This window comes from Arctopsyche grandis, chromosome 12 (assembly GCF_051622035.1).
Source record: "Arctopsyche grandis isolate Sample6627 chromosome 12, ASM5162203v2, whole genome shotgun sequence".
Classification (NCBI taxonomy): domain Eukaryota; kingdom Metazoa; phylum Arthropoda; class Insecta; order Trichoptera; family Hydropsychidae; genus Arctopsyche; species Arctopsyche grandis.
Window position 1 is genome coordinate 4,113,554 of NC_135366.1, and position 66,225 is coordinate 4,179,778.

The 66,225-nt window shown below is 34.4% G+C and overlaps 3 protein-coding genes and 1 long non-coding RNA gene across 28 annotated transcripts; 2 read left to right on the top strand and 2 right to left on the bottom strand.

Moving 5' to 3' along the window:
• The first annotated feature begins 541 nt into the window (after positions 1-541).
• Positions 542-26,240, top strand: LOC143919974 (uncharacterized). 24 transcript variants are annotated; one of them, XM_077442610.1, is made up of 11 exons: positions 552-641; positions 10,844-10,981; positions 11,085-11,250; positions 11,355-11,500; positions 11,595-11,713; positions 15,883-16,066; positions 19,789-19,952; positions 23,710-23,871; positions 24,031-24,167; positions 25,130-25,255; positions 25,334-26,166. In XM_077442610.1, exons 2-11 carry the CDS (start codon positions 10,925-10,927, stop codon positions 25,462-25,464), a joined length of 1,392 nt encoding a protein of 463 aa, XP_077298736.1. In that variant the 5' UTR covers positions 552-641; positions 10,844-10,924; the 3' UTR covers positions 25,465-26,166. The 24 variants fall into 24 exon arrangements, with proteins under 24 accessions (XP_077298742.1, XP_077298736.1, XP_077298747.1 ...); XM_077442607.1 differs by lacking the exon at positions 552-641 and adding an exon at positions 2,077-2,218 and having other exon boundaries at positions 25,334-26,240; XM_077442601.1 differs by lacking the exon at positions 552-641 and adding an exon at positions 2,080-2,218 and having other exon boundaries at positions 15,883-16,162.
• LOC143919989 (uncharacterized) lies at positions 14,635-16,267 on the bottom strand. Its single transcript, XR_013261293.1, has 3 exons — positions 15,475-16,267; positions 15,069-15,206; positions 14,635-14,998 (listed from the first exon to the last, which is right to left on the bottom strand). It is a non-coding gene; the product is annotated as an uncharacterized LOC143919989 (long non-coding RNA).
• Positions 24,999-30,517, bottom strand: LOC143919982 (transmembrane and coiled-coil domain-containing protein 6). Of its 2 annotated transcripts, XM_077442631.1 has the most exons (6): positions 30,326-30,494; positions 29,911-30,083; positions 29,687-29,829; positions 29,432-29,616; positions 27,869-28,346; positions 24,999-25,237 (listed from the first exon to the last, which is right to left on the bottom strand). In XM_077442631.1, the coding sequence occupies exons 1-5, from the start codon at positions 30,451-30,453 to the stop codon at positions 27,884-27,886; spliced, it is 1,092 nt and encodes a 363-aa protein (XP_077298757.1). In that variant the 5' UTR covers positions 30,454-30,494; the 3' UTR covers positions 24,999-25,237; positions 27,869-27,883. The 2 variants fall into 2 exon arrangements, with proteins under 2 accessions (XP_077298757.1, XP_077298756.1); XM_077442630.1 differs by lacking the exon at positions 24,999-25,237 and having other exon boundaries at positions 27,785-28,346; positions 30,326-30,517.
• A 19,997-nt stretch (positions 30,518-50,514) lies between these two features.
• On the top strand, positions 50,515-55,182 carry LOC143919730 (actin, muscle-type A2). Its single transcript, XM_077442204.1, has 3 exons — positions 50,515-50,585; positions 52,970-53,922; positions 54,842-55,182. Exons 2-3 carry the CDS (start codon positions 52,998-53,000, stop codon positions 55,045-55,047), a joined length of 1,131 nt encoding a protein of 376 aa, XP_077298330.1. The 5' UTR covers positions 50,515-50,585; positions 52,970-52,997; the 3' UTR covers positions 55,048-55,182.
• The last annotated feature ends 11,043 nt before the right edge of the window (positions 55,183-66,225 follow it).

Here is a 66,225-nt window from a genome sequence, read left to right on the forward strand (position 1 = left end):
GTTCTCTTTATTTATTTTTAAATATATTTTTATTATATCTAAGATTTATTGATTGCTCATTGAATGATTATAATACAATGATTTAATAGAATTATAGTTTACTAGTGGAGCTACCCGGATTTGCTCGGTAAATGGAAATTAAATAAAAACCACGAAAAAATCTTCATTTGTTCTATTATTAAATTTATTTGAATCGGAAAAAAAATAATATTATGTAACGACCGAACAATCACAAACGTCTTTGACCAATCCAGCCAATCAGAAAAGACTTTAACGACAGCCAATCAGAAACTACTTTGTTGACAGCCAATCAGAAATGAATTACAGACGCCGTTTCGGTTTTATATATAAGATTAATAAATATTGCAAGATGAATTTATGCGTTGTTTATTTATTTAAATAGTATTAAATAAATAAACAATGCATGAAAATATATGTCTCTCCTGAAAACTTGATTTTCTGCGACTTAAAATGTTATGGTTTGGTACCCCTCATATGTATGTATGCATGTACATAATTGCGTAGTGCGTGGTACGTGTGCACTGTACTGTAGTGCGTAGTGCGTGGTACGTGTACACTGCACATATTGTGCAGTGCGCTCACGAATATACAATTATTTTTACTATATCTACATACATACAGTAGAACACATTTTAAGTTATTCAATTATTTGTTTATTTTACCCTAATAACGCATGTTGAGACGCGAAAACATTTGAAATTATTGCGTTGCAATGCCACTCATTCCCGTATTTCCCGTTTCCGTTACTGTTTTTGGCCGATTTTTTTTCACAGGGGCGGTTTCAGACTAGCGTTTTATACGCGCGTATAATCTCGTTTTTGGAAGTGCATGTTTTTATTTATTATTGCCTATATGTTTTGTATTATATATTAAATACACTGAGCAACAAAAAATCACGTTTTTGAGTTACCAGAGCGAGATGCCCTAACATATTACGCGATACAACCATATATACAACGAAAGCATTTAAATTGCTTTAGTTAGTACGTTTAGATAAAAATATTAAGATAGAAAACCAATCCTTAAAAACGTGGTGAAATAAAAAATTTGCCAAATAAATGAAAAATAGCACGGAAAAAAAATCCGTAAAAAAAAATATATTTTTGACTTTTAAAATTCGCTAGACAATTAATTAGAAGTATTTTAAAGCAATGAAATACAACAATTAATAGGAAAAATATCTGACTATTGATTCCAATACTCACTTTGAGCGTAACAATCCTAAATTTTGAGTTAAAGACCGCAAAAGCCAAAAAACCGGGATAAAAATCGCGGATTTTTTTAAACGCTCATATCTCGTAAACGATCACCCACCAACAAAAATCAATATCATATTCGAATTCAGTGGGTCAAACTTAGTAAACGATTGGCTAGTCTCAGCTCTGGTTATTTTTTTTTTTGTTGCTCAGTGATATTAATATTAAATATAGCCAATTTTAAATATTAATTTAATATTAAATATATAAAAAAACGAGCCTATACGCGTGTATAAAACGCCAGTCTGAAACCGCTCTCAGCTTCGCGGTTTCATGCATATAATAAATAATAATATGTATATGTCAGACATTTTTTTGATTTTTTTTTCGTCGGCTATTTTTCTACCTATACGGAATGAATGGTTTACTTTACCATTTGTGATATGGGCGTAAATATAGGCGTGCGCTAATTTTACGATAAACATGCATAGCTTTCCTTTTGGGGTCGAAAACCTCGACTCCCCCCTTAAGACTTTCTCGGGAGAGAGAGAGAGAGAGAGAGAGAGGTGGGCGGGGTTGCATGCGCCATTTTTTCCCTTTCTCCTTCCCTCACCCCCCCCCCCCCCCGGCCCCTATTGGGGCTCGAAAACCCCTTCGGGGTTTTCAAGCCCCAAATCCAGTTTTTTCGAGCGGGTTTCCCGAACCGAACGTACGTACGAATCTCGATCGAATGGCGCCAGTTGGGGGCACGGATGGACGCGGTGAATAATGTAGAAGTGCACGAATGTGGGTAACGTTGGTGTGTGTGTGAAACTGGGTGTTGTGCGCATGCGCGACGAGCATGCTCTGTGCGAGTTCCGGTCCTTCGAGCACGGATCGATAGGGGCGGTTGCAAAGTGCCGGGCCTTCGAGCCGGAGTGTTTCGCCGAGTGCAACCGACCCGTCGAAACGTCGGTTTCTCTCGATGGCGATACGCGAAGATCGGCAGCAGCGTGTCGTTGGTTCGTTGTTGATTAACGTATGCGGTCTCGCTAGCCGGTCGGTTCGAACCGGGTCAATATAATATTGTAATGCACGACGGAATAGTTTTAGAAAGGTTACGTGTTCAAGGCGTGACGAACCCGGATGTCTGTGTGTGTGTGTGTGTGTGTGTGTGTGTGTGTGTGTGTGTTTTAGCATAGAATTGTGTATTCTTATCGCGAATTGGGTACGATGTCAAGTCGGTCTCGAGTCGTCGATGGTGCCGTGGAAGGGTATTTCAGCGCTGATGTTTTCAATCGCATAGCAGTTGGCTTTACAGCTCAAACGATCCGATCAGATGAGTGTTTTGAGTCATATTGTGCTGTTGCACTAGTTGTGTCAGTTGTTTGCTAATGTACATATGTATGTATATATGATTTATAGATTATGTGGTAGACATCATCATTTGATGGTTGTACCTGCTGCTCGCACAGTTCTCTTTCGGATGGCTCCTATTCCAAGAGCTATTCGACTTCTCAGTGAAATCGTTGCTGCTGTCCCTGAATGTGATATTTTCCACCTTGGGGAGCGTAGATTGTCGGATATTATTTTAACATGTTTATCTGGTAACCTGCGCTCATCATTACTTTCTTAATTTGAATGTGATGAATGAGTGGAATCTTAATCTACTCTCTTCCATTTGGGCCTCGCTGTGATTTTTTATTTATTTATATTTTGTTTTATTTTATTTTACTTTTTCTTTCTCCTTTGTATATTTTTTTTATACTATTTTAATTTTGTTCAGTGTAAACAAAGAATGGGATTTATGGATTTTATTTTTAATTTTTACACTTTTGTTATTTTTTTTTCTCTCTGAATGATGTATTATTTTCCTTTTGTTACTTTTTTTATTATTATTTTATTTTACCATGTTTTCTGCTTTTGCTTTTTTCCTTTATTTACAGTTTACTTGTTTTTATATCATGTTTTTATATATTTTTCAAATGTAGACCATTGTGGCGCATTAGGTTCTTCCTGTAATGCCACAATGGTCCAAAACTATTAAATAAATAAATGATTTGGTGGGTAGGATGGGATATCTGTAGGTAAGGCTATCGGTAAGTCCTCTCAATGTATGCATTAGTTCGTTTTTGAGCTCAAACGTTGGAATAGGTAGATGTTTGATTGATTGAGCCGTTGTATTTGAAAGTGGTGGAAGTCCGATTGTCAGTTCTAAAAATACTATAGTATGAGTTACATATATTATGCTCTGGCACTAGTTGTGTCAGTGGTTGGTTGTTTGCTAATGTAAGATTTGTGTATGATTTGGTAGGTAGGATGGGATATCTGTAGGTAAAGCTATTGGAAAGTCCTCTCAATGTATGCAATAGTTAGTTTTTGAGCTCAAACGTTGGAATAGGTAGATGTTTGATTGATTGAGCCGTTGTATTTGAAAGTGGTGGAAGTCCGATTGTCAGTTCTAAAAATACTATAGTATGAGTTACATATATTATGCTCTGGCACTAGTTGTGTCAGTGGTTGGTTGTTTGCTAATGTAAGATTTGTGTATGATTTGGTAGGTAGGATGGGATATCTGTAGGTATGGCTATTGGTCAAGTCCTCTCAATGTTTGCAATAGTTAGTTTTTGAGCTCAAACGTTGGAATAGGTAGATGTTTGATTGATTGAGCCGTTGTATTTGAAAGTGGCGGAAGTCCGATTTTAAGTTCTACAAATACTATTTCTGTTTGACTTAATTCACTAATTGTTATCGCTTGTTTTAATTCGATATGTTTAGAATCTTGGAAAAACAGAGTAAGCGTATTACGGGCCACCAGTGTTTTTAAATATTGTTAAACGCAAAACATTATACTTAACTTACAAATCTTGGATTATAAATTTTATACTTGCACTAGGGGCAGCGTTAAAAATTAATTTATTGGTGGGATATTCCATTGTTGAATAATGATTTTGTGAACTCTTTTCGATGTGCAGTAAGTTTTCAGTAAAGTGGTAGTAGATTTTGAGTTCAAACGTTGGAATAGGTAAATGTTTGATTACTAATCTTGTGTTATAAATTGTGCACTTGCACTAAGGTGCACTGTGTCAAAAGTTGATTTATTAGTGAGCTATTCTGTTGTGGAATAATGATTTGGTGAACTCTTTTCGATATGCAGGAAGTTTTCAGTAAATTAGTAGTAGGTTTTAGTTTAAACGTTGGAATAGGTATGTATATATATGTACATGTTCGATTATTAATCTAGGGTTATAAATTGTGCACTTGCACTGGATTCTTTGTCAAAAGTTGACTTATTAGTGGGATGTTCTGTTGTTGAATAATGATTTTGTGAACTATTTTCGATATGAAGTAATTTTTCAGTAAAGTAGTAGTAGGTTTTGAGTTCAAACGTTGGAATAGGTAAATGTTTGATTGATTATATTGACTGGTGTTATGAGTTATGTTGTGTGGCTGTGACATTTTTAATTGTTGCATCTTTTCTTTTCGTAATTATTGATTTGATGGGTAGCTGCAGGAAGTTATTGGTGAAGCTGTGTCAAAGGCTGTTTGGTATTGTATCATTATTGAATGATTGGGTAAATACATAGGTTGACTTTTATATAAGTCATAGTAGTTTGAATTGTATAGTTTGGTCTACATATGTACATATATAGCTGTTTAAATTGGGTAAACTAAATAATAGTAAATATTAAAATCTTCCTAAAGTTGAATTGATTCTGATAGCTGTATAGCCACTGATTGAGTGATTTAGTATGTGTTGGTTAAGTTTGTAACAAAGTCGTTGGTCCAATTTGTTACATATGTACGTATATTTTGCTGTTTAGATAGGTCGAGTGTGGTACCAATCAGGTTTTGTTCTCATGGTCAAGTACATATCTTCGGAAGACTTTTCTTTCGGTGATTCGAAAGTGAAAGTCTGTTTAATAAGAGATAAACTTTTTAGAACCTTTTCACTTTCAAGCGTCTTCATTCAATTTATTGTTGATATTGCAACGTTGAGAAATTGGAATGCAAATCTTCTATCACGTTATGAACTTAGGACCTTTTGATCGTAGACGGAACGCTCTAATTACCAAGCTATCGCTGCTTTGATTAGTTATTGCATTCGTCGTGCAAGTATATTTTGATGTTTAGGTGACTATGCTTATCGATGATTCATAAAAATTCTTTGCTAAGCATTTTCCATTTTGTGCAATTTTATTGCGTTCAAATCTACCCAAGATAAACTTTGTCATTTGTACGGCGCGTGCATAGTTTTTTGTCATTGATTTATAATCTTAAGTGCTTGTTTTTTAAATTTTGCATTACGTCATCTTCTGTAGTTTGATGACGTCTATATAGTGTAAGGTGACCATTGTTTCCAAATTCAAAACAAAGGCACTTTTTTTTCCAAAAATAAATTTCTTAATACTTGGATTATTATTTTTAATTAATTATTTATACCCTTCGATCATTTTATAGTGAATTTTGATTTTCACACGAGCAAAACTTTGTCTGTGGCGCATTATATTTATATTTATTTGAACAAAACGTCAAAAGATGTTTTATTTTTCTGGTTCAAAATTTTTTGTATTTCAGATTCTATTCAGATTCTTTCAATTCCTTCTCGCTGTTTTAAGCCTTAAGTTCGTCGAATATGGAACGAACTTGTACGGCTATTTATCAAGTAAAATACATTGATCATATGACGGTTTATTTATTTACATAGATATATACCAGGAAGGCCTACCACGTAAATCCCAATGCACCTTCCTAGACAATTAATTAACAAATATAGCAGCATTTTTTATTATGTAAATCGTTGTATTTCGAAAGGCTGAAGAACACGGAATTAACAATTAATTAATTCATGAATTAATCCATAGACATCTATGGATTTAGACAAGCACAAAATTTTTACATACTGTATATAAATCAAATTCAGATATTGGTGACATAGTGGCTAGGAAACGATCGACTCGGAGTCACAAATATCCAAGTCTGACCAGCAGCATTAAAGATTAGCCCTTTGAGTGCTGACGTATTTTCTGTTGAAAGCCCGCCGCGCTTAAAAAATTTCGTCAACATTTCCAACTAGAATTATTTAGAAATCCAATAGAGAGCTCGTATAAAATTGTAGCTAATCCAAACAAACCCTAGATAACTACCGTCGAGGATTTCGAGTTTTGTAAAAGTGTGTTTAGAGTCTCTAATATATCTTGCGACAATATAAAAGAAGTCTATTAATGTATGTATTTTTCCAAAACTAGTTCCATCTTCTTCATTGTTGTTAAAATGTAACGCTCACAATCTAAATGCCAAGCCGCAATCTAAAATACTCAGCGGTTAGGGATTTCCACCGAGAAATTCTGCTATGGTTATAAATTCAGAAATTCCAGTGTCAACCAGTCTTTATAAACATTGACACGGATTACACCACCCATGTTCAATGAATTTTTTTTCAATGCCACCTGGAAAGGCTCAGTGGGTATTATTCTTGTTTATTTTTTACATACTCAAAATGCAACGCCTATCGGCATATTACAGGCTCACGGACTTGTTGGCAAAACGCCGATCGGCGTTGGTCAGCATTCAAAGGGTTAACATGAACGCAACCACCGAGCCATACCACAGTTCAGTTGAGTCAGCTTGAAAAGACGGTTCGGTGATTATTGGTCACAAAGCGCTCGCCCAAAAGTCACTAAACCCTCTATAGCGGAACATCTGGAACGATAACTATCATACGAACGAGAACTCGAGTGCCAAATATTCCGTATTCGCGATTTTCATGGCAAAACTTGTCTTTTGGGTAATATGACTAATAATCAAATTACTGAAAAGACATTCGAGCGCAGAGAAATGTTATAATAATAGAATAAATAAATTGTGTCAATATTACGCGGTACGTCTCCGTAACTACGCTACAACGCACGGAATACAATCACATCAATGTACTTATAAAAATGTATCCCATGTTGTTTATCGTGTGTTTTTGAATGCATTGTGCAATTTTTAACGATGCACTTGCCCATCTTGCGAGTGATATAAACAAACAGATAGGTTTTTATCGGACATACGTCGAGCATCAAGCATCAAATACGACCGATGCTAAAATTATTTAGGAATGTCTGTGGACAATCGTCATTTGACAACAATATAACGCCTAAAGCTCTGACCGCACTATGCGTCAAACGAACGATCCGACACTTCACAACAGTGTGCGACAGTATTAGGTAAACCGTACTTGAACGACAAATTATTTCAATCATTCGTTCGGTAGCACGGAGCAAGATGGACGAAACGGACGCTATTATAGTATCTTTGATATGCGAGGAAGAAGAACAATCGAGAAAAACCCAAAGATTATGCCTACATGCTATTTCAAAGTTACGATATGTAGAAGGAGAATAATTGTCGCAAGGCAACCCCCACTTAACTTAGTTGGTCGAAAAGTCAACTTCGACGCAAGGTGTCGTTCTACGTCATGCGACTGTCGCGCAGTGCGTTATGTTTCATACAATTTCATACAAACAATATTTGGTCGCGTACTGTTGTGAAGTGTCGGATCGTTCGGTTGCCGCACAGTGCGGTCAGACCTTAAAGCCACTTCTATCATTATAGCATTTCTCTGTTCGAGTGTATTGCGCCGACCGACCAGCCGGTGGTTCGAGTCCGATTCCTCACTGCGATGTCTAAATTCGCACCTGTCATAATATTTAGCTCGGGTGTGGGTGCTGAAGTTGTTTGTTTTGATGGCGAGTCAAGTCGACTGACTGTAGGGTCAAGATACCTCCAGGTCGTGACCGTGAGGTGCGACCTTGATGAGTCAGCTACCATTCTCGAACCGAAATATCTCCATCGGTCTGCGTCTCTCTCTCTATCTCTCTCTCTCGATCGACGGAGACGATGATTCAGCATCAGCGATCGCCTCGTCATCCGGCAGGTCGCTTTTGTCTGCGTGTCCTCGTGGGCACATCGTCTTCTTTGTCCACATACACACACACACAGACAGACAGACGGTTTGTCGACAGTCGCCCGCGAACGGTCGAATGGTGGAGACGCGTATCGTCTTGGTACTAGTCGACCCACTTCCGGTTTTTCGAAGGAAATTTGAAAGTGTTCCTTATCTCGAGTGAACGGTTGTGCTCGCTCGCTTGCTTGTTTGGTGTGATGTCATTTTTATTTTAATATACACACTAATATTTTGTGCCATGACGAGTTTGCCGAACGCATTTTTACTCACGGCTCTGCAGAAAGGATTCGATTCACATGACTTGTTTTTTTTTGTACAATATTAAGTTGGGTAGCTTTGTACTCCTAGTCGGAATACCCGCTCGGTAAACTTCTTGTACCCATCTCTCAAAAACTACCTTCGGTTAGGGCTGCCAGATTTATTGATATCCAAACCGGGACATTTCAATTATACTCCCCCGCCCCCCCCCCCCTTGCCCCCCCAGGTACAGATATTACAAGAATGATACGAAACTTTGTATAAAGCGTAATCTTAATAAATGCATTACATTTAAGGTGCTTCTTTTTATAAACTAGTATTTCCTTTATTTTTTTTTTCGGTTTATTTAGTTATTTGAATATTGAATGGAATTAATTACATATTGCCGAAGAAGATTAATGTCGCTTTTCTTGCTTCTTTAACCATGGATGTGTGATCTACCTTCATAACTACCTTCTGTTAGGGCTGCCAGATTTATTGATATCCAAACCGGGACATTTTAATTATACTCCCCCGCCCCCCCCCTTGCCCCCCCAGTTACAGATATTACAAGAATGATACGAAACTTTGTATAAAGCGTAATCTTAATAAATGCATTACATTTAAGGTGCTTCTTTTTATAAACTAGTATTTCCTTTATTTTTTTTTCGGTTTATTTAGTTATTTGAATATTGAATGGAATTAATTACATATTGCCGAAGAAGATTAATGTCGCTTTTCTTGCTTCTTTAACCATGGATGTGTGATCTACCTTCATAACTACCTTCTGTTAGGGCTGCCAGATTTATTGATATCCAAACCGGGACATTTTAATTATACTCCCCCCCCTTGCCCCTCAGGTACAGATATTAATAGAATGATACGAAACTTTGTATAAAGCGTAATCTTAATAAATGCATTACATTTAAGGTGCTTCTTTTTATAAACTAGTATTTCCTTTATTTTTTTTTCGGTTTATTTAGTTATTTTAATATTAAATGGAATTATTTACATATTGCCGAAGAAGATTAATGTCGCTTTTCTTGCTTCTTTAACTATGGATGTGTAATCTACCGTGAGGTTGAGATTCGTGCGTGTCTGTATTTTTGAACAATGACAGGTCAATAAGCAGTTATCAAAAACCGGGACATTTGGCTATCCCGAAATGTCTCTTCGGGACGCTGGGACGAAAGGCTTGAAATCGGAATCTCGGGACGCCTGGCAGCCCTACCTTCGGTAGATTTTACTTTTTCATATTGGGTCATTGCAACATATGTACATATGTAACTAGGGCTGCCAAATTTATTGATATCCAAACCGCGACATTTTAATTATACTCCCCCGCCCCCCTTGCCCCCCAGGTACAGATATTCCAAGAATGATGCGAAACTTTGTATAAAGCGTAATCTTAATAAATGCATTACATTTAAGGTGCTTCTTTTTATACACTAGTATTTCCTTTATTTTTTTTTTCGGTTTATTTAGTTATTTGAATATTGAATGGAATTAATTACATATTGCCGAAGAAGATTAATGTCGCTTTTCTTGCTTCTTTAACTATGGATGTGTAATCTACCGTGAGGTTGAGATTCGTGCGTGTCTGTATTTTTGAACAATGACAGGTCAATAAGCAGCTATCGAAAATCGGGACATTTGGCTGTCCCGAAATACATACAAATACCGAAATACAGCGATTTATGTAATAAAAAAATGCTGCAATGTTTGTTAATTAATTGTCGTCTAAGAAGGCGCATTGGGGTTTACCTGTTAGGCCTTCCTGGTATATGTATATCTATGCCAAAAATAAATATACCTCGGCCAATAATTCGTTTCACGTAATGGTAATATATGTATATTGAAGTTTTATGACGTTGTATAGATCAATATTCTACTCATGTAGGTTGGATCCTTTTTGCAGAGCTGTGTCTAAATCTAGTGTAGGTTTCAATGGTTCGATTGTGTTTGAAAGAATGCGTTGATAAGAGTTTTCAGTGTGATGTTTATGCGATTTATTGTGTTTTGGTGTGTGTAGTATTATACTATATCAGATATACAATATTCATATTGTTGGCCGTTTCTATTTTGTAATATATATTATAATAAAATTAAATTTCATGCGTGGGTGGGTAGTAAGTAGTAAATAAGAATATTTGCTATTGTGGGCATACAAGGTTGCCAAATTTTAATTATAAATTCCATTGATATATATAATACTACATAGTAGTGTATTTTTTTATTTAAACTTGTGTGTATGAACATGTGAAATTCCTATGAAAAGAAATTGCATATTTGTGGGAAAATCTATAAGTATAATGCTGAACGCACAAAACCAGTGATTGCTTAAACATTGCCGGTTTAAAATAAAAATATAGTGTCATACGAATAGATTATATTTAACTTATGAGTAACGGTGAAGAGTTAGCGTAGTGTAATTTATGTTGGTTGTGTTTTGAATCAGTTAAGTTTGTGCGCGGTCGACATTCGAAATCGTACGAAATAAATCCGAAGTGAATTATAAATTAGAATAAAAAATATCAAAATGACTTCTAAAGTGCTGGTCAAGATGCCGGAAGTGCCGTTTTCACAAGTGAACAATGTGAGTGGGTCGTTTTTATATCATGTATGATATAAAATGATATAAAATGGCGTGCGTTTCGACGATCGGTTGTTTGTATCATCATCACGTTTTGGGTTTGCAGGTGAAGAAGCCGAGCGCCGACCTCGTGACGACGGTGAGCAGCAACAACGATCTGCTCCGCAGCGTCAATCAGCTGCAGGAGAACATTCGTTTTCTGCAGGCGAAACATCAAAATATGCTGACGCGTCTTCACGACGAAGTAGATATACTTAAACAAAAAAATAGAGGTGAAAATTTTCAACGTACATACAAAATATGCGTAAGAGGTACTCGTATGTTATCAGTCATCGGAGTTTAATTTTTTGTTGTGCTCGTTGTTCTCGTGTTGCAGATTTACAATTCCAATTAGTCTTTTCTAAAAGTAATTCCTCGAGCGGTTTAGTGAATTCGGCATCATCGCAAAACGAACCCGAAGCGACGAAACTGACGGCGTCCGTCAACGAAGAAGTTTCGCCGACCAAAGAGGTCGATTCAAATGTGAGGCCGGAGATTGTGTATTTTATATGTATGTATGTATGTTTTTGATTCGGTTTTCATGTGTTGACGCTGTTTTTTGTTTGTGATATTTCAGAGTGAAGTTTATAAGAATCGCTGTTTGCAAATGGAAAAAGAGCTCGCCACTACGAAAGCCGCGCTGCAAACGAGTTTAGGTAGAACTGCCGCACTTCAAGCTCTTCTTCAGCAACACAAGTATATTTGCAATATGATTGTTACAATTTACTATAAGTCGAAAGTGTGTTAGTTTGATTTTTTTTTATTGTGTTCTCTGTATATATGAAGGTTGGAAAGTCTCGGTTTGTTTGAATGTAATGGAAAAAAATTGATTGTTGAGTTTTGAAACATAACGAGTCATGTAAAATGATAGTGTATGTAGCTCTTCATACGATTCATTACATTAAGGGATGAGAATTAGTCTATTAGCCATCTTAATTTTATTTATTACTAGTTGTTTTACCCGGCTTCGCTCAGTGTTTGTAATCTAATACATTTTGTTTGTTCTTGAACATACTAGTTTGTTCATAAACGAACCAATCTGGCCAGTTATATTGTAAGCAAAAGAATAAATTGACAAACGAACTAGTTTTTTCATGCATAAGTTCAAGTATTTTCAATCGTTTGTCCCATCTTCTGTTTATATACATATACTAATTGTTTTACCCGGCTTCGCTCAGTGTTTGTAATATAATACATTTTGTTTGTTCATGAACATACTAGTTTGTTCATAAACGAACCAATCTAGCGAGTTATATTGTAAGCAAAATAATAAATTGACAAAGGAACTAGTTTTTTCATGCATAAGTTCAAGTATTTTCAATCGTTTGTCCCATCTTCTGTTTATATACATATACTAGTTGTTTTACCCGGCTTCGCTCAGTATTTGTAATATAAACAGAATACATATGGCGAATCTAATAGTAAATATTCGTTTGTATTTTTATTAAATTTTTTTGAATCCAAAAAAATATAATATTCAACCAATTGAATTGTCGTCATAGAAACTTTTTTTGTTTTTGAAGTTCTCAACCAAAGATACGAACTTACAAAGTGTCTTTCGACATTATATATTGGATTAGACTAGTGTTGTACCCGATGATATATCATTGCATGGGTGTTGGCATATTAAGTTATTAAATAAAAATAAATTAAAAGAAATGTGTCGTCGTCATGTGTACGATCCCACAACGAACTCTACTATAGTACGACGAGCGTTATCTCAGACTGACAGATAGACACACAGAATAGCGATATTATATATATATATATATATATATATATATATATATATATATATATATATATATATATATATATATATATATATATATGTATATATGTATGTATGTATGTATGTATGTATGTATGTATGTATGTATGTATGTATGTATGTATGTATGTATGTATGTATGTATGTATGTATGTATGTATGTATATATATATATATATATATATATATATATATATATATATATATATATATATATATATATATATATATATATATATATATATATATACGTTTATATATAACACGTTTTAATGGAATTACACTGTTATATTACTTGAGTATTTAAAATAAATAAATATTTAAGTAAATTTTCACAATATGTTTAGTTTTTTTTGTTGTTGATAAAAACAAAAAGACAAAGCTCATCAATATTTAACATCAGAGACAAAGAAAATCAGAGTGAAACAATGTGCCATATAATGATAAATATTATCACAAGGTTGAATCATTATTACATAGACTGTAAAAGTTAAACGCCAAACAAAGGCTTTCCTGTTTTACGTAAAAGGTATTGATATTGAACACCCGTTTTCATTGATCTTTTATTTATTGTAACACTTTCCTTGTTCGGTTATATTAGCATTTCATTGTATAAAACTATGTGTACTGTTTGGAGGTTATGTTATGAGCAGTTCATGTATACTTTTTTTTATATCCTTAAAGTTTACCGTTTGAGGCAGAGCATGTTTAAAGGCTATTTAAGTATATAAGTTTGAGTCAAGGATGTGTCGATAATAGGTAGAGCTGCCAGATTGGACTCAATCTATCAGCTAATTGCCAATTATATATGTAGTAAACAAATACACATCGGAACTTTTTGACCTCCATTTATATGCAAAACTTGTAAATTTTTTTTTATACTTTTGTATAGGGATTTATTGACTATACATTTGACTCACCATGACAACTTGACAATATCACCATCATCATTGACAACCCTAGACAAGTCTATCATTGCATTGGTCCTTTCATCTTATGCAAAACTCTCATATGATACAATCCAACGAATGCAGTTTCAATCTTTCAAATATGATCTTTTAGGTCTAAATTTGAAAGACTGAAATACTGAGAAGCAGCTGGAACCTTCAGGCGAAGATAATGAGGCCTCAGATCTATGATATATATGTATATATTTATAATATATGTTTTATTTACTCATTGTTCTTGCCCAGCTGGTGTCCACTTTGGGAAATTTAGGTATTGGGTAATAAGAATAATAGGAATATTAAATCTAATAAATATATAATGCAGTAATACATACAAGCTATTCAAATTAAGGTCGATTAAAACCAACCCCCAACTAGAAGGATGTTTGTAAATTTGACTTCTGAGCTAACTTTAAGTTCATCAATTTCAATTATATGTAATCAAAATTTTGTCCTTGTTTTCTTTGGACAAGTGAATGTAATTAGTGAAAATGTAATGTTTCTAGTAAAACTATATAAATATGAAATATTAATGATTTTAATCCCTATTAATTAAATTAGAAGTATAATATTTATATATTTATTAATTGGAAATAGAGTTCAATTTTATTATCTATATACATATATAAAAATGAATGCCTCTGTGGGTTGTATCGAATAGGCTCCTAAACCACTAAACCGATTACGATGGAACTTTCAGTATTTGTTGTATGCATGTCCGGGAAGATTACTGTGAAAAAAAAACGGGAATGAGTATCATTGCAAGGCAATAATTTCAAATGTGTTCGCTGCCTGCGTTATTCCGACAAATGGGAACGGGAACGGAAATTGCATGCGTTAATATGGCATTGCAACGCATGCCGGGGTTCAGTTAGTTAACAATAAAATAATTGTTCAATGAATTTGAGGAGGATTTGCTATTAATAATGTAACTTTAAATCGTTTTTATTCCTTACATTTTATACTTCCATTTGTAATTAGAGCTAAAGTAATAATTCATTTAATTTATCTACATCAATCAACTTAAAGAACTGATCAAAACATTTTATGCATATGTAATCATTGATGTTATACCATGTCCGATACTCGGATACTTTTCTGAATTGGTCCCTGCGTTGATGTGTTTTGTGTATGCCTTGGTTGAGACTGAAAGACTGAGATGTAGCTGGAGCCTTCAGGCGAAGATAATGAGGCCTCAGATCTATGATATATATATACAAAATATGTTTTATTTACTCCTTGTTCTTGGCCAGCTGGTGTCCACTGTGGGAAATTTAGGTATTATGTAATAGGAATATTAAATCTATTAAATATATAATACTGTAATACATACATACAAGCTATTCAAATTAAGGGCGATTAAAATCAACCCCTGGATAGAAGGATGTTTGTAAATTTGACTTCTGAGTTAACTTTAAATGTTGATCAATTTCAATTATATGTACAAACTTATATGTAGTTACAATTTTGTCTTTGTTTTCTTCCAACAAGTGAAGTCGGTATTTAACTACTTGAGATGCAACTGTAATCAATGATATTATATCATGTCCGATACTCGGATACTATTCTGAATTGATCCATGTGTTGATGTGTTTTGTGTATGCCTTGGTTGAGATTGAAAGACTGAGATGTAGCTGGAACCTTCAGGCGAAGATAATGAGGCCTCAGATCTATGATATATATACATATACAATATATTTCAATTATATGTACAAACTTATATGTAGTTACAATTTTGCCTTTGTTTTCTTCCAACAAGTGAAGTCGGTATTTAACTACTTGAGATGCATCTGTAATCAATGATATTATATCATGTCCGATACTCGGATACTATTCTGAATTGATCCATGTGTTGATGTGTTTTGTGTATGCCTTGGTTGAGATTGAAAGACTGAGATGTAGCTGGTATCTTCAGGCGAAGGTAATGAGGCCTCAGATCTTTATGTACAAACTTATATGTAGTTACAATTTTGCCTTTGTTTTCTTCAGACAAGTTAATTCGGTATTTAAATGCGGTGAATGTTGAAATGCATCTGTAATGAATGATATTATATCATGTCCGATACTCGGATACTTTTCTGAATTGGTCCCTGCGTTGATGTGTTTTGTGTATGCCTTGGTTGATTGTGTGACGTTTTCGCTTCCAGGGTCCAAGAAGAGCAGTGGGCGACGCAACAATGTGGTCGGCAAGCAGCGATGGTAGAGTCGCGTAGTGGAACGGAGGCGGGCATCGACGGCGGCGAGGAAGCCGGTAGACTGCAGACCCGTCTGGAGGAGGCCGAACGACTCGTACGGAGGCTGCGCGCTGAAACTGATGAGCAGCGAAGAGAGGTACTGGCTCCGGCCGACTGTCCTCAGCGAGTCACTTCACACGGCGTCACCAACCTTTTGTTTGAGAGCTCACCTGCGCCCATCGCCGCTCGCTATGTACGTGTGCGCGCGCGTCCCAGTACACGTATAACCTAATATTTATTGTATTGCTCTCTCCATTTTAACCAACAATCTAACTAAAGCAACAACAACTCCATGTATAACATTACGGGCACGATGTCAATGTCCGCTACTAAAAACACACATGTACAGTTTTTTTTTATGTTTGTCTTTGAAACGGTAACGTTGTTGTCGGTGGTTAAGGTAAGTAAATGCATACTACTAGGAGGGGTGGTAGCTTATCTGCAATGTTGTATAGTGAAATGATTGCGGTGAAACAAAGTTGGAATTTCAGTTAAGCCTTTTAATGCTGACCAACGCCGATCGGCGTTGATTTTTGACTATGTAAAAAATAAACAAGTATACTACCCGCTAAGGCTTTCCAGGTAGCATTGAACATGGGTCGTGTAATCCGTGTCAATGTTTATGAAGATTGGTTTACACCGGAATTTCTGAATTTATAACGATAGCAGAACTACCCAATGGAAATCCCTAAATGCTGAGTATTTTAGATTGTGAGTGTTACATTTTAACAACAATGAAGAAGATGGAACTAGTTTTGGGAAAATATATTCATTAACCCTTTGAATGCTGACCAATGCCGATCGGCGTTGATTTTTGACTATGTAAAAAATAAACAAGTATACTACCCGCTAAGGCTTTCCAGGTAGCATTGAACATGGGTCGTGTAATCCGTGTCAATGTTTATGAAGATTGGTTTACACCGGAATTTCTGAATTTATAACGATAGCAGAACTACCCAATGGAAATCCCTAGCTGCTGAGTATTTTAGATTGTGGCTTGGCATTTAGATTGTGAGTGTTACATTTTAACACCAATGAAGAAGATGGAACTAGTTTTGGGAAAATATATTCATTAACCCTTTGAATGCTGACCAATGCCGATCGGCGTTGATTTTTGACTATGTAAAAAATAAACTAGAATACTACCCGCTAAGGCTTTCCAGGTAGCTTTGAACATGGGTCGTGTAATCCGTGTCAATGTTTATGAAGACTGGTTGACACCGGAATTTTTGAATTTATAACCATAGCAGAATTTCTCGATGGAAATCCCTAGCTGCTGAGTATTTTATATTGTGGCTTGGCATTTAGATTGTGAGTTTTACATTTTAACAACAATGAAGAAGATGGAACTAGTTTTGGCAAAATATATTCATTAACCCTTTGAATGCGGACCAATGCCAATTGGCGTTGTTTTTTGAGTATGTAAAAAATAAACTAGAATACTACCCGCTAAGGCTTTCCAGGTAGCTTTGAACATGGGTCGTGTAATCCGTGTCAATGTTTATGAAGATTGGTTTACACCGGAATTTCTGAATTTATAACGATAGCAGAATTACCCAATGGAAATCCCTAGCTGCTGAGTATTTTAGATTGTGAGTGTTACATTTTAACAACAATGAAGAAGATGGAACTAGTTTTGGGAAAATATATTCATTAAACCTTTTGAATGCTGACCAATGCCGATCGGCGTTGTTTTTTGAGTATGTAAAAAATAAACAAGAATACTACCCGCTAAGCCTTTCCAGGCAGCATTGAACATGGGTCGTGTAATCCGTGTCAATGTTTATGAAGACTGGTTGACACCGGAATTTTTGAATTTATAACGATAGCAGAATTACCCAATGGAAATCCCTAACTGCTGAGTATTTTAGATTGTGGCTTGGCATTTAGATTGTGAGTGTTACATTTTAACAACAGTGAAGGAGATGGAACTAGTTTTGGAAAAATACAGTCATTAATAGATTTCTTTTGTTTATTTTATATTGTTGTAAGATATATTAGAGAGTCTAAACTCACCTTTACAAGACTTGAAATCCTCAGCGGTAGTTATCTAGGGTGGTGGTCTATGGTTTGTTTGGATTAGCTACAATTTTTTTATACCTGCCTTCTATTGGATTTCTAAATAATTCTAGTTGGAAATGTTGGCGAAATTGTCAGCGTGGCGGGCTTTCTCAACAAAAAAGACGTCAGCACTCAAAGGGTTAAGAACATGTTCCAATCAAGATAGACTTGCCTATAGGACTCTGTTGAAATTATCATTCAACTATCGTTTTATGAAATCTATCTTCTCTATGTGTCTTCTCCTCTTAGAACGTTGGCAACTCGAATTCTCATCCGTACTCTGTCCACGGCTCCTCTAAATAGTACTTGGGTGCTGAGGTTGTATCACTGCCGAAGATTCTTCAACCATAATATTTCCCACCGACTCCAGCTGAGTTGGCTTACAATCCTTCCCTAGATTACTAGGCGCTGGAGATCGTATTTCTGGTTCCGCATCACACCCAAGATACTCTAACTTGCGGCTTTTCACATTTTTGAGTACTTCGACATGTTTTCCCATCAGGGCCGGCACTTCGGCATTGATTCTTATGGCATATTCGATTCAGGCGTCAGCCTCTTCTCAATTTTAAACTGCTTGAAATTGTTCCTGACTTGTTGCGGCGTGGAATATTTTCTCCATAGAGGTCACTTCTGGAGTCCAGTTTTTAATTTTCCACAACCAGGACAATTTTTCCGTCTTTATACAATTGTAATCATTGACATGTCAGATAAGGATGAAATTTAATTGTGCGAATAAACGCTGTTTTAAAATCCAAAATGCCATTTCGCCTAAAGAAAAATATTTTCGATCAATATGTTTTGCAAAAGATGACAGATGGATATGGATGTAACACTTGTGAATTGAAAGTTCAATACAATGTAATGTATGTAATGCAAGTAAGTCAAATAAGTATGGAATGCTGTATTCTCGGCATAATGAGAAGAGATAAGAAACAAATCACAGAATTACATACAAAAATAAAGTAATAACAGATGATAGATGGATGAAAGAAGTACTTGAATGGTACCCGAGAGGATGTAAAAGAGTGCAAGGAATGCTACAAGCGAGATGGGTGGATGAAATTAGAAGATGGTTGAGTCTCAAAACAGAGACAAATGGAAGAGTAATGGAGATTACTTTGAATTTTGACTGAGCAGTTTCATTAAAACACCGTTCAAGGTCAATATTTTATTTCAGGTCAATTAATTAGCCCCTAACAAATAGTGAATTAAATAGCTGCTAAAATATCATCGTTCCGTAACAAATTTGTGTTTATCACAACGTAAGAATTTTATCTAATATTTAGTCCAACCGAAAATACGAATTGAATTGCTTAAAATGATAACCCTGAAAGGTAATATAATTTTTATATAAACATTGCAGATAACTTTAAACCCATCCTTGTAAATAAAATAGCAGCGGATCATTAGAAAGAGTAATACAAGTACATATTATTATGCATACTGATGAAAGAATTATCATTCTGTAGGTATTTGAGTATGAGATGTTCAAATAGTGAATAATAAAAAAAAAAACAAATTAACACATATGTATATTTACTAATAAATGTATATAGTGTATATGTAGAAGTGTACAAATTGTGTGCATGTTTATATGTATGTGTGAATTAAAACAATAACATAATATATTCAAAATACTACTACTAATCAAGTTTGACTGTTTGAAAATACTATAATTCATAATGAGGAGTTAAGTTGGATCGGGTGTGCAATTAATTCTGCAATTATACCACTATCATATGTTTATGCACATTTCAGCTGCAATCGATTAAAGCGTCGCTGAGTGCCGGAGGTCGGGGGAGCGGAGGAGGCGGCCGGGGTGGTGGCAATCATCGGACCGGTCCACCTCATCAGAGGTTTCCCCCGCTGCAGGCGAACCAACAACCGTTCTGGCAGCAGCAAGGATCTTCTCAACAGAGAGAGTGAGTGTGCACGTTCAACGGTGTGCCAGTTGTTTGGAGCATATTGTGAACTCGGAACGCCGATATTAGTTTTAATTTTGAATAATATGATCATAAGCATTTTAGGTCAAATAATTGACATGTCCGGTAGTAAAGAAGAAGAAATAAAGAGACGTATGATACTAAGGATGGGGTGCTACTTTAGTGTGCGGTCTACCTTCACATATCTACTTTAGTATGCGATCTACCTTCACGTGTTTACTTTAATATGCGGTCTCACTGTCTCAGTTCTCGCGTGTCACAGTGAGACTGAATAATTTTTTTTTATGACAACACATACCAGGAAGGCATTACAGGCAACCCCAATGCGCCTTCCTGGCCAATTACAAATATTGCAGCATTTTTTATTCATTATATAAGTAACTGAAAAACTCGCAAATCAATGAGACATCTATCAAATCGTACACAAACTTATTTATTGCACATTAATCAAACACAAATTATTGGTGACATATTGTATATATATAGAAAGGATTTTGGCCAATGTTTACCGGGAACCGTTTCAACAATGAAATCAGAGAAAATTGGCAAACTCTGATAGGAAACGATCAACTTGGAGTCACAAATCCAGGTCTAACCTGCAGCATACTCTGAAAAATTCATTTTCACTCGAGGCCCGGCCCTGGGATCGAACCCGGCACCTCACGACGCTAAGCAGAAGCTTAACAACCGAGCTATGCTGCTGGCTAATACAGACCCAAATAACCTAATCTTAAACGAATAGGGCCAACTCCACCTTAACCTAACCTAACCTGACCTTTGAATAAATAGGCGTTGGCTGCTAAGATATGTTTTTTTTTGTGAAAGTATTGATGAAATAAAACTTAAAAAAAAAACATATCTTAGCAGCCAACATCTATTTATTTAAGGGTCAGGTTAGGTTAGGTTAAGTTAGGGTTGGCCCTATTTATTTAAGATTAGGTTGTTAGGGTCGGTATTTTCGTCGCTGCTGACTATATTTTGATAGAAATGCTTCGACAACATTATGGGTCGTTGCTACGATACATATAAAAAAACCTAACCTAACCTGACCTTTAAATACATAGGTGTTGGCTGCTAAGATATGTTTTTTTTTTTTGAAAATATTGATGAAATAAAACTTAAAAAAAATATATCTTAGCAGCAAACACCTATTTATTTAAGGGTTAGGTTATGTTAGGTTAGGGTTGGCCCTATTCTTTAATGATTGGATTGTTAGGGTCGGTATTTTCGTCGCTGCTGACGATATTTTGATAGAAATGCTTCGACAACATTGTGGGACCGTTGCTACGATACATATAAAAAAAAATAGTCGACTGCGATTCAAAGGTAGATCGCATGCTAAGGTAGACCGCATACCAAAGAAGCACCCTAGGATGGAGTGCATTTGGACGAATGAATATTGTTTTTAAATCAAAAATGCTACTCGATCAATGAATGTTTTGCCAGAGATGACGTAAGATGTAAAACTTGGACATTGAACGTCAAGATGCGACATAAAGTCCAATGCACTCAAAGAAGTATGGAGCGCTGTATGCTCGGCATAACGAGGAAAGACAGGAAGTGGAATATGAGAAGTATGATAATAGTAGTGGATATAGTGGATAGAGCAGTGGTTCTTAACCTGGGTTCGATCGAACCCCAGGGGTTCGGTGAGTCAGTCTCAGGGGTTCGGCGGAAGTCAAGACACACACCCGAATCATATGATTCGGGTGCCAATTAAGAAGGATTACAATTAACCCTTTGCCCGCGTCACCAAATTTAGCGAACATGCCCTGTACGCGGCTGCTTTTTTGCGGATTTTGCTATCGCGTTTTCGACTATAAATATAGGTTGTAATATTTTTTTGAATTTTACAACCTATATTTATTTTTTTTTACTACTGCCATCTATTGAATTTGGTAAAGTATACATTTAGTAATATTTTCAACCAAGTTATAAAATTTTAACACAATAGACGGCTCTTATACAGGTTAGAACTTCCAAGACATCTATGCGTGTCTCACGCGCTGAGGGCATGGTCGCTAGGACATGTATAGTAGTCGTACGCGGTGGAAAGGTTAAGAAGGGTTCGGTGAATACGCATATGAAACTGGTGGGGTTCAGTACCTCCAACAAGGTTAAGAGCCACTGGGATAGAGTGAAGAGATTGAAATGGCAATGGGCGGCCACGTGGCTAGATGAATGGACGAAAGGTGGACAAAAGGAGTGCTAGAATGGTACCCGAGAGAGTGCAAAAGAGTAAAAGGAAGACCACAGGGAAGATGGGTAGACGAAATAAGGAAAATGTGTGGAGTGAGATGGATGTGGAGAGTTGCGCAGAATATAAACGAGTGGAAGTGTGTTGGATAAGCAGTTATTGAGCGGCTCTAGATGATGATGAAGCATTTTATAGGTTTTTAGGTTAGTTAAATTGTGGCAAAATGGCTGCCAGTTCAATCTGGCTGTATCTTGATAAAATGAAAACCTAACCTATAACCTTAAACTGTTTATTCAATTGTGTTAATTCTACTTAAATATCTTAATCAAATGCAGATCTAACCTACAGTTGGATTGTTTTAAGAAGTATTCAAATCATTTGATAATTGCAATTTTTTGTATAAATTTTTTTAATTAAGCCATGTATGCATGGGTAAACGGATTATTTCGCACATCGCGATCGCACACACGACAATCGTTGCCACGAAAATCACGAATACGGAATATAACAAGCAGAATATGTAAACTAGTGGTTAGCATATGATGACAGTGGTTCAAATTCCACTGGTTTCTGCTGGGCTGACCTTGGATTTGTGACTCCAGGTCGATCGTTTCCTATCATAGTTTGCCAATTTATCTGATTTTCATTCATTGAAACGATTCCAACAAATTGGCAACCTTACCAATTTTTTCGCAAATTTTGAGTTTTCAGCAATCTCGAATTTCGCTATATTATGCTGTAAATTTACAAATCTGAACATTAATGTATTTGTAAATGTTAATTGATATGTATTTACTGAATTGTTTAAAAATATATTAGATATGTATTTATTTTGTTTAATACTTGTATCAAATGTACAATGTTTCTGGCCAGGAAGGCGCATTCCTGTTAGGCCTTCCTGGTATAGATTAAAAATGAAATAAAAATCTGGCACTCCAGTTCTCGTTAGAATAATAGTTCGGGTGGGTAGCTTTCGATTGACGGAGTTTTTGGGTGCTAGATGTGCCGTGATCGAGATTTTAGTGACGTGTGCGAGATCGATTTGTGCGGAATAATCACCGAAACGTATGTATGTATGTTAGAATAAATACTTTGGAATAAAATATACTTAGAATAAAAATGATTGGTACTTTTTGCAGAATTCTGTCCAATTTTAGTGGCAAAAATTGTTCCGAGTTCATACTGTGTTTCAGTGGAGTTAATTTATGAAGACTTGAGTTTTTTTTTATTTTTAGAAAACCCACTGGGAAAAAAGCTCAAGTTAAATTGAATAGAATTTCTTGAATTGATATTGTATTATGAAACCGTCGTCAATTGTGAAGTTTGTTTAGTCTTATTATGCGTGTTTTATTCCATTTCATTGTATTGAAGTTGATTTTATGGTCTGATGCAATCTTCACGTTTGACAACGGCTTTGATGAAGTAAATCCAAATATGGCTTTGTACATAATAACTGTTTTTGAAATTTAAAGTCATCGGATGCAAAGTTTTGGATTGCATCGTTGATTTCATGATTTGGCAAAACGTTACTCATTGCAGAGCACCGAAAGTGAGTGTCCCAAGTAGTACGGCGAAAATTGCATGTCCGAAACCCAAAATGTCCTTCGTACAAGCGAATATATTAAAAATACGCGAAAATTCCATAGGCCGAGCCAAGGTCTCCCCCGATAAAGTTACCGAGTCAAAGCCTATCCGAAAACCGTAAGATATGAATCTGGTATATACATATTTTACATCATCACTAACAAACCAGTTACTCTGACGTCATAACCATATTCATATATACGTGTCTTTCACATTTGTGAACTTACTTTCGCCGTTCGAATGTGCGAAGCTCTTCTAAATTTGATGTAATTTCAGGAACAACGACTACCAGGTGTGGAATCGAGGAAATAGAAGACTGAATGAGAAACCCGATTCAGGATTATCCCAAGTTTTAGGCGTTAACACAGGTCTACCCGACTTGAGAGGAACGAATTCACAACAGCCGTACAATGGTAGCGAATTTGTGTTAAAATTTTCAACAGTTTATACTGTATTAGTATTGGTGCGATTTAACTGCACATTGAGAAAAAATACTTGGTATCTTAAAAAAAATTTTTGTGCATTAAAAGTTTGCATTATTTTCGGTGCATTGAAACGATCATTCGAAAAAGTAGATTTTAGCATTAGAATAGATACAAAAAAGTGGCAACGTTGCACTCTTCCGCTATTGATAACTAAAGAGCGGACCCAGAGCGCGCCGTTCATTGTTCAATTGTTGTAAATGCATTGTTAAAGGTTCGCCGAACCTTTTTTTTTTGAACTCTAGCTTTGTAAATAGAGCCAAATCGCCCCGATTCCTGGAAAAAGCACGATCTCAATCCGCGCTCTATTGACAACTGTCAACTGAATACGCTGGAATTGACAACTGATTGCACAATGATGGTCACTGATGATCATGTCTGGTTGGTTGGTATTTTGGTATTCGCGACGTTGCCGCTACAGTTCATCCGTCATTTTAATGCACATTTCATCCGCTTTTTAAGTAGCAAATATTTTTTTCAATGATCGAAGCAAAGTTTCTAATGTAATCATTTAGAAATATGCACACACATTTTTTGTAATGTACGAAATTTTTTTTAAATGCACATTTATTTCATAAAATAGACGTTTAAATTGTTCCCATTCACTACTACATACATAAGAATCGCTTTTCATGATATTAAATTAAATTAATTTGTCAGTCTATATTTGAAATGAACATTATAATGGTTAATATAATACATTTTTTTATATGCATAGTGAAATGTCATTCGGTTAAATCAAAAGTAAATCACAAGAGTATTCACTATTGTATATTTCATGAAATCGGCAAATATTTTAACAATTTCATGTAAACAATATTTAACAATTCACGTAAAATGGACGTTTAAATTGTTTCCTATTAGTATTGTTTTAATTGAATTTTATTGTTTAGGAAACATGGGTGGACAAAATCAGAACCAATCTAGGCGTGGAGCGGGAAATCACGGTTATAATAATCATTACTATAGAAATAGCGAACGTGGACATCGTGGCGGTGAACCTAGAAATTACAGAGAAGGTATATTACAGGGTTGATGATTTATTTTTGATTATTTTACAGTGTTAATTGTGTTTTTTTTATTTATTTCCGTTGTAGATGACCAGCACAAGAATTACAATACCCCTGCCGACCTATCCGAAGGAGAGAATGAGGCGGTGAACGATCACGTTAGAAATAATTCGTACAAAAATAAAAGAGGTCACAATAAACATCAAGATAAGACTTAGACGGGGGTCAGCTAATGTGTTGATGTTTTAATTTTTTTTTTTTTAATAATTTAAACACTTTCATTCTGCACTTTTCTGTAGTAATTACGTGTAGACGTGAAGGGTTTAAAGTAAAGAAAAAAAAAATGGAAAAATAACTAACAAAATATACTATTAAAGTCGGGGGGATTGTCAAAGTGGAATTATGGTTTATGCTAGAATTTTTTTTTAATTGTAAAATTTATTTAGCGAACGACCAACACTCTCATGATAAACGATCTCATTTTACATTTTTTCTTTGTTATTTTGAAAGTGTGATACGCTATACTTTATTAGCCTTTATATTAAAAAACAAAATTGATTGTGATAGAAAAAATTGTGAAAAAGAGAGATATTAAAATGAAGGTAGTATTAAAATATAACTTTATATTATATTGATGTTTTTTATAAACAAAAAAAAATCATTGTAAAATATTATTTTTTCCAAGCTATTTAAAGAAACCATATAAGTGCTTTGAATTTGACGAAATTGATTTCTATTGTGTATGAATTAATTATTCTATATATTTATATTATCTTACGTATAATTTAGAGGAAAGCATTTCAGCAAAAAAACAAAAAAATAATAAAAGTACACTGTGTAAAAATGCTTACAGTCCATATAAAATGTAAATGTGTAACTATAATTGAATACGGTGCAAAGTACGCACTTGAAATGTTGACAAAAAAAAAAAAATCATCGTAGAATTTTCATATTAACGAGCGAAAGCTTATTGAATTAAATTTTTTGAGTAACTAAAAAAAAAAAAAAAAACACTAAGTAAATAGACACTAAATGATTATATATATATGGATATATAAAATTTAGAAAATGCTAGATGGTCGAACTAATAGGGTTGCAAACTTTTCCGATTACGTCAGATATTAACCTAATATAATCTTTCGAATTCCCATAAATATTTTAGTCATTTATTTATATATTGTTCTTACCTATATATTTATATATATACAATATTGACGATAAACATCGCTCGGACAGTTTGTTACGAAACAAGTAAATTATGTATTGTACGTAGTTGGCAACCCTATTGACGAATGTTTTGAAAATATTACATAGAACTCATTACGTATTAGAGATAAACAGGTAGTTGCCATAAAATCTGATTTAGAAATTATGGTTTCAACGAAAGAACCACGTATTTTGCAAATATACACTGAAAACGTGTATGAAAACATTCAATGCCGAACACTAGAGCATATTTTAAAGGTTGTGGCTATTTGAAGGTACTATATCTGCAAATTATTGGCTATTTGCAGGTATTATATCTGCGAATTATTGGCTATTTGCAGGTACTATATCTGCGACAGGCGCAAAGCCTTCTGCACATGCGCGTGAACTGTCACTGTCAGCGTGTTTACTGTTAAAATTTTGTTTTAAACCTTTTAAAATTTAGTTCGAACTCATAAAGTGACGTAGAGTAAAAAATATAATCCAAATTAGTTGATATTATTAATTGTTAGAAAATTATTATCATATACAACGTATAATACCTACATACAAGTACAAGCCGCGAACTAGCTAAATTATATAAATCTATTATAATAATGTGCGAAATTTATTTGCCTCATATATAATGAACGATTGATTAAACAAGTCTAGTATATATTAAATGTAAGAAATTATAATCGGATTATAAGCTCAAGCGCATGCGCAGAAGGCTTTAGAAAGATATAGTACCTGCAAATAGCCACAACCTCTTTAAAATTTTTTTTTTTTTTTTAACTTTATTTTGCATTAATATATTCTGAATGTTTAGATTTGCTCGTGTGATCGGCGTATATTTGACGGAAGCAATGTTTAAAATGAACCACACGAAATGTTAACAAAAAAACCGAGTAGAGAATATAAATGTGCTAAATAACTCTTGTAAAGTACACGCTTTTATACATTTTACATATATTTATATTCATATAAACAGATGATTTGAAAATATGATATTAAATAATTTTGATCGGTGTTACACACATCTACGACTTCACGTTTTTGACAGTTTTCGCAATCAATCGATATGGCTTTGTCTCGTTTTTTGATTGAAATTTGTGATAGCGGAAATATAAATTATTCAATGGGAACACGTTAATAGTCTAAATAATAAAATTGTGTGCTTAAAGCAAAAAAAAAACCAAAAAAAAAAAAAACTAATTAATACGCATTGTACGATTTGATTATTTTTTCCTCCCAAATTTTACGTCTCTAACAATGGCTTGATAATTTTTATTATTATTATTATTATTATTCTATATAATTATTGAATAGGTTAATCAAATAATGTGATCGAAATTATATGAATTTATAAAGTTTATTATAAACAACACATAAATAATCGAAATAAAGATTATTGAAAAAAAAAAGAAAACAACATACATATACAAGTTTTTTTCAATCTATGTACGCACAAATCACACTGTCGTTCAATGTAATGGATATTTCAGAAAATAAGATCTGCCGTTCGAGCGAACTCGGAAACGTATTGTAAATGTTTCCCAATAGCCATAAAGTGTCTCTGATTACGTCGACATTACCACTGGATAGTAATATTTTGACAGCGCTTACAAAACCATCTGTGTATACTACGTTGCAGGATTCCTCGTCTTCGTAAGCTTCGTAGTCGCACAAGTTTGCCGCTATCCTGATCAGACAATTTATAACGCACATGTCAGACGGAGAAAGCTTGCGAACTGTTTCAATCAATTCCGTTACGATGAATTTGAAAAAGTTCTTCGACGTGAATACTTGTTGAGAAGCGCTTTTGTCCGACAAGAGGTATATAAGCCAAAGGAGTTGGTCTGAGTTTCGGTGGCACAATATAGCCCGTTGCGTTATTTCTTCCATTTGGTGATCTCTGATACATATAATAACAAACGAAAAGTGAAACAGGCACCTGTTTTACCGCAATATTTCATATCAACAACTAGAGAAATGTTATAATAATAAAAGTGCCTCATACTCAGGGTCATCACATATTCACTACAGAAATCAAAGTTTTATTTTGATATATGTAGATTTATTTACAATTTGAGTATATGGTGGTGTTGGGTTCAGTTTCTTTTCTCAGTTGGCCGATTATTTTTTGTATTTGTCTGTCCTTGGGAACTCTTAAATTAACGTGTAATGTACTATAGTTTCAACAAAAATGTCTACAATATAAAATGAATGATGTTTATATTAGTTAAACTTAAATAATTGGTTATTAATATTGTTGCGTGGACGTGAAGAGGGGGCTTCCAAGATCGGAGAGAAAGACTCAGGAATTTTGTAGAAGTTGTTTATTGGTCTGCTCTCCAGGTCGGAATGGTTTCCAGGCCGAGAGCGCCCCATATTTATACCCGTTGGGCTCAACAACTATTGGCCGATGAGTCAGGCGATCCCATTGGCCGTTGCATACGGCTCATTCATTCGTAGAGGCCATTTTGGCGGGAACGACAAATCAGTTGATCTGCGCTAGTAAACCATCGGTCCACTCACCTAATCTCTACGTTACAATATAATTGAGTATTCGGCGCCACCAAGAGAAATGTTTGTAAATTTATTTGAAAATAATTTTTACATTTCTCTGGTGCCACCCCTGAAATTTTATGTAGAATGCGGGCGATCGCCATGACACTTTTAAAAAACTGTCAAACTACGATGTTAATTGAATAATATGTTACTTAAATGATCAATTTACTTATGAAAATGTATCCCGTGTTGTTTATTGTGTGTTTTTGAATGCATTGTGCAATTTTTAACGATGCACTTGCCCATCTTGCGAGTAATATAAACAAACAGAGAAGTTTTTATCGGACATATGTCGAGCACCAAGCGTCAAATACGACTGATGCTAAAATTATTTAGGAATGTCTGTGGACATTCCTCACTTGACAACAATATAACGCCTGAAGCCACTTCTATTATTATAACATTTCTCTATCAACAACTCATACTTACGTTAATAGACCACAATTCGAATACACTAAATGACTGAGCGCATAAGCAGCACCGTCTACGGTCTTACTCTCGTAGCTATCATCGAGCAGCGGTATAATATTATCTAGCAACCCTTGAGCTTCAAGTAACTTGGCTATTTTGGAATCACTCACCGATAGGTTGCCTAAACTCCACGTACACAATTCCTGAAAGTGACAAAACATTGCAATCAACAATCGTCAACATTCGCCAATCATAAATTGAATCCCGGCTTACCATTAAGTGTCTGTTTTGACTCTGCAGGTATGTGATGAGGTAAGTGCCACAATTTTTAGCCAAGTATAGACAACTCTTCGTCGGACCGAGTGCAAGGTTGCATATACAACCAGTAGCTATGAGTTGCTTGCGTGCGTCGATACCTGTGAATTTATTGAATAGATTTGCAAATATTTAATATATATATATATATATATAAAACTTACTGCTTCTTCGGTACATACCTGTCAGCTCTTTGATAAGACCCTGCACTGCTCCGTGGATTTTGAAGAACGACGATATGTGGTCTTCGTGCTCGCTGAGTGCATACATGAGTATCAATAGTTCGTCTACACTGATTGAACCTTTAGATTTTAATTTTGTTGCAATTTTTGTGACGGTCTCCACTGAATACTTTCTGCAAGGGTGAAATGATATGGTAAGGATAAGTGTGTAAAATCAATCTAAGCTGAATCAGGGATTTAACAAAGATACTTAAGAAGGTGTCCAGCTGAGAGTAAAATGATCTTATTAAAAGCTCAAACTTATGTTTAATTCTAAGAGGTCTTGGAATCTTTTTACGCAGTGTGAATCCACATACTACAGAAGAGGTTATGTTTTTGGTATAGTAGGTAGGATATATTTATTAAGGTTATTTACAAGTTTGAAGTGTATCCAAGTCCTCGTCTGGAACTGTTGATGACATCAGATCGCTGTTGACGACGACTGGTTTCCAATTGCTGCTTCTCTCGAGCCCTCAATTCTCCGAGCGCACTATTATTCGACATGTCAAACCGCTTGTTTTGACGTTTGACGTTTGAAATCGAACGTTTGTGACATTTGAAGAAATAACACAATATTTAACGGGCATATTCACATATATTTTATTGTTGTGCATTTGATATAAATATGATTTTTTTTAACGAATTTTCTATATTTTACGGTGTTCAATTTATTTTATATGCATTTAAAATATTGTCAAGCTTTTATAAAGACTCGCTGTATAGAAAGTCTAAAAAATTATCAAAATTCGTTTATTTGTATATTTTGGATGTGTGCATAAAAATCGTATAAAAGCCTTGATATTTTGATACGCTTCCATGACATCAAAACAAAAACAAATTTATTTATTTACAAATATACCAGGAAGGCTTAACAGGTAAACCCCAAATGCGCCTTCCTGGTCCACATAATTATTACATAGATACATGTAAATCTAAAAAATATCTGACATCTATGGTCAGATATTACAAACATCGTATTAATACGATAAATAACAATGAACAACTTTCATGTAACAATACGAATTTTTATATTCGATAAACAACCACAGAGACATCTATAGTGAGCAATATGGCGAAACCTAAGATATAACAATAACTAAAGGTTCGCAACAGACAATTGGGAAGGAAACGCCAATTTTTACAGGAATCGTTTCAATGAAAAATTGAATTCAATTGAATCAGAAAAATTGGCAAATTCTGATAAGAAACGATCGACCTTGACAAAACAAGGTCTGGCCAATAGCGAGACTTAGCGGGAATCGAACTCGTAACATCAAGTACGAAATAATTCAACATTCACCACTAGACCACGCTGCTGGTTGCAAATAAAGGCAATAGAAAAAAGAAAAGCTGAAGCATTCGAAATATAGCGCTAAAATGAATGTAGAGAATTTCTTTGATGGTAAATTGGACTGAAAAATAGGTCCTGCAAGAAATGAAGATAAAAAGGCAGTCCATTCTCTGCCCATGTAAAGTGTCCAAGGTTAGTCTGGGAGGACTTAGAATGGTGATGGTCGGGATAAAGGGGAAACGAGAAAGAGGGATATTCTCAATACGATGAATTTGTTATTTTTTTTTATTATTATATATTGTACAAATATTATATTGATCAATACAATAAAAAAGATTGATTCTTCATTTAAATAGAATTCATGTAAAAAAATCATTAAAAGTTAGATTTGAATCACTTTATGAATAATAACGTTAGTGGCAGCAGTTTATACATTTACTTTCAACCTTAAAATTTATGTGGCTAATTGTTATGAATTCTCCTCTGACCTTTCTAGAATGAAAATTAAATGCTTACATTAATTGTGCATATGTTATTTACGACCCTATTTGCGTGTATTTTATCTGGTTCATTTTGCTATTTTACAACAAGTAGTTAGTCTTCGCGTGATGTCGCTTCCCTTTTTAAATTCGATAGTGAATTGCGTCATTCGCGAGTGTTGTCTTGAGTGATGACACTATCATGAGTGATTTTGATAATAATTTTTCCCTTTACATACGTGTAAATAAAGCGTCTATTTTCAAAACAAAATCTATTTCATTATCTAAGTGTCAAGTCCAACATACGGCTATTTGGGGTGCGGTTTTCTTTGTTTTTTTTCCTAACCAAACCAAACTCAGAGTTATCTCTTTACCCTGTCGTGCCACTATTTGAGTGACAACACACCAAATCGCACAAGAGAGGGGCTTTATTTCGGTTTTTGGCGAAATGCGATTATATCCAGCTGTCGGCGGCAAATCGATATGGCTAACAAGTCGAATATTAAAACCGTATTCTCTTTTCGTGAGCGTAAATCGAGTGCGAATAATAAATAATGCCTTTCGCTTGCTTTTTTGCGAAAGACAGAAAACGATGAAGCTGAAAATGACAGGGAATATTTCGCAGATCGCGCCATTTGTCGACATTGATCTTTTTCACGCGCGATTTACTTCACTTTCATTAGGACCACCGTACACGCACAAATTTCGAACGAATTAATGTTTCATAATTAGATTGGAACGAATTGTTGATGTAGTCTGCAAAAAGGGTACAACCCACGTGTACAAACAGTAGAACGGACATTAATTTTACTCAAGTTTCATCTAGTTATTGTTCTATAATGTTAGCATTAACTTCTTTGTCGAATGTATATATGTCTTTACTCACATTTTTAGCAAATAGTCAATTCCTCGTACGCCTCGTCTCAAAATTTTATCCAATTTATATTTTGTCTTCAAAGTAATTTAAAGCACACTCTTCCACGAAGCACAGTCGATTTTAGTAAATTTGACTCTAATATGCTTAAAATCATTTGAAATTTTGATAATAATTCAAATTTAATACAATTTTCATGTAAAAAGCTTTTAATCTATACATAATTGTACTATATATGTACATTAATAAAGAGGAATAATAATAGCTTCAATTTTCTGTTTGCATTTATTATTCAATTTAAATTTATTTATTTATTTATACAAGTATACACCCATTTTTATTTACACGACATACGTATATGGTCAACATTATTCAAGGTCAATTACAAACATCGATCATCAAACATTACAATCATCATAGAGACATCTATGGACAATTTTTGCAGCATTTTTTAATATCAACAAATTATCCGATTTTTATTTTATTTTATTTCAAAGAAAATGAACACTTAACTTTACAGATCTAGTGCACTAAACAGATACAATACAATCAATATATGTACATAAGCATTTTATACAATGCGAATTCATACAAACATCCACAGTGACATCTATGGAGAAATTTTTGCAGCACTTTATAATCAAATTGTCAAACCTCAAGACGCTGAATAATTTGAGGTTAGCAAGAGAGATAGGAAAGGAGAAATCAATTTGACTGGAATCGTATCAATGAAAATCAGAAAAATTGGCAAACTCTGATAAGAAACGATCGACCTGGAGTTACAAACCAAGGTCTGGCCAGCAGCGGGACTCTAGTGGGACTCGAACGGGGAAATGTTATAATAACACTGTTCGACACGAAAAATGTTTCAGAGACGGGATATGACTTTTCTTATATAATAGATCTATGTCCAGTGAACACGAATCTGGTAATAAAGAGTGTTGATTGGCTCGAGATTCGGAGATATATGTGTTTTTTAAATCGCGCGATTTTTCTATATCTTGGTGTTGTTCGGTCGATTTCTCAAAATCTGTTAATTTCTGTTCAAAATGAATATTGGAACCTACAGTCGGGTATTTTATCTTTCATTTGTAGTACTTTTCAGCTTTCAAATCTCTCCAAGTAGTCGTCCAGTTCAAATCAAAAGTCAAAATTACGTATTTTCACTTGGGATTTTTTCCCACTGTTAATACTATATTATATTGAGTATTTTCTATTGAAACATGTTTATTAGGATAGTGTTCTGGCCAAACTATTTTTTGATTTCGTTTAAAAGGGTTAATTGGATGTGTGGTGAATTTTAAACCGGTTAATTTGCGAGCAAAAATTTCGTATTACTAATAAATTGTGTCAATATTACGTGGTACGTCTCCATAACTACGCTACAACGCACGGAATACAACCAGATACATATAAAAATGTATCCCATGTTGTTTATTGTGTGTTTTTTAATGCATTGTGCAATTTTTTATGATCCTTGCCCATCTTGCGAGTAATATAAACGAACAGAGAAGTTTTTATCGGACATACGTCGAGCACCAAGCATCAAATATGTCTGATGCTAAAATTATTTAGGAATGTCTGTGGACAATCGTCATTTGACAACAATATAATGCTTAAAGCCACTTCTATTATTATAACATTCCTCTGGACTTGAACTCGTAACCACCCTCCTCGAAAGTATAATTTATTTATTTATAGTTTTGGACTATTGTGGCATTACAGAAAGAACTTAATGCGCCACAATGGCCTTCATTTGAAAAAGAGAAGAAAACAAAAATAAAATAAAGTAAAATACATAAAATAAAAAGAAAAAAGCAAAAGCAGAAAAACATGATAAAAAAATAGTAAAAGAAAAAAAAAAAAAAAAAAACGAAAAATAGTGCATAAAAATGAACATAAGGTGAAAAAATCAAATAAAATAATAAATAAAATCCTCAAATCCTATTCTTAGTTTCACATTGAATATAAAGTGTGTATAATATTTAACCACTAGTCCACGCCACTGGTTGTAAATTAAAATTTTGCCAGAAAAAGGAGAGGTTTGCCAATTTGTTGGAACTCAAATGTTGATCATTTGTCGACATTGATCCTCATATTGATCATATAATAGTTGTTGGAACAAATGAAATTAGATAAATTGGCAAACTCTGAAAGGAGATGATCGACCTTGGAATCACAGTTTCAAGGTCTGGCCAGCAACAAAGCCAGGGATATAATCCGTGACCACACAATCGACAACATCACATGCTAACCACTAATGTACATACATATGTATGTTGCTGGTAAAATTAAAAGGTGTAAAATCCGTTTTTTGAATATCTTCTAAGTAGAAATTTCTATACATGGTTGGTTTAAACATATTTTTACTGTGTTTTTTTAATAATTAGTTAGGTTTCATGATGAAGTTTCACATCTGTCGCATTTCTCGTTATATTACAGTCGGTTTCACGAATCCTTGCCTCTACTGTCGGTCGCTTTACACGAAATTTAAATTATTCACACGAGAACAAACAACGTATCAAGTCGGTGAAACTTCGCAGTGTATAAACAACATTCTGAAATGTACATAAACCCGACGAAAGTTTCTATTGCAAAATTTAAAGTTCGCAATTGGATATGAAGAAACTCGTCATCAGACACAAAAAACAACCAGTTCGTATGTACATATGTATTTTTAATGGTGCATTTCTAGTTTGCCACATGCAAAGTGCAGTCTGGAATGCGAATTTTGTCTCCGCTTTTATTTATTGTTACCATTATTTTAAGTACAGCTCTGAGAAAAGATGTCTCACGCATCTCGAAACTCGTATATGTATTTTAGTTGTACGTGTGTCCAATTTTTTTCTATATTTTATCTGTGAACTTAAATATTCATAAACATATGAATATTTTTTAATCTAAAAGACAACTCCTTATTTGATCGTAAAGCCACATGGAACGATAAATAAGAAAAAAATATTTCTATTATGGTCGACCCGCTATGGCCAATTACATTTCGTTTCAGTTTCGTATTGCATTTTGGTCAATAAATACAACATTTTTAGTGCGTATAGTGGTCGGTAGAGTTTGACTTTTATTTTTTGTTAGTTTTGAGTTGGTGTTTTGTATTTTTAAATATTTAAATTAATACAATTTTAATATAAAATATGTAAGTCGTTGATATTATAAATTTATATATGGAATACGTATATATTTTATATTAATGGATATTTATATTTTTTAAACGAGTAATTGTCAACGTCGTGTTGTAGACAGAAAAAATTTACAGTAATATTATTTAACACTTTGCATTGAATTACATATGTTGCAATAATATTATATAATTAAATACGAAATAATATAAAAAAACAAAGAACTCATTTTACTTTAGTCAATTAGTCTTTTTAATGTTACAAAACATTTCACGAATGCTACAGCATGCTCGGCAAGTCTCACGCTTCATTGGATCGACTATTTTAATAGTATTTAAGTAGAGAATATACCGTTTATTTAATAGTATTTAAGTTTATTTAATAGTAATATCCATTTATATGTAGTTTCTATGTAGAATATATTTATTTAAGAATAATATACACTTATTAAAATTAAATAGTTAGTGAAATTCCTTTCGGTTGAATCATTCCGATCTAATTAATAGTTACATTATTTTATTTTATTTTTTATTCAATCAATCAATGTACAATATTTACACTTGTCATTACGTCTTTAGATCAAGAAACGCACCAAATTATATATTAATATATAATTATTACATATTTATGAATTATACATGACATCTATGGTTGACAAACATTGCAAAGTGCATTGCAAACATCGCATACAATACGAACAATAAACATTTATACAACAATACAATTTTTTATTCGATAATCATCCCGAGAGACATATAAGGAGATAAACCCGTCGAACCTTGAGATATAACAAAATAATTCAAGATTTGCGAGAGAAATAGGGAAGGAAAGCCAATTTTGCAGGAACCGTTTCAATGAAAATCAGAAAAGTTGGCAAACTCTGATATGAAACAACCTACTTGGTTACAAATCAAGGTCTGGCCAGCATCAACCAGTGGGATTCGAACCCGTAACCACACTGTTCATAGCAAGATATGCCAACCACTAGTCCATACTGCTGGTTATATATTATATATCGGAAAAGTCTATTTATAACATGTTTTCCATCAAAAGTGCCTTTATATTTAAATGTGGCGGGGGTGGAAAACTACTTGTCTATTTTAAAAGGACGTTGCACCTTTGTAAATATTGAGAACAACTTTTCAGACATTTTTAAACTGCATCATTTTTTATTCATATAACGCATAACACATATGTATATTTAAATACGGGTACGGGCAAATAAAAAGAATGCCCCTCTCTAAAATAGCTCACACGACATATTCGGTTTTCGCCCGGCAAATCAAACGTCAAATGGGTTGCCAGTAACAAAAATAAATACCGACTTACAACCTAATCTTAAATGAATAGGGCCAACCCTAATCTAACCTAACCTAACCTAACCCGTAAATTTTATATTTATATTTTTATTTTACATATATACCAGGAAGGCCTTACAGGTAAATCCCAATGCGCCTTCCTGGCCAATTACAAATACAAATGCAGCATTTTTATTATAAGTCGTTGAATTGCGAGACACTGAAAAAACTCGCAAATTAACGAGACATCTATGAATTGTACATAAATTTTTATTGTACATCAATCAAATTTCAAATAATGGTGACATAGTAGGTAGGAAGGATTTTTAGCCAATTTTTTTTTCCGGGAACCGTTTCAACAATGAAATCAGAGAAAATTGGCAAACTCTGATAGGAAACGATCAACCTGGAGTCACAAGTCCAGGTCTGACCAACAGCATACTCTGAAAAATTCATTTTCATTCAGGGATTGAACCCGGCACCTTCTTGACGGTAAGCAGAAGCTTAACGTCCGAGCTATGCTGCTGGCTGCATAAATAAGCGTTGGCTGCTAAGATATTACGATTAGGTACCCAGTGAAAATGTAACTGGTTATGATTTCACTGAAACGTCAAATTTTATTTTTGTTACTGGCAACCCGTTTGACGTTTGATTTGCCGGGCAAACGCGGATTCTGTCGTGCGAGCTATTTTAGATAAGTTAATTTGACATTTGTCGTGTAATTTATTTTACAGCCGTGCCAAAAATATCCGTTTAAATACAAACAACAACAAAAAAACAATAGAACTGTCATGCATTCGGTAAGAAGTGACGGCCATTTTGTTTATTTAATAAAAACATAAAATGGACTTTCATTTGCTCGTCTATTTTTTTATTTTTCAATGCGGACACTTTTCTGAGCGCGATTTCATCGTGTTCGCATTTCTGTGCGGTTTTATCCGAGCACAGAATTTTTTATTATAAAAACAACGTCAAAGGAAGTATGCAAAGGTAAAACAAAACAATACCTTTATTTATAGTATACATTTTGAATATATCTATCTGCCTGTTGAATACATTATGTATTATATATAAGGGAACGTTTCTGCCGTATCTTTACAGACGACCATCAAATGTCGTCAATGCGGCCATTTCTGTCCGAATTGCACACATGTCGACGATAATGGTCAAAAGCGTACATTCAGAGGGGGAAAGCGAGCCGGAAATCGTTCGAAAAATAAAAGCAAAAGTGGAAATTCCAGCACTATATCTCTGAATAGGCACCTGGGTACCTCTAGGTCGCGTATTTTTACATCGTTAAACGAGACACCGTGCTCTATGTGGACATTAGAGCCAGGGTCCGAAAGCTTTTTACGTTTAGCGTCGCTTTCCAGCGGTCGTAAAGAGAGAATAATCCTCTCCTCCTCCCCCTCCCCCATTTGGTAACTTTTTCCACCCGTCGGTAAACGGGAGTGTAGCCGTTAAGGGGATTAACCCTTTGCGTGCGTTTTCAAGTGACCGTGCGCTACAGAGCTCGCTTCTCACGTTTTACCCTATTTTTCGAGTGATAAATGACCGTGTTGACGACTCTTGAGGATATTTCCTTTCGTCACAGCTGTAGACGAGTCTTTCGGAATAAAATTCTAATGTTATTAAACAGTCGATACGCAGCGAAAAGCTATTAATTGCTTTGTTTCGGGTATAAAAGGTTTTACAACTTCAAATGTTGATTATCCACTTATTGCAATGTAGCTAGTTTTGAAATGAAATCCAAAAGCTTAAGAGGGCTGGACAGCAGCGCCTTGTCCATACAAACGTACTATACTTCTCCCTTCCTCAATTATGGCACTAGAGAAATTATTTTTTAATATGCTATGGATATCCACCATTGGGGTGCATCTATCGTTTTATTTTTTTGATTAATTATTTTTTATAGGAGCTAGGAGCCGCCAAACATCTATAAAATCGCCTCTTTTTTACACCCACGAAACGAGTCCAGCGTGCTTGTTTAACGGTCGATTTAAAAAAAAATACGCCGATAGATGCACAGAAATTATCTTTCTCAAACCGATGATGAAATTTTTTTAAAAATTGGTCCAGTTTTGGAGGAGAAAATAGTAGAATACGAAACCTCGATTTTGTCAATTTAAAAACGTTTTATCTGGTCGAAGCGCAACTGTCGCATTCACTCAATATATATATTGATATATATTGTCGCATTCACTCAATATATATATACACTCAATATATATATCGAAGAAAGGAACGGTAACAAAATTAAGGTTTCGGTGTACAGCCCTCTTAAGCTTTGATACTTGAAATAAATCTATCTACATATGTGTGTATATATTTATATACATATATAAAAATTAATGTCTGTGTGTCTGTGTGTCTCGAATAGACTCCTAAACCACAGAACCGATTACGATGGAATTTTTAGTATTTGTTGTATGCATATCTGGGAAGATTACTGTGAAAAAATAAACGGGAAAAATGGGAACGAGTGTCATTGCAACGCAATAATTTCAAATGTGTTGCGTTTTTCCGACAAATGGGAAAGGGAAAGAGAACGGGAACAGGAACTGCATACGTTATTGTGGCATTGCAACGCATATCGGGTTCAGCTAGTATATACAATACATATATAATTGAATGACTCTGTCTGTCTGTCTCGTATAGGCTCCTAAACCACTCAATCGATTACGATGGAACTTTCAGGATTTGTTGTATGCATGTTCGGAAAGAATACTGTGAAAAAAATATCTTAATAATAATATTCGTAATTGCGATTTTATCGACGCAAAAGTATGAAGCGCCATTGTTTAGTCAAGAAAATGTGTTTCTTGGTAACCACGTTACCAGTTGGTTTATGACGACACGCCATTGAAGTGACGTTAGTAGAGCTCCAACCATTACTTGAAACGGGAACGGGAACGGGAATTGCATGCCTTATTCTGGCATTGCAACGCATGCCGGGTTCATGGGTGTATCTGTAGAATGCTGCTGGTCAGACCTGGATATTTGTGACTCCAGATCGATCGTTTCCTATCAGAGTTTGCCAATTTTCTTTGATTTCATTGTTGAAACAGTTCCCGGTTAAAAATTGGCTAATGACCATCCTACCTACTATGTCACCACTATTTGAGATTGATTAATGTACAATAAAATTTATGTACAATTCATAGATGTCTCGTTAATTTGCAAGTTTTTCAGTGTCTCGTAATTCAGCGACTTGTTTGTAATAATTGGCCAGGAGGGCGCATTGGGGTTACCTGTAAGGCCTTCCTGGTATATATGTAAAAAATCGGTCTCCGTGACGAGCCAGAATGTTAAATTACAGAAAACGCAAATATCGGAAGGCAAAGATCGAAAATCGAAAGATCTTACATAAGTCGAAAGATCAAAAAAAGGGTGCATGGTAAACGGTACGTACTCACTTAATTTGCGCGAGCAGGATACAACAGGAACAAGAGGAACAGGCTTTTCCTCCCGTAATAATGTGCGCGCGCAGAATACGGGAGAAAAAGCTTGTTCCTCTTGTTCCTGTTGTACCCTGCTCGCGCAAATGCAAAAAAGTGAGTATGTACCGTTTACCATGCACCCTTTTTTTTTGATCTTTCGACTTAAGATCTTTCGATTTTCGATCTTTGCCTTCCGATATTTGTGTTTTATGTAATTTAACATTCTGTCTCGTCACGTAGACCCGTAAAAAATAAATATTTATTTATTTTATTTTATTTTATTTTATTGTCACAAATCAATACACACTCGCCATTACAGATTTGCTCCAATGCGACGGGTGTTCGTTAATGAAATACATAAACAATCAGAAATCAGAAATACAGTAATACATACATATACAATCAGAATATATAGAATATAACAATTAATCAGAAATAATAATCATAGTGACATCTATGGATTTCAGATTACTGTGTATAATAAATACAAATTATACACAGGCAGATTTTTGTGACAACAAGATTAGATTTAATACCAATTTTCAGGAACCGTTTCAGCAATGATCAGATAAAATTGGCAAACTCTGATAGAGAAACGATCGATTTGGAGTCACAAAACCCCCAAATCTAACCAGCAGTGGCGAGGACACGAACCTATGACCTCAGTGATGCTAAATATATACGCTATCACTAAGCCAAACTGCTGGCTTATGTAGCCTGGGCATAGCCGAGCACCAAAATCTTATCAATACAAGCGCATGAATCATATCACCGATTTCAATATGTACAATAATAGCATAATATTGATTCACGAAAGCGAATCGTCTGGCGGTCTCACGATCTCGACCCTCGATAAAAAAAATGCGCCGCGTCATTCAATCATATGTATGTATTATCTAACCGGCCATGTGCACATACATGCACAAATATGGAGCGACGGTCGCGAAAATAAAACGGTGGCCGATTGTTGACGGTCGGTGCATCCAAGTGCATACAAGGAGAGCATTGTGTCGATGCGATGGAAATATTGGTGAACGCATACCGATGCAGAATACGATGTCTAGAATTAAAACCGATCTATCCCAGGAACGATCGATCGACAATGCATATATAATTATTTGCATGTGAGTGAGTGTGAGTGGGGGCCTAGTGTCGCCTCTCGATCGATCTAATTTTGAATTTGTGCGCGACTCGCACATGTCTTGGTATCGAATGCATCGATTGCTTTGCAAACTTTCGCGCTCAATGCTTTTAATTATATATAGGTACTATATATTATTATTTTTTTTACATACATATATACCAGGAAGGCCTTACAGGTAAACCCCAATGCGCCTTCCTGGCCAATTACAAACAATGCAGCATTTTTATTACACTGAAAATGAATCGAAAATGTTCGTTTACCATGAATACATATGAAAAGCGGGTAGTATTTATGGGTTTGGTGCATCCGCTCTAAAATCGCCAGATTAACAGAACGGCAGCTTTAAACGTAATTCTCGTTTTCTCGAATGATAGATTGCACATCAGATGACGAGTAACCTTTCGATGTGCACAGATGCAATTATTATTATTTTTTATTTTTTTATTTTTTTATTTTATTTTTATTTTACATATATACCAGGAAGGCCTTACAGGTAAATCCCAATGCGCCTTCCTGGCCAATTACAAATACAAATGCAGCATTTTTTTATTATAAGTCGTTGAATTGCGAGACACTGAAAAAATTATTATTGTACATCCATCAAATTTCAAATAGTGGTGACATAGTAGGTAGGAAGGATTTTTAGCCAATTTTTTTTCCGGGAACCGTTTCAACAATGAAATCAGAGAAAATTGGCAAACTCTGATAGGAAACGATCAACCTGGAGTCACAAATCCAGGTCTGACCAACAGCATACTCTGAAAAATTCATTTTCATTCAGGGATAGAACCCGGCACCTTCTTGACGGTAAGCAGAAGCTTAACGTCCGAGCTATGCTGCTGGCTAAAATTGAGTTATTAAAATTGAGTTGGATCTTTCTGGCGAGTTTAATAAGGCAAGATTCGGAACTTATCGAATTAAACTCGCCTGAAAGATCCAACTCAATTTTAATAATTACCATTTTAATAATTGCATCTGTGCACATCGAAAGGTTACTCGTCATCTGATGTGCAATCTATCATTCGAGAAGATGAGAATTGCATTTAAAGCAGCCGTCCGTTAATCTGTCGTTCAATTTTTCTGGCGATTTTAGAGCGGATCCACCGCATCCAGTATTTATATCAGTGGCGTGCGGTAAATTTATCTTTCCCCCCCGTCGTACATCCTCACATCCTATTGCGCGAGAAATACATAGTCAGTTTTTTCTAAAGACCTTTGTATGGCTTTTGGCGCTCTAATTTTAAAATTTAAAGCGCCTTTGACGCATCGAGCGGCACCCTAACTTATTTGGCGCCCTCGGGCGCCGCTCGGCCCGGCCCCCCTCTAAAACCGGCACTGTACATAGTACATCTTATTGCGGCAGCAGGATACAAGAGGAACAAGCTTTTCCTTCCATATCCTGCCCGCGCACATTAAGAAAGGTTGTACGACAAAAAGAGATATAATTTCACCGCATTTCACTGATAAACATATATTATACATATATTTATATACATATGTAGTACCGTTTACCATGCATACATTATTTTTGATCTTTCGACTTTACGATTTTCGATCTTTGCTTTCCGATGTTTGCTTTTTCGATTTTTCAACCTTTCGATGCCGTGATGTAGACCCGAATTTACATACATATATAAAATTTAATGTCTGTGTGTCTCGAATAGGCTCCTAAACCACTGAACCGATTACGATGGAACTTTCAGGATTTGTTGTATGCATGTCTGGGAAGATTACTGTGAAAAATAAACGGGATAATACCTCTAAATAATAATATTCGTAATTATGATTTTACTGACGCGAAAGTAAAGTTATCCTCCCGCCTTCAACGCATCGCACCGCGAGTGTGTCAATAATCGCGCCACGCCTACCTTGCACTCGAATGCACTGACCATTCAGGGCTGTACCACAAACACACAGCGGATGGCCCACGTCAACAAATATACCTATATATATATATAAAATTGAATGTCTGTGGAACGGGAACGGGAATTGCACGCGTTATTGTGGCATTGCAACGCATGCCGGGTTCAGATAGTTGTACATACATTTTATTGTACATTAATCATACTCAAATAGTGGTGACATAGTAGGTAGGAAGGTTTTTATTATTATCGCAAACCTCTTCTTACTTTCACTTACGATCACTAGTCAAAAAAAAAATTTGGGCTCTTATCCGATCGTTTCCATACTTTGCCATTTTGCTCGGTTTGGTCATCAATATAAGTGAAAAAGACGTTTGCCATTACGATGGTGATAAAAAATCGTAATAGACACGTTTGAAAATACTCCGTCATATTTCTTCTTGATGTCTTTCGTCCGAATTGATTGTTCAGACTATTCATGCAGTTTGTTCGTTTTAGCCTCTATATTTTATAATTTAATATATCCTTGTTATGTTTTTCTACACTGACAAAACTCCACCAATTGACTTTTTTATATCCAAAGGAATAGCCCCAAACCACATTGAGGTCGAAGGAATAGAGGACCTTACTTCTGATCACACACCAGTGCTAATGACACTGAGCACACTTGTAATTAAAAGAATAAGGAGACAGAACCTGACAAATAAACATCATACAGACCAATATCCTTGTTGCCTGCGATCTCTAAGCTATTCGAAAAACTATTATTAAAAAGACTCAAGCCCTTAACCGATGTTCCCGACTTCCAATTTGGATTTAGGTCGAAACATTCTACCATCGATCAAGTGCACCGACATATGGCATACAACTGTGGGGATGCAGTAAGCCATCCAATATCGAAAAAATGCAAAGATGTCAAAACCAGTTTTTGAGGATTATCACCGATGCATATCGCTTCGTCACAAATGAAGAGATCCACAAGGACCTTAAAATCAAAAAAGTAAAAGAAGTCATCCGAGAATGCGCTGGGAGGCACGAGTTGAGACTGCACCGTCACCCTAACATAGAAGCGTTGCAGCTATTGGACACAACTCACCAGCAGAGGCGTTTAAAGCGAAAAAAGCCTCACGAATTGGTGTTCTGAATGTGAGAGATTCAGAAGCCCAATTCACAATTTTGGGGACGGAGTGATGATTCCGTAGTGCCCGTACATGATCTGAAGAGCAACGATATCGCTGGTGATGATTTATCGGGAATCGATAAGATGGCACCAAAAAAAAAATGTTTTTCTCCAGGATCAGAAAATTGCATTCGTGCTAAATCATAGCATCGCACTTCAAACGGTCAATACAATAAATAAAATTCAAAACACGGTACAATTATATATATTAAAACACAGCCACATTCCAATATTATATATATACGTGAACTTTCCGCGAATTTTCCGGAGTTTTCCGACTCAGGCGCGTACTTGTAAGTACGCATGAGATCATAATACAGCATACGTACATAATATGTACGTAGAATACATTCGAAATTTTCAATGAAAAGTTTGAGAGCCGCAGTCGTGAATTTCAGGGCATTGTCTCTGATAAAACGACGGTCACTTGTCGTCCATAGGAAGGGTGTAGCGATCGATAAAATCGGTTCGAGAGCACATTTCGCCAATTTTTTCGCCGTTTTAATTATGATTGATTTTAGCGCCCCTCTTCGGATTCGACGCTGATTTAATTTATTACCTTTTACGAGTGATGAATCGTACGCTTCGGAATCGCATGTGCTTTTTGAGTTGAAAAAGTATTCGTCAATCATCAATCATCTGATTGATTTGAACGAACGATTCGATATGTGCGAATATGTATGAATATTCATTGGAGTATAGTGCATGTCAATTGCATTATCTGACGTATTTATAAGGTTAGTGTTATTCAAAGTACGGAGCTTTATTTTATAGCGATTTGTTTGACAGTTAAATCCTCGGTAAATAGTGGTGTGAAATGTGTGCATGCGGAACTGATTGCAATAAATGTGAATATATTGGAATTTTATTTGAATATATTGTTCAAATATGATTTATATATATTCCCGTGTTTGTTGTGTATTATTTTATATTTAAAGTGTTTCGGTATGTTGCCGTAAATAGTATAAATATGCACGTTTAAGTTCAACTCGAAAGGAGTTTGTGTATTTATTGGAGCTGATTTAGTTATATAATTTAGTTATTTAATTTAACACTTTTCTCATATATTTTTGGTAAATTAGAGTGAAAGTTTACCATTATTTATTTATTTATTTCATTGAAGATGTACACTCTCCTTTACAGATCGCTCCAAAGTGACGAGTGTACTTTCTATACAGATACAATACAAGCAATCAATACACTAAGCAATTATACAAATGCGAATCCACAATGACATCTATGGAGAAATTTTTGCAGCATTTTTATAATCATATTGGCGAACCTGAAGACGCTGAATAGCTTGAGATTAGCAAGAGAGATAGGAAAGGAGATGCCAATTTTTACAGGAACCGTTTCAGGGTTTTTTTTTGGAAATTTGATGTAGGAACCGTTTCAACAATGAAATCAGATAAATTGGCAAAGTCTGATAAGAAACGATCGACCTGGAGTTACAAACCAAGGTCTGGCCAGGAGAAACCATAGGGACTCGAACCCGTAACCACACTGTTCATAGCAAGATACGTATGCTAACCACTAGTCCATACTGATGGTTATATATATATATATATATATATATATATATATATATATATATATATATATATATATACATATTTATATATACCCACAGAAATCACGACCACTTTGTTCAAAGCATTATTTTAATTTTATTTTTTATTTTTTACATATACCAGGAAGGCCTTAATAAGGCAGTTTTCAGTGTCTCGTAATTCAGCGACTTGCATTAGGTATAATAAAAATGCTGTATTGTTTGTATTTGGCCAGGAAGGCGCATTGGGGTTTACCTGTAAGGCCTTCCTGGTATAAAATGTAATAAAAAAATAAAAATAATACAGCGTACATACATAATATGTACGTAGAATATATTCGAAAGTTTGGATGTCTCGAGAGTGCAATTATCTCGAGTACATTTTTCCGGTCACCCAGAGTCGGATTTGGTGCATCCGCTCTAAAATCGCCAGATTAATAGAACGGCAGCTTTAAACGTAATTCTGGTTTTCTCGAATGATAGATTGCACATCAGATGACGAGTAACCTTTCAATGTGCACAGATGCAATTATTAAAATTGAGTTGGATCTTTATGGCGAGTTTAATAAGGCAAGATTCGGAACTTATCGAATCTTGCCTTATTAAACTCGCCTGAAAGATCCAACTCAATTTTAAAAATCCAACTCAATTTTAATAATTTCCATTTTAATAATTGCATCTGTGCACATCGAAAGGTTACTCGTCATCTGATGTGCAATTTTTCATTCGTGAAGTCGAGAATTGCGTATTGCCATCCAGTTAATCTGTGGTTCAATTGGTCTGGCGCTTTTCGATCGTTTGCACCAAACCCTAAACAACATGGGATATACATATTTTTATAAGTAAACTGTTCCGATTGTATTCCGTTCGTTGTAGCGTATTTAAAGAGACGTACCGCGTACTTTTGACAACCATTATTTATTCGTAAGGGCCCTTCTATTATTATTAATATTTCTCTGGTCCAACCTGTCGAGAATTCCGACTTTTACCGAATCACATATCCAAGGTCTGGCCACTCCAATCTCCAACAGACTCTACAGTCCAGCTCAAAATAAATGTACAGCAAACGGATTTGATCCAACTATGTACATGACAGATCGGACTGAAGTAGGGCTTCCAAGCCGGTTTAAACCGAAAAGCCGGCTTTTTGACCATTTATCAAAAAACCTAAAACCGGCTTTTTGGCTTGATCAACCGGCTTTTCAATGTTTTCTTTAATTAATGTTTTTTTCCTCAAAATTAACAATTATGAATTTCAAATTGTGTATAAACTCTCTTAGGTAATAGGCGTATATTTCTTTGGACAAAAAAAAGGTACATACTTTCTTTCTTGAGCGGTTTCTTTGAGATTTAGTAATGAACGAAGACCAATAAAATATTATTGAAAGTATGTAGTTTCAATGACCTACCCAACTTCAGGTATAAAAAACGTTACTATCGCAAATCCTTGTACATACTTGTCAACAACAAAACAGTAGTCGTAAACTCAAATGATTTATGGCAAAATGCATAGGAATTTCCGAAATATAATTGATTTCTCTTCGAAGGAATTGGAAGGCCACATACCTACTATTATTGTGGATTGAAAATGAATTTGTTTCCGACATTTGCAACGGTTTGTTTTTGGATTTTTAAGCTAAAATAGATGCGTAAAAACAGCTTCGAAATGTCTTTATCCTTGATATCTCGTTATCTAACAGTTGGGCTGAAAAGTTCGTAGGCTAGCATAGAAAAAATCTTTTTTTTGTTAGAATTTGATTTTATTATTCAATATAGTTGCCTTCGAAGGCAATACAACAATTATAGCGGTCATACAATTTTTCGATACCATTTTTATAGTACGATTTGTCTTTAGCCTCAAAATAGGCTTCAGTTTCGGCGATTACCTCTTCATCGGCGCAAAATTTCTGTCCAGCGAGCATCCTCTTGAGGTCTGAGAACAGGAAAAAGTCGCTGGGGGCCAGATCTGGAGAATACGGTGGATGCAGAAGCAATTCGAAGCCCAATTCATGCAATTTTGCCATCGTTTTCATTGATTTGTGACACGGTGCATTGTCTTGATGAAACAGCACTTTCTTCTTCTTCAAATGGGGCCGTTTTTCCGCGATTTCGTCCTTCAAACGCTCCAATAACGCTACGTAATAGTCGCTGTTTATGGTTTTTCCCTTTTTAAGATAGTCGATGAATATTATACCATGCGCATCCCAAAATACTGATGCCATAACCTTGCCAGCCGACTTTTGCGTCTTTCCACGCTTTGGAGTCACTTCATCACGTGCAGTCCACTCGGCTGACTGTCGATTGGACTCCGGTGTGAAATGATGGAGCCATGTATCATCCATTGTCACATATCGACGCAAAAATTCGGGTTTATTACAATTGAACAGCTCCAAACACTGCTCAGAATCATCAATTCGTTGTTGTTTTTGGTCGATTGTGAGCTCGCGCGGCACCCACTTTGAACAGAGCTTTCGCACAGCTAAATATTCATTCACGATATGTCCAACACGTTCCTTTGATATCTTTAGGGTCTCGGCTATCTCAATCAATTTCACTTTACGGTTATCCAAAATTATTTTGTGGACTTTTTTGATGTTTTCGTCGGTAACAGCCTCTTTGGGGCGTCCACTGCGTGCATCGTCCTCGGTTCTCATTTCGCCTCGTTTAAACTTAGCAAACCACTTCTCAACGGTTGATTTTCCTGGTGCAAGGTCCGAATAATGTTTATCAAGCCAAACCTTGGCTTTAATAGTATTTTTTTTCGCCGAAAAACAATGCTTTATTAGCACACGAAATTCCTTTTTATCCATTTTTTCAAACTAATAAAAGTTGCTTCACTCAAAATGCTATAACTCACAAACTAATAAAACGACAGCTGTCAAATTTATACACGTGTCTTTTTAAGGTTAGGGCTAACTAAAAATCATATGGATTTAATACTAGTAGCGCTATCTATGTGTCAGCCTATGAACTTTTCAGCCCACCTAATATTATACAAATTGTAATATTTGTAATAATAATATAAAATAAAGATCTGATGAAAGTTCATAATGTTTATAACGTTTTTTTCATAATTTATTTATTTATTTATTCTAAACAGACCATTGTGGCATAACAGGAATTCCTAAAGCGCCACAATGGTCAAAAAATATAACACAAAAACAAAATAACAATTAAACATAAACATAAATACATCCATACATAAACATAAAAAATATCATTTAATAATAACAGATAAAGTAAAAATATCAAATAAAATATAGCATAAGGAATGCCTTGCACCTACAGCCAGTTTCAATAAATATGTAAGAAACAACTACAAATACAAAACATCCCTGTAAGGCCCAAATGGAAGAGAGTTAATCAAAATTTCACTCATAAATCACAATCAATCATAAAAACAATGATGAGCGCAGACTACCAGATAAATGGGTTAGAGTAATTTCCGACAATTTACGCTCACTAAGGTGGAAAATATCACATACAGTCTCGGCAGCAACGATTTCATTAAGAAGTCGGATAGCTCTTGGAATAGGAGCCATTCGAAAAAGGACTGTGCGGGCAGGAGGTACAGCCAGCAAATGATGATGTCTACCACGCACATAGTGATTAGGGACATAAAGTCCCAACTGCTCCAGCAACAACGGGCATGACGTATTACCACGTAAGAGCAGGAGAACGAAACGAATTAATGAGAAGTTTCTCCGAAGTTCAAGGGAATTATACCCAAGCATGCCCAAAAGGAAAGGAGTGGGGTAGAGATATGGGTAATACCCATATTCTTTCCTATATAGGAAACGAAGAAATGCTTTTTGCACTTTCTCAATCATCAGAGAGTAATTTGCTTCATGCGGATAATATAATATATATTTACATTTTTTTTTCGATATAAAAATTTTAAACTTAAAAAAAAATCTTAATTTTCTAAAACCGGCCAACCGGCTTTTATTTGTAAAAAAATGAAAACCGGCTTTTTATTTCGGGCGGTTTTTTGGAACCCCTTGACTGAAATCTCCAGCGGATCGGTGTGAAGCTGTGCTTTATGGACCGTCACACATTTTTTGATCTGATGGTTCTAAGAGCGGGCCTGTGTCAATCATTCACCAGTCAGCGGACTCGCGACAAAAGGTGGTCCACACCTGTCCCACACACCGGGGATGCTCAGTGTGACGTAGTCGATTCTACTTTTGATTTGGCTTGTGGCTTGGGGGCGCCTGGTGCGGGCCCTTTGCCCATAAATGGCGACGCTGCCGTGTACGGAGCCCGCTAAAGCCGCCAAAGCCTATTTCTGTTGGCGTCGCGACGCCTATATAACGACCCGCCCGATCACAGATACAACGTCAAGTAGCCGCAGAGACGCGTGCACCACCAACACCCCTCTTTAGGTCTGTACTGTACCATAGTGTAAACGAGCCCTTACACCATTGACGTGACAACATCTCCATACTATCAGTGTAAACATTATCAAAACAAAACATTATAGTGTTCATCAATGGATATATACACACATACAATTAAGTGCAGTGTTTTAATCATTTGAAGCAACTGTTTAAAAACGGGAAGCTTTTTTTTTTGCCAACTCTTGGATCTTTTTAACTAATTTCTTCGCAATGTTGTATACCGTCTGTTGTTGTAACAACGTTCGAGCTATGTACATACATATGTACTATGTGCGGTTTGATTTGTTTGAATTTAAACTATCTCAGTGTATTTTTGCTTGATTTGGTAAATTCATAGTAAGTTGGTTATTTGAAGTGACGTCCCGGTAAATCGGTAAATCGTCAAAATATTATTTTATCGGAATTAAGCACATATATAAATATGCATTTAATTGCATAATATTACATTCATAGTCGATGTAAATCGCGTATTATGGATTAGGTTGTTTGGAATTTGATTATTTTCAGTATTAAATGTGGCCATTTTTTAATTGATAAATTCACTGACAACGCAGACCAACCAAATCGTAATTAATGCGATTAGACGGTTGTTTCAAATTATGATCGAACTTTCAAATGGTCCAGACTTTAAATAAATAAATATGATTGGTTTAAAATAAAAATAAATAAATTTATTTATTGTTACAAATTTACTTTAATGCATTTTTTTTAATTATTTACGATTCAATGTAGATTAACGTTTTTAGGAAAAATTGCCACATTGTGTTATATAATCCACTTTTTTTTTTCATTTACCGGTATATACTGGTATACCGGTAGTAGGAAAAATCATTTACCATTTACCGGTTTGTGAAATTTGATGGTATATTGCAATTCCTAGTCCCGAGACTATTTGCCGCTCTTAGGTAAAGTTTAAAATGCTGCCTCCTCTAGAAATATGATACAATGCAGTTAAAATATTTTAAATTACATTTTCATGTCGTAAGTTTATTTAGAATGTCTTCAAATTATTCATAATTATCGCCTACATAAATCGGTTGATAATTGGCAGACCATTCTTGAATGAAATTTTTTTCAATTTTTAATGTCAATGATTATTATATGGGATTGATTATGTTAATTTAAAACAATAATAAAAATTATACATATATAATTTGCCGCTTCTCAAAGTGTGTCGCTCTTAGGCGTCACCTTACTTGCCTATGCCCACGGGACGTCCCTGCTTATTTGTTGAAAATTAGTAAAAACAGAAAGTAATTCAAAAATGTTTATTTTTTAATTTATAGAGTAGATTTTATTATAGAATTTTTGTAAGAGTTCCTGACCGTTTGTTGAGGAAAATCTTGGTTTAATTATTTAGGCCGGCGATTTGTTTTTTAATTAAATATTTTGACATTTTGATTGTTAATTTAAAAAAAATGGTTGATTATTAAATAGCATTTCATAAATGTTTAAAGTTTTTACTGATTTTATTCAACAAAAATAAATTTAAATGTATAGCGAAAAATTCGTTAATTCGATCTAAGCAATGTATTTACAATTAAACATAATTTTGTATACCAGATCAAACCATCACTTTTTGTTTTGATTTAATTATTTTGTAAATATTATAAAACAGTATATTTTTCTATATACATAAGTATGAAGTATATTTTTCTATATACATAAGTATGAAGTATATTTTTCCATATAGAGTATACATTGGTAATTTCATTTTAGTATAAAAAAATAATCACCGATAAAAACAAATAATAAAAAGTAATATAAAATTTCATACACATTTTTTTAGTACAATTTGTTGAATTGAAAAAATAAATCCAATCATTATTAATACATTAACTATATTTCACCACAAGCGAAATTTAAAATAATTTAAATTAGTATTTTAAAATCGTTATTCTGGATAAAAAAAAAGGTAGAGCTCATCATATTTTATGAATAACGTTAAGGCGAAATTAATCTTTCAGACTGTTAAACGTACACGTTTAGCTTTCCATATAAATTTATACCTCTTTATATCTCCTGAGACGTAACTTGCCCTTTTTTATAATAAAACCAGCATCAATTTGAGAGTGCATACATTTTTCCAAATCAAACAAAACAATACAGAATCGACAGCCATAACGTTCCCAATATAAATTCGCTTTTCAATACGTCTCCGAGGAATAAATATTTCGAGATAAAAAAGAGCATTAGATGAAATGGTATGCGCTCACTTAGTAGACAAAAAACCACACAAAAAGTCAACCATGCCAGACAGCACAGATGTGCAAGTTGATTTACGATGCACCAACGCATTGCCAGCAGCAGTGTCACATCAGAATCCGACAAGATAGCACATCTCAATTTAAACTTGATAATTGTTTCAGTGACCGGTACTACTAACCAGCCAGAACCATGTGTGATGATGAGGCGGGAGCGCTTGTGGTCGACAATGGATCCGGAATGTGCAAAGCCGGATTTGCTGGAGACGATGCTCCAAGAGCCGTGTTCCCATCCATCGTGGGACGTCCCAGACACCAAGGTGTCATGGTGGGCATGGGACAGAAGGACTCCTACGTAGGAGACGAGGCCCAGAGCAAGAGGGGTATCCTCACCCTGAAGTATCCCATCGAGCACGGCATCATCACCAACTGGGACGACATGGAGAAGATCTGGCATCACACCTTCTACAATGAACTTCGTGTAGCACCCGAAGAGCATCCCATCCTCTTGACCGAAGCACCTCTTAACCCCAAAGCCAACAGGGAAAAGATGACCCAGATCATGTTCGAGACCTTCAACTGCCCCGCTATGTACGTGGCTATTCAGGCTGTGCTCTCCCTGTACGCTTCCGGTCGTACCACTGGTATCGTATTAGATTCTGGAGATGGTGTATCTCACACCGTACCCATCTATGAAGGTTATGCTCTGCCCCATGCTATTCTGCGTCTAGATTTAGCTGGTCGCGATCTCACCGACTACTTGATGAAGATCTTGACCGAAAGAGGCTACTCTTTCACCACCACTGCTGAGAGGGAAATCGTTCGCGATATCAAGGAGAAGCTTTGCTATGTCGCTTTGGACTTTGAGCAGGAAATGGCCACGGCAGCAGCTTCCACCTCTTTGGAGAAGTCGTACGAGTTGCCCGATGGACAGGTCATCACCATCGGTAACGAGAGGTTCCGTTGTCCAGAGGCTCTGTTCCAGCCTTCGTTCTTGGGAATGGAATCCTGTGGAATCCACGAGACTGTCTACAACTCCATCATGAAGTGCGATGTTGATATTCGCAAGGACTTGTACGCTAACACTGTACTGTCTGGTGGTACCACCATGTACCCAGGTATGTCATACAACTGTTTACTAATGCGGCAAAGGAATGAGCTATTATAACAATTCCAACATTTTAATTTCAATACAAAGCTTTACTATTATAAAATAAACTATTCGATAATTTAATTTTTTTTATAGTTTTTCAAGCTAGTTTACTGTTAAAAATGATTTATTTTTATTATATTTGACTTGTGCATTTAATAATGAAATCATTATTTATATAAAAACATATTTGTTTAATGAAAATACTCGTAAGCTGAATTATGAGGTATAATCGTTCATCACTTTGCCGCACCATTTAATAATAAACGAGCGTGTACATTTCAAATTTTCCCTTTTATGAGCAGTTAATCGATTTAAAATATTATATATAACTTAGATTTAAAATTTTTATTTAAAACCGACTGAAATTACTCCATTATCTGTCTGAGATTCAATTTTCGTTGATTTTTCATCAAAATGAGAATAAAGCTAGTTGATTTTAACTTTTATTTAAAATTATATTTAAGCTTTAGCTTTTGAACTAAATTTTCAATTATTGTTGTACCTTTATATTATATAATAAGTATCGGTTAATTAGAGTAATAAATTTTGAATTAAATAACTTTCTTGCAATTTAAAATGATGATTAATTAATCCAACTAAAACACAACTTATTGTAATGCAGCAAGATTAGAAATAAAGTAGGAGAGATACAGCTTTAATATAATATTTGAGACAATTTTAAATAAAAGCTAAAAACCAAATGATTTTTATGTGCATTTGTATGAATGAAGTTCATACAGAAAAAAGCATAAAATGAGTAAAGTACGAGTAACTCTTAGAATAGAGCTATGACAAATGTCTCGTGGGAAAGTTAAATGTTTTCAAAAGTATGAATTTTCCATGCAAATTTTCCGCATTCAAATGGAATTTTTCTCTCATTTCAGGTATCGCCGATAGGATGCAGAAGGAGATCACAGCATTGGCCCCGTCGACGATCAAGATCAAGATCATCGCACCACCCGAGAGGAAGTACTCAGTATGGATCGGCGGATCCATCTTGGCATCATTGTCCACCTTCCAGCAGATGTGGATCTCGAAGCAGGAGTACGACGAGTCCGGTCCAGGAATCGTCCACAGGAAATGCTTCTAAGGAAAAGGTCGAAACGTCCGTCGAAGGTTCGGGTACCGGATCGAGTACCCGTCGTGGCTATTGCGCTTCCGGGATGCCACAAGTGTCTACTTTCGGTCGAACCAATCGATCCCCGAACGGCAATAGTAACAGCGGGTTAAAACTCACTGGTGCACGGTTAAATAAGTCTGAACATTTATTATCTTACTTTATTACATCAATCAAATCAATATCATCATTCAATCAATCAATCAATCAATCAATCGAAGACATTTTTCAGCCTTTTTTGTTGTTGTTATTACGTTTCGATCGCTTAGATTTGTATGTATACAATGTATGGGTCTAATCGATAGGTCAATCTGTCACTGTTATTCTTATTGTTGTATTATTATAATTATATATAAATAATTGTTGAAGTTTGACTCTGATCGCGCGTTGTCACCAGTGTGAATTTAACGCAATGTAATGTAACGTTTAATTTACAAGCCAAAAAAAAAACAAGCTCAATTAATTATAGTGTCTTTTTTATACGTATAATTAACTTAGTTTACACTTTTAAATAATCATCATGCCAAAAAAATGTCGCACATTTTCATTTGCATCATTGTCGATGAATTTATGTATTTTTTTATATTAACATATCTTTTTTTTATTATTATTAATATTATAATTATATATATATATGTATTAATATGTATGAAATATAAAATAAACAATGCACAGTTGGGGAACGCAGATTTGTGTTTTTATTTAATTTAAATTAATATAAACATAAAATGTATTCAATTTGAAAATTAATATAACTTTATGCATTCATATTAATAAGTGCTTTGGTATGTTTCTTTTTATTTATAGCGACTGAAATTTATTACGCAATTAAAGAAATCAAAATACGCGCAAACAGAAATAGCTTATTTAAATAAATAAATAATTAAATTTATGTGAATAAGCAATGCGCTAACTAGTATGTTCATGAACGAACTGGAGTAAATACTTGGACTTTCATATGTATTTTTTTACAGTAATTAACGGGCATGAACTTATACAATCATTAATTTATACATACACATGTTACAGTCCAAGTATTTACTCCAGTTCGTTCATGAATATACTAGGTAGAGCATACACGAACTATTAGCTAGCTTCGAATACATGAAACTTTTAGTTGTCAAAACTTTTGAGATATAAAAACAAAAAAAGTATTCAAAAGAGAAATCCTATTGGAACCACATTAAAAAGATCCTATAGTTTCCATTTCAATAAATTTTTAAAATAATGCAACAGAAGATAAGGATACATATATAAAAAGAAGATGGGTCAAACGATTGAAAATACTTGAACTTGTGCATGAAAAAACTAGTTTGTTTGTCAATTTATTCTTTTGCTTACAATACGTGGCTAGATTGGTACGTTTATGAACAAACTAGTATGTTCATGAAAAAACGAAATGTACACTTGGATTGAAACATATACATAAAAACTTGTACTTAATAATGTGGAAGTAAATTGGATGCAATCAATATGTCAAATTTATGAATAAAATATCTGTAAAATCTGAAATAAATAAACAATATCAACATTATTAAATAATCTACGACATATACATATGTACATGTATTTATTCATAAGATTGCTAAAATTTATGGTAATTTAGGTTTGTTTGTTTATGTGTTTATTAAATAATTGTATGTGACTGTTTTTACCTAAATTAATAAATAAAATAAAATAAATAATGTATTTAATTGTGAGCTTTTGTAAATACCTACATATATGTATGTATATATTTTAAATCAGAAACATAGGTATCGGGTTGAAATTCAATTTCAGCAATGAGCTAAGAACAGTCGTACTGTTTACTGGTTGGAAAAGCTGAACTGTAAGTTTTCCACTGATGAAAAATAGCTGCATTTTGGTTTATTGTGACGGAGTGTGAATTTTTCACAGCTATTTTCTAACTAAAGAAGCTGCGATAAATATATCGTAGATGCATTGGAAACCTATCGAGTATGATTTATCGTTTAATATTTTCGAGTGAACAAAATTTTCAACAGACAAAAGAAATGAAAAATTCTTGGCGATATTTCAATCAGTATATTTATAGTTTTTTTTAGGAACGACAAGACGTTTTGAGAAGTCTGTAATTTTGTTTTTCTCGACGGCATCAATTTGGAAACTTTACCAATTTGAGAGAACGCTCGAAGCCATTTATTTATACAAAGTTAAAATCATGATTTATTTTTATTATCAACACACCACTATTATTTATAGTCGCGAATAAATCGCTCGTAAATTATAATTACGTTTGTTATGAGCCGAGAAGCACTTCTCAAACTTTTATGAAAGCACTATATATAGCATATATATTGTATTTTTAATAATTACTTTTATACAACAGATCCAATTTTAAATATAATGTGACATGACAACAAAAACAGCCCAAAATATATTAACAAAAAACATAAATCAGTAACATTAACGCTTTTATCTATGTATTATTTGATTTACATGCATTATAAGTACGTTATTCGATTTATGTTGACTTTTTTACTCGGTTTTGATTTAATGTGGCTTTGCAAAATTTACAAATTGTTTAAATAAATATCACATGTGTGTTCGTCTGATAAAATATAATTCATATGATGTTTAATTCAGCCTGAAATAACAGAAAACGATGATTTGTAGCCCATAAATCTAAAGAAGAAAAATGGGATTTTCGTGGAATGTGTCTTATTGTGTAAATCGAAAGATGGGTGTACGTATGTATGTATGTTTATATGTGTTTTGAGCTTAAATATATTTTGTATTTAAAATAAAATGAAAAATCAGGTTTGCATACTTACGAGTTTAACCATTTAAAATTTGTACCCATATTTTTTTCTATTATTTTTCATATAATTTATATATTATTGAAAAAACTTGACACCAATCATCTGAATTATATTAAAAAATAGATAACATTGTCCAAAAATGTTTGTGTAATTTTTAATTAATAAGAAAATCGAAATTTTTTACTGGAATTTTTAACAATTATTTTAAATTATAAACAGTTATTTTTGTCATAAATAAAGCTGAGCAGTAATTCAAAATATTCTCAAATATTATTCTATTTATTTTATTTCATAGAACATGAACACTCGTCTTAACAGATTGTTCCAAAGCGACGAGTGCACTTAAACAGATACAATACTGAATCGATCAATATCTACAAGCATTTTATACAATGCGAATTCATACAAACATCCACAGTGACATCGACGGAGAAATTTTTTGCAACATTTTATAATCAAATCAGCAAACCTCAAGACGCTGAATAACTTGAGATAAGCAAGAGATATAGGAAAGGAGATGATAAATTTTACAGGAACCGTTTCAATGAAAATCAGATAAATTGGTATACTTTTATAAGAAACGATCGACTTGGAGTCACAAACCAGCAACGGAACTCTAGTGGGACTCGAACCCGTGACGACTCTGCTCGAAAACATAATATGCTAACCACTAGTACACGCCGCTGGTTTTATTATGAAATCTTTTACTAAAATGTCCATGTATGTATGTACATACGTACTCCAAACCATTTTCCATTATTTAATGCACAAAAAAGAGCACTTATAAATTAACGCAATATACTGTTGTGTCGTGCCCGTTGATATTTCAACGAGTGGTTTTGGAAAGGAATTAATATGTATATGTGTTTTTTATTAAAAAAAAATCATCCTAAAGCCCCTTTTAAAAAATCCGGTATTAATTCAAATAGCATACGTTACCTAATTAGTAGGGACACGTCTTTTTGGGCATTTTGTCATAAATGCTTAATAGATGCTAATATTCGGAATAGATGCTTAATTCGTAAAATATGCTAATAGATGCTAAAATAGCAAACAAAAGTGAAATTTGCATGAAAGTTATATAATTAATAGACAATTTAGAAGGGTCTTCCTATCCCTTTGCCCATTTATTATGTGAAGAAATTGAGGGGATAAAACAGAGCTTGCAGTTTACCATAGACGGTGTTTTTTCTGTCGAAACCAAGCAACTGCTTTTGTCTACTACTGTAAACAAAAGAAGACAGTTGGAGCTGTGTATCCAAAAGGCTGCTCAAAAAAGCGTCTTCAAACTAGAATCGCATTCAAGACTAAATGAGACAAATATATTCCTCCAAACATTGAGTAAACTATTCAATCCATCTGTGGCAGGTACAAAATCTAATACTAATGTTAAAGAAACAGTTTTGTTTTTTAGAAACCTGCCATTGTTCAATGTATTAACAGAGGCTCAATGTTTGGAAGGATATCAGCACTTTTTTAGACAATTAATAGAGAATATAAAAAGAGAATCCACGCCGGATATATTGCTATTGTTGATGCCAAAAAAAATTAAATATGAAGAGTTTGTTTGTGCAGCTCTAAAATCTATTTGGTGTTCCGTCAATAGTGTGGATGTTGAAAGGTATTTTAGTGAATACAATCTAATTAATTGTTACCGATCGTCGCACGAATCTCAAAAAAGAATATGTAGAAATATGCTCCATGTTGAGTTTAAATAAATTTTAATTGGTATTGTATTTTTATATTCATATACTTTGTCTTTGTGTTTTTAAATTCATGTTTTTTGTTTTTGGTTTTTTTAATATATATTCATGTTTTTTTCTTTATAATTTTAATTTTAAAACATTTTCGAATTTTTATATTATTTTTTAATTGTTGTGTTGTCTTTAAATTGTATATAATATATATGTATGTATATAAATTTTATTAAAATTCATCGAAATTATTTATTATTTAAAATTAACCTCTTCATAAAAATAGATGCAAAATTAGACGCTAAAATTGAACATTTTTAATGCCCTAAAACGGTAAAATGCAAAATGAAAATGCTAAAATTGACAAAAATAGATGCCCAAAATACGTGTCTCTACTAATTAGCGTTCACGATAGATTATCAACAGCAATATATCTACAGTTGCGGTTTATTTATAAATAGGCATGTATTTAAATCAACTAACTGTACTAAATCACAAGTACTTGAAGCAGAGAACCATTCAACAACGCCACTGATTAACATTCAATTTGTATACTGTTTGTTGACGTTTATAGAACCACGGCTTTGACAACAAATTCGACATTTTGATTGACACATTCACTTCGGCTCGGATTTATCACTGCAAATACTTCGAATATGTCGTAAATTTATCGAGATTAATATTTGCGCAAGCGAACGCAAATATACATATATACAGACATTCTATAATGTAAGTATGGATTTTTGGAAAAGTCAATTAATATCAGCTTTTGACGGTAGATTAAATTCAAAGTCGTTATTCGCTACCGGTTTATCTCTTGTGTCGGTGCAAAACTCAATTTTGCTAAATCGGATAAAATTCAGACTCAATTTCCGGTTAAAAGAATCGAAACGGACAGATGGGGGCTAATGGATGCCGGTTGCCAATTTATATACACATGTAAATATGTGAATTTTTTATTTACAGATTCTATCTACAATTCATTCCAGATAGCTATGTACATACATACATAGTAGGCATACTAACACGCGATTTTTATTAATCAGAAGGATATATGGGTTATAAAAGACTGCAAATACAGTCAATCGAAGTAAAATCGTAAATATATGTGTGTATATATATACAGTACATATGTATGTGCTTGTTGTTTGAGTATATTTGAGCGAGCGCACTTCATAATATGTGAAATGTGCACAGTGTGCATGTAACATTTAAAATCTATATTGTACTGTGCATAAATACATTGCTTACCTGTCAATATTGACTGCCATGAAATTTTAATCGAAATCGGTATTTAATTTATTATTAACCAGCAACGTGAACTAGTGGTTAGCATATTATATGTACTTTCGAGCAGAGTTGTTGGGAGCTGTTGGCCAGGCCTTGGTTTGTGATTCCAGGTCGATCGTTTCCTATCAGAGTTTGCCAATTTTTCTGATGTTTCTTAGAAACGGTTTCTGTAAATAGGCATGTCCTTTCCAAACTCTCTTGCAAATATCAAGCTATTCAGCGTCGATGTCGATGATGTTTGTATGAATTCGCATTGTATAAAATACTTGTCTTGATTGTATTCAGGGTTGTAGAATAGCCGGTACGCACCGGTACGGCGACCCGCCACTTTTTATCGGCACCGGTACGCGACCCGCCATAAAAATTTCAAAAATCAAAATAGTATAAAACTTTATTTTTTTTGAAAAGTTTTACCACTTTTGCAATATTCTTCACCCAAGCTCGATGACGAGGAGCGCTGTCGTGCATAAAAATGCTGTCAAGATCAAGGATACCACCAGACTTTATATGAGGCACCAGATGTGTCTTTAGCACATTTAAATATTGGTCCCCATTCATGGACCCATTAACGAAATAAATATCATTCCAGCTTCTAAATTAACTTCCCTTTTCCATTTACTTCCTTTCCCGGTAAGGTATTAGGCTTTTACCTTCTCGTGGTCCTTACCGAACAGTACATTTAAATCATCTTTAAAAGTACTGATAAAGAAGAGCCTTACGGCATGTAGCATTTTCGACCTTAGAGTCATTTAAGTGGAGTTGAAATTAAGTATGTAAAAATGCATGTATTGTAAAAATTTTGCAAAAAAAATTATACAAAATCAAGCGTACCGGCACCTGAATATTTAGCACTACACCACTGATTGTATTGTATATTATATTTAGCACTACTGTATTGAACGCATGAAATTCCCGTTCCCGTTTCTCGAAGCGTTTCGATAAGTTCAATTTAATAATAAAATAAAATTATATCAAAGTATAGGAACGCATACGTGACAGCCCGGTCTCCGTGACGAGACAGAATGTTAAATTACAGAAAACGCAAATATCGGAAGGCAAATATCGAAAATCGAAAGATCTTAAGTCGAAAGATAAAAAAATGGTGCATGGTAAACGGTACATACTCACGTACATACTCACTTAATTTGCGCGAGCAGGATACAACAGGAACAAGAGGAACAGGCTTTTCCTCGCGTATTAATGTGCGCGCGCAGAATACGGGAGGAAAAGCATGTTCCTCTTGTTCCTGTTGTATCCTGCTCGCGCAAATTAAGTGAGTATGTACGTGAGTATGTACTGTTTACCATGCATCATTTTTTTTTGATCTTTCGACTTAAGATCTTTCGATTTTCGATCTTTGCCTTCCGATATTTGTGTTTTCTGTAATTTAACATTCTGTCTCGTCACGTAGACCCGTGACAGACAGACAAACATTGATTTATATATATATATATATATATGTAGGATTGTTATGAGTGGTACATAATGTCAGGTTGAAATGAGTGGTACGTAATGTATTTTTACGTTGGCAATGCGTGCGCGCAAGTTGTTACCAACGTAAACATTTTCTTAACTACACACTGGCGCTTCATACTTTCGCGTCGATAACATCATAATGACGAATATTATTATTAAGAGGTTTTTTCCCCTTTTTTTCACAGTAATCTTTCCGGACATGCATACAACAAATCCTGAAAGTTCCATCGGAATCGGTTCTTTGGTTTAGAGCCTATTCGAGACAGACAGACAGACGGACAGACAAACATCGATTTTTGTATATATAGATAATACAAATTATTCGGATAGTAATTAATTTCATACATAATTTAGTCCGTTTTAACTCATGCGCAAGAATTTAATAATCCTTTTGTCTATTAACGTGTTCGGTCGTGAATGTGGTAAATAATGGCGACCCATAACTTCATCGGGAATGACATGAAAGGACCCTTAAAGTACCTCTATTATACTTAACATACATACATATTCGAACTGATGAAAATTTCTAACATGGCCTTTAGAAAATCGCGTGTTCGCTTGTTTTTATAGAATAGAATAAAAAAATAAAAAAAGGAAAGCTTTGTATAGAGTAAAATACGTTTATTTATTAACGATCTTTGGAGAAACACGTAAAGGGCAGACGTTACGTGATTCAAAATATATCAAATTCTCGAGAGGAAATGTTTAAAGATTAATTCAAGTTGTGTGAAATTTTTTAAAACGACGCTGAAAATTTTATCGCTTTCGCAAAACGAATCTCGGAAGAGAAGAGCACGGATCGGCAACCTTTTGAATAATGTATATCAATCGGCCGTTTTGTACTAAACACTGAAATTATATCCTTTTATCTTTTTTTTTTTTTTTTTCGCCTCTCGTTCCCGTCTTTCGCGATGTACCTAATAAATTATTAAAATCACACATAAAAATGTATAAGAGATACTGAAATTTTTCGATACTTTTCAATTTGCATTTAGAACGATACATTTCAAGGAACTGATACACTTTGACAACATTAATACATCAAATAGAATTTAAATACAATGTTTTTTATGTCGATTAAGTATGAATATGATTTGGTTATTATTTGAGTTCAATATTATTTCTACGTACAATGCAAATTACATAAAATACGATAAAATAATATATAAAAAATAAAATATTCAATGAATCCAATTTTGATGGGCACTTAACAATATATATAACCAGTAGCGTGGTTTAGTGGTGAATGTTGAATTATCTCGTACTTGATGTTATGAGTTCGATTCCCGCTAAGTCTCGCTATTGGCCAGACCTTGATTTGTCAAGGTCGATCGTTTCTTATCAGAATTTGCCAATTTTTCTGATTTTCATTGAAACGATTCCTGTAAAATTGGCGTTTCCTTCCCAATTTTCTGTTGCGAACATTTAGTTATTGTTATATCTTAGGTTTCGCCATATTGCTCACCATAGATTTCTTTGTGGTTGTTTATCGAATATAAAATTCGTATTGTTACATGAAAGTTATTCATCGTTATTTATCGTATTAATACGATATTTGTAATATCTGACGATATATGTCAGATATTGTTTAGATTTACATGTATCTATGTAATAATTATGTGGACCAGGAAAGCGCATTTGGGGTTTACCTGTTAAGCCTTCCTGGTATATTTGTGTATATATGTATGTAAAATAAATAAATAAATAAATATAATAGCTCTATTCTGGGTGTTTGTGTGTGTGTGTGTGTGTGTGTGTGTGTGTGTGTGTGTGTGTGTGTGTCTTTGTGCGATAACGCTCGCCGTACTACATATAATAGTCGTTTCGATTCGACATATGTATCTCACAGTTAAAACAATGCCAACAAAATGTTTCCTCTGGGAAAATAGTCTCAGAGCATTTAGCGCCATCTATTTAAAATTAATTTAAATAATTAATTAATCAATTTTTCTATTGCTGTTTTATATTGTACACACACACACACATATATATATATATATATATATATATATATATATATATATATATATATATATACATATATATATATATATTATTTTTCATAATATTTCAGATTTTTTTTAATATAATAAGAAAAAAAGAATTGTAAATATGTAGGTTTTTGAATAGCTTTTTTTCCTATTATGTTGAACATTAACATTAAAATAATATAATACTATGATTACTAACAAAATTAAATTAAAATTTTAAAATTCAAAATGATCAGTAGATCAGTATCTATTAAAATATAAATTATGTTTTGTGAACATAATTTAGTAATAATAAAAAGAAAATAAACTAGAGAAAAAGAATGGAAATACTAGGGTTCACAAAAGGAAGGATCTCAAATGTATTAATATTATGTATTAGATGTATTATGAGCATTTATAAGAATTGTAAATAGGTTTTTGAGCACTTTTCCTATTATGCTGTACATTATTAACATTAGAGTAATATAATATACTATGATTACTAACAAAATTAAATTAAAATTGTAAAATAGAAAATGATCAGTAGATCAATAGTTATTAGATAAATAGATATAAGATGTGTTGTGAACATAATTTAGTAAAAATAAAAAGCATTTAAAAATCCCCCCCTCCCTCCTCTTAGTTGATCTCTCTCTAACTAGATTATACTAACCGTAGTCACAATAGAGTACTGTCATATTATACAGTTAAAATTAAATTATTTCTTTGGAAAGAAAGCACACCTTCCAATTTACAATTCCGCAAACACTTTCACACCTCAAAGACTCAATCCTAGAAAGCTAAATTTCATTCTCGGCAAAGTTAAATTGTATCGGACTTGGAGTGGAAACGGAGCAGACTTCGCAGAGCGCGAAAAGTGGGCTTTAGAAGGCTAAGCTCCCCCCATCCTTTGCTAGACCTCCAATCTACTGCATATCCCCGGCCGCAAAATCCTTACATTTCGGGGAAACGGGGAAAGTTACACGAGAGAAAGGAAACCCAACAGGACGACCTTATTTGGCATTCGCCATAACGAAAACTTACGTCGGACGCGACCCTCGTAAAATATAATAAGTCCCGTCTTGATGATGGTCACGAAATTGCTCCCGTTGTTAACCCCATAATGACTCCGTGTTCGTATTTAAACTGTTGTCCCCCGACGGAGGGTGTAATAATGTCGAATAATGATCTGGAAGTTATTATGGTTGGGGCACGTGCCGTTTGTAATTGTTATTTTGCGAATAAATTGAAGAGTATTCGGACTAATTTATCGAATTCGGTTGGACACGGATGTGGACACTTTATCACTATTTTCTATTATGCTACGTACATATAATAATGGCGGTTCGGAAACTATATTTCAAGTTGTGGGTTTGTTTGTTTGAAATTTTAGTATTTGTGTTTTAATACGAAAGTGCTATGTGCAATGTGTGTATGTTCGTTATCGTACAAACAGATAGAGCTGCACGTGAGGGGATTCCAGCTGCGAGGGGTGGATCCTCATGCCATGGGGGGTCGACCGAATGTGTAGAAAAGGCAACTAGGCAAAAGGCGACCTTTTATACACACTTTTGACTTCTGATTTGAACTGGACGACTACTTAGAGATATTTGAAAGCTGAAAAGTACTACAAATGAAAGATAAAATACCCGACTATAGATTGCAATATTCATTTTGAACAGGAAATTGACAGATTTTGAGACATCGACCGAACAACACCAAGATTTAGAAAAATCGCACGATTTAAAAAACACATATATTTCCAAATCTCGAGCCAATCAACATTTTTTTATTACCAAATTCGTGTTTACTGGGCATAGATCTATAAGAAAAGTCATATCTCGTCTCTGAACCATTTTTCGTGTCGAACAGTGTTATTTTCGAGACCTCATTGGCTGTTGAGCGCAGCTCGCTAATAGGTCGTTGGGTCCCAATCGCTGA

Excerpts from the sequence above, each read along its gene's own strand:
- LOC143919730 (XM_077442204.1), top strand. The coding sequence starts at position 52,998 with ATGTGTGATGATGAGGCGGGAGCGCTTGTGGTCGACAATGGATCCGGA. Across the intron at positions 53,923-54,841 it reads TGGTACCACCATGTACCCAG|GTATCGCCGATAGGATGCAG; the intron begins GTATGTCATACA and ends CTCTCATTTCAG.
- LOC143919974 (XM_077442601.1), top strand. The coding sequence starts at position 10,925 with ATGACTTCTAAAGTGCTGGTCAAGATGCCGGAAGTGCCGTTTTCACAA. Across the intron at positions 11,251-11,354 it reads ACTTAAACAAAAAAATAGAG|ATTTACAATTCCAATTAGTC; the intron begins GTGAAAATTTTC and ends CTCGTGTTGCAG. Across the intron at positions 11,501-11,594 it reads CCAAAGAGGTCGATTCAAAT|AGTGAAGTTTATAAGAATCG; the intron begins GTGAGGCCGGAG and ends GTGATATTTCAG.
- LOC143919982 (XM_077442631.1), bottom strand. The coding sequence starts at position 30,453 with ATGTCGAATAATAGTGCGCTCGGAGAATTGAGGGCTCGAGAGAAGCAG. Across the intron at positions 29,830-29,910 it reads TCTTATCAAAGAGCTGACAG|GTATCGACGCACGCAAGCAA; the intron begins GTATGTACCGAA and ends ATAAATTCACAG. Across the intron at positions 29,617-29,686 it reads GTCAAAACAGACACTTAATG|GAATTGTGTACGTGGAGTTT; the intron begins GTAAGCCGGGAT and ends TGTCACTTTCAG.